A 72,089-nucleotide genomic window follows, 5' to 3' on the forward strand; every position below is an offset into this window, starting at 1 on the left:
AGTGCAACATTCTGCACATTTTTGTATTTTTTATATTTTTATAATTTGATATTTTTGCTTCAAATGAATATAATCTCTCATTGCATGCAGATTCTGATCAAATTCTCAGAAAGAAAAAAATTTAATTTTGTGAAAAAAAGTTCATTTTTGTTTTCGAATGATTAAATCAAAGTGCATCAACCTTCTAACCGAGAAATGACGATTAACAAAAATATGTATAAGAAAGACACAAACACACATGTGGAAGCAAAGTTGGTTTTGAGGAATACAGGACAACACACAACAATGACAAATTCTGATGGACAGACAACTGTGGAAGTAAAAGAGAGAAAGACTATGCCTGATTGGATGATAGGGTAAAATAGCCACTTATTCAGCCAATCAGAAATAATCTTTCAAAGTTAAATCAGAACTATGAACGAATAGAAGAACAGACTGAAATTTGAAATCAAAGATCATAATTTGCTAACATCAGTGGAGAAAAGAGACAACAAACGTCAAAATTCGAGAACATCAGTGGAGAAAAGAAATGAGTAACAGCAACAGGTAAGACGGAGCCTATAAATACAGTTTTCAATAGTTGAATAAATCAGACAATAATTATAAACACATGGAGTCAGAAGTCAGTGGACACAGCAGATAAAGTACCGGCACTGTAAAATATTTTTTTTAGGAATTTACTGTCACTGCAAAATTACTATAACCATCAAAAATTCTTGTGCTATTAGAATTTAGAATGTGAAATGAAATTATCCTTGTTTTTACACATGAGTATGTCACATCATACGGGATACATATCAAATACATTGCAGTGTGCTTAATTATATGCTTTAATTATTAAGGATGTTTGTAAGCGTGATTGCATTAGGAAGATTCCAGTTGAGTTAAAGCAAATTTATAAGGCAGAATTTGATATGTCAAAAAAAAAATCAGCAAACAAGCTGCTCTCTGATTGGTCTGACTGTTAGGTTTAAGGGTTGGGTAGCCAATCAGGTACAATGTTTTATGTAGTTTTTCACTGACTCGAAAGTTCTGGATTAGATTCCCAGAGCTAACTACAAGTCAGTATAAATCTGAGTATTGTCTGCCATAACATCCAAACACGCAGTATTCGGTTTGGAAGACTGGTTTGCATGTGCGCTTGCAATTAACATCTAAGACAAAAAATGTCAGGAGAGACAACAGTGACTGTCACCTGGTGTGAAAAATATTACCTGGCACCAAAATATTCAAAAAAAAATGTTTGTAGTGAAATGTTCATTGTTAATACTAACATTTTACTAGACTCATACAAAAGAGTATTTTTTTAAATATTTTTTCCCATGTTTTGCATGATGTGTCTCACACACAACAATAAGTGAGTTCACAGTGATAATAAATTCCATGTAACATAAATTACTCTACAGTAGCAAGTTCATCTGAATGGGAAAATGGAAACAATACCTGTTTTGTTGTCGTCAATTGCTACCAGTGCTTGCGTCAACTTGAACTGCAGCTTCTCGATTGTATTCTAAAAAACAAAACAAAACAATATTAAATTATGAAAACATGAAATCTAAAATTTAAGAATTTAACGCAATAATGCAAAAAATGCACTAAAATGCAAAATATTTCAATATTTTTCAAAAATTCCTTTATTAAGGTAGAATGCTACTTCTAAGTTTTGTGCATGGGCAAATATTTTACCGTCACTAGCAGCAGTAAGAATATTTTGTGTCAAAATCTGTCTACAATGAATCATCTTAGTATTAGCACAGATCTTAAAAAATAGGTTTATGGTATTAATCAACATTATGTGAACTTTTTTGGTTCATTGTCAATCTATTTTTAGAGAAAAACTGTCAAATAATATGCATAAAATTTAAATTTAAGCAGCAGTTTCCATAGACCACAATGAAAACACATTTCCTCTTTAAAAACCATTAGAAATATTGTCAATTTTGTAATACTTCTAGACATCAAAATGTATCTTGTAAGACACTGTATATTTTTTTTTCACCATGTGACCGAAAATAATTTAGAGATATTGAGAATAGTGAAATGCTACAAAACGGACAAAACATACTATTCTCACTGAATTTTATTTGTGTATTTTCTCTGAACAGAGTGTGGTGACCAAATATTTTTAACCTATTTTCTTAATCCCTGTAAGATGATCCATCAAATAAGTAAAAATAAGGAAAATGACAATATTTTTACTTTTGTGTAGCATTCTATCTTAATTTTTAAGTAAATGGCTACAAAAAATATATCCATATTTATAGAAAAATATTGAATATATTACATATATTTGAATAAATATGGATATATTTTTTTGTGGATGTGAGGAAAGTTGACTTAGACATTCAAAGAGCTAACAATGGGACAGACTTTGTTCCGATTTAGTGAAAATCCCCCGAAAAATAAAATTGTCATGCAAAGAAGATAAGAACATTATAGCATATATGGTGTTTACACGTGGGGGGGGGGGAGGCTAGCCTAAACTAGGTTAGTCAAAAATCCGTGGTTTAAAACTCTGGAGCGTTTACACGTATTGCTGGTTTAGTTTAGATCGGCATGACGTCATCATTTTTTGCGCCCTCTTCAGTAGAAAAGCAGAGAATACTATCCTCGGGGGGTTGTACCTGTGTTCATATCCTCAATTTCTAAGCTTTTAGTTTCAAGAACCCCAAAACCTTCTTAACCCAAGCAGTGTTACACTTCCCATTTCCAGATCTTCAGTTTCAAGGACCCCAAACCCTACTAAACCTAGCTGTGTTCATATCCCCAATTTCTAAGCTTTTAGTTTCAAGAACCCCAAAACCTCCTTAAGCCAATCAATGTTCATAATCCCATTTTCAAATCTTCAGTTTCAATGACCCCAAACCCTACTAACCCTAGCTGCTTCTGTTTGTGTTTTCTGTTTCTGGATCTCCAGATTCTTGATATCAATTTGTTTATACAGTTTTGTCATCTGGTCTTCTTTGTCTTCAATTTCTAAAAAAAAGGAAAAAACTTTAAACATGTTTGTTGTTGTTTAAAAAATATGCCCTGATTTTTTATTATTTATTTATTAAATTCTTGAATACTATAATTTTTCCCGCCAAAATTGTGATAATGTTTACAAATTATTCAATGATTTTAATAATAATTTAATACAAAAGTGACATAACTTTCTATTGCGTGAAAAATGACAGCTTTTTTTGTGAAAGTTCAGTTTTTGAAACATTTTCAGTTCCAAGTTGATGCAACTTCTATGATTTTTTTTGTTTTGTATACAAACAACAATTTCATGACATGTTGTACCAGTAAGAATTATTTTTGCCAAAATTTTGATGACCCCTGACTAAAAGTAACTAACACTGAGTTATTTTCCGGTCACTGCGAGATCTTGCATAATGCATGAAAGGCGCAGACCAAATGTTTGCCGATTGAATTTACATTTTTTTGTAGTTCAATGTCGAAACTTGCAGAGAGGAATATGATGTTAATGACCTCTTACTTCATCAAAATTGACCACTATCATCTCCTTGTATTGCCCTGCCTTGTAATGCTATGGGAAGTGCGCCCTCATTTCAGGGAAATAATTTCCTGTATCACACCTGGCCCAGTGCGTCCAGCTTTCATCAATCAAAACAAAACGTGTCATTCTAAATTATGTCTCGTATTTGAGGTAAAACAATCGTAATTACACATATAAGGCTAGGTGTACGATAAAACCTTTATGGACTGGATGCTGCCCTCAGTCGTACGGCATCCTCGCAAGCTTTGGTGCACAACATTGGGTCAAAAAAGTTGTATCCAATCCATAAAGAATATCATCAAATATGTATAGCACCTTATTAGGCACGGAAACACCTCAAAAAGTAATTTCTCATTTATCCAATCCCATGTGATGTTTTGACGTCACCATGAACTTTGTTTGTCCTGTTTTTACGTTCAATTTCAAGCATTCTACGTGATCTTGCAGTTTACCATCATAACTCGCCATACTAACCTGTTTGTGCACCAAGTAATTTCTCTGTTTAACTCTGAATGTCTTCCTTGGCCTGTGATACGGCCTTCTCTAATTTCTTCTTGTTCCTAGTATACAGACAATAGGCTGTTATAATAGTTTGTTCACAATGATGAACTTAAACATTAAGTAATGTAATAGAAACAAGGGGAAAAAAGTTAAAAAATCAATCTGTTATTCAGATATTCTCCAAAATTACTACGCTATGACAACTTATACATCATCTGAGAGTTTAGATATGGTAATGCAATTATACTTGTATAAGTCATATTAATGCTAGTCTGAGTGCCATTCAACAACCATGGACATATGACTCAGATCTTCTATGATCATAACCAGAGACATTTACTGTGACCTCTCAAACCAGAACAGGTCATCATGTAATTATACGGCAAATAACCATTAGTGTTTTAAAGAAAATCAGTTAGCACTAAAATACTAACTACATGGGAAAAATATACATGTATAACCATCATGGTGTAGCTAAACATAATATATTTTAACCATATAGTCTATAAAAGGTAGCCATGACCATGGAAAATCTGACACTACAGCTCAACCATCATGACCATGTTCTGCCAATGGTCGACCATGATCATGGAAGTTATGGTTGAGCATAGTCATCGATGTTCAACCATGATTGAGCATTATCATGTACCACTGCAATTAGTTATTGGCTATGATTGACCATCAAATACCATGGTATACCATGGTTGCCCATTTGCTTGGGTAATACCGGTAGAACAAATACAGTATCTTTTTTTCCACAGTGACACATGAATATCAAAACTGGAACCTCCCTGACTGATACATGTGAACTATTACAATGTAACTTACTTTGTTGCAGCTTTGCCACCAGTTAACGTATGCACATATGTCACCATTTCATGGTTCAGTTCTTGTAGTTTCTGTGAAGCACTCGCCGCTGTATTTAGCGCATCCTGTATACTGTCAGACACTTCCTCTAAATGGATATCGTTTCCTTTCGGCATCAACTCGTCTTCATCATATGTATTGATGAAGCTTACAAAAAACTATAGAAAAAACAACAACAAACTTTAAGATGGTATCAGGGGAGGGATTGGCACAAGAGGGTGCCATCTGATTTGAATGGAACATTTCGAAGTCAGTCAGTCGTAGCCCATCATTAACGCAACAACGTCCCTTCTATGAATTTCAGCAATTTTTTTACAGAATAATCCTAAACATAACTTAGAAACATCTTGTAGAAAAAAAAAGGCTCTAAAATGATATCTAGTACAATACAATTCAACCGACAGCCAGTTTGACGCCACAATTTCTTGCTGGAGCATGAGTTCTACGCGTGATTTTATTACGTTCAAAATTGTTCCATTCCAAACTGCGCATGTACACACACTGTGGTTTCTCAAAATGCATACTAATTAGGTAACTTGTCACTGACAAAAGTTACTAAAAACATTTTGAGCAATAGTACTAGAGTGAAATATAAACGTGCCTCCACATTATACATGAATTTTGTAACTTGCTATGATCAGGGTAAAGAAAACACATATAGTTACTTTCAACAGTTTGCTAGAGCCTGATCAAAAACATGTTTCAAAAAACACCTTTACATCAGTATTTCGATATATTTTTTTGGCTCGTAAATATAGAATCTGTCAATTTAGAACTATCATGTATTCTATCGAAAAGCATTTTGGCACAATGTTACTGAAAAGATGATTTTTTCATTGCTCATGAATATTAATTTATGCAAATTAAACAATTATTTCCACCAATCGTGTCATGCAACTCCCTCCTGGATGGTATGTTAGTATTCAAATTAAAGGGCACTGGTCACCATACCATGCCCTGTTCGCAGGCATTATTAAAGGTCAGTGGTTGCAACAGTAAATTGCATTTGTGATTTTAACCTTTTCACCGCCAGTTCTCTCTTTTCATCACAAATTCACAAAATACTCTTGTTTTATAGTCTGCACTTACCTTCAGAAGCCTGAGACAAAAATAGCCAAATTTTTTGAGTAAAAACTGAAAATTGACTCAAATTTTGTCTGTTGGCTCCAAAATTAGAGTTCATTCCCAAAAATATTCAAGAATATAAAAACAAGCAGCCTATCAGCTGAGATAGCTCCGCTGTTAGCAATGCACATTTCAATTAAAGAACTGAAGACATCATTAGAAAATGAACACTATGAATAGTATCAAAGCAATCGGACTTACAGTTTTTAACAAGAAGTCGAAAATATCACTTTTTACCAAAAATTACAAAAATATTCACCAAAATAAATTAATTAGAGAATTGAAGATATCATCACAAAACGAACAAATCTGAGAGAGGTCCACATGTAGTACCTATATATGTAATATCAAAGCAATCGGACTTACAGTTTTCAACAAGAAGTCTAAAATATCACTTTTTACCAAAAATGACAAAAATATTCACCAGAATTAGAGAACTGAAGATATCATCACAAAATAAACAAATCTGAGAAAGGTCTACATGTAGTATCTATATATGTAATATCAAAGCAATTGAACTATTGGTTTTTAACAAAAAGTCGAAAATATCACTTTTTACCATACCAAAAATTACAAAAATATTCACCAAAATTAGAGAATTGAAGATATCATCACAAAATGAACAAATCTGAGAGAGGTCCACATGTAGTACCTATATATGTAATATCAAAGCAATCGGACTTGTGGTTTTTAACAAGAAGTCGAAAATATCACTTTTTACCAAAAATGACAAAAATATTCACTAAAAATAGAGAATTGAAGATATCATTACAAAATGAACAGATCTGAGAGAGGTCCACATGTAGTACCTATATATGTAATATCAAAGCAATTGCACTTGCGGTTTTTAACAAGAAGTCGAAAATATCAGTTTTTACCAAAAATGACAAAAATATTCACCAAAATTAGAGAATTGAAGATATCATCACGAAATGAACAAATCTGAGAGAGGTCCACATGTAGTACCTATATATGTAGTATCAAAGCAATTGGACTTGCGGTTTTTAACAAGAAGTCGAAAATATCAGTTTTTACCAAAAATGACAAAAATATTCACCAAAATTAAAGAATTAAAGATATCATTACAAAATTAACAAATCTGAGAGAGGTCCACATGTAGTACCTATAAATGTAATATCAAAGCAATTGCACTTGCGGTTTTTAACAAGAAGTCGAAAATATCAGTTTTTACCAAAAATGACAAAAATATTCACCAAAATTAAAGAATTAAAGATATCATTACAAAATTAACAAATCTGAGAGAGGTCCACATGTAGTACCTATAAATGTAATATCAAAGCAATTGCACTTGCGGTTTTTAACAAGAAGTCGAAAATATCAGTTTTTACCAAAAATGACAAAAATATTCACCAAAATTAGAGAATTAAAGATATCAACATGAAATGAACAAACCTAAGAGAGGTCTACCCAAGGTACATATACACCAAGTATCAAAGCATTTAGGCTTGTAGTTTTCATGAAGAAGTCGAAAAAGTAAAACATTGACACGGACGACGACGACGACGGACAATCACTCATATGATAAGCTCCGCTCGACAAAGTCGACAGCGGAGCTAATAAAAGTGGGAGGCAGTGTTTGTAAAACATGAGGAAGGTGATTTTATTTACACAGACAGCAACAGATGGCCTAAGCAACTGGTTGAGTCACAAATTTAGACTTCCTTCCTACCACAAACCAACGACAAGCAGCTACAGAGAAATTACTAGATTTGAAGTTTATTAGTATGGGTCTATTCTCTGGGATGGAGCTACATCACAGAATGTTCTATGTTGCTAAGACGTGTACCACTGTACCATGTATTTCGATGGCCTCTGATCAAGCTGGTGTGGAACGCCAGTCAAATAGCCAGGGAAAACAGCTGAAGTCAAAGAAACAGCACAAATTATGAGATAATCTTGAGCAACAATGTTCAAGAGGTTCTCCACAACTATCCCAAAGTACAGTTTTCAATCGTTGTTTTCACCGGTTACCGATGGTTGCCAGGCAGTGAAAATGCTAGGATGTTCGCTTGCGAGCATATATGGCAATGTGACGGCTGATTCAAACTTAAAATTATTCTTAAATGTATAAAATAATAATCTGAATTTATTTTAAGAAAGTTAAAGAGGAGCAGAGGTGTGGCTTTTGACACTCTGTACATGAAATTTGAGATCTATGAATGAATTCTGTCGATAAAAACAACTTTTATGTGCTGCGAAATGCCCTAAATATCGGGTATAAAACGGGCTGTGAAGCAGACGACAAACGTCCATTTTTCCTGGCGTCATTTCGCCTCTAGAGGGCCAGTCAAATGACGTCATCAGTGAACGCTGATAATTGAACCCATTCCCATAGAGTCAATCCCATAGAAATGCTACTATGAAAGACCTTATTAACTGACTACTTAAAAGTTGAAACATGGCGAGGTGTTGTATTATGAATGCCATAACGATTCATGTTATGTTTCCCGAAATCCCAGATAAAAAATCACGTTGTTGGTTGCGAGAAAACGGCAGAAGAACTAACCTGAAAATGAAGACACGTACAGCGCTCTAGCTATAGTAAACAGTGAGTAAATAAATATTGTTTGAGTTAAAAACTAAATTAGAAATACGCTAATATCACTTGAACTACAGTAATCAACTTCCCACTTTTAATCGACCACTTATCACTTAATTTCTGACCGCACTGTATTTTCCGACCGAAAAAAGACCGCATTTTTATCGTAATTTTTCTCTCACCAACTCATTGAAAACACCGACCGGTCGCCCAAACACTGGTCACTGGCACAGGAGTGATCGAAATAGTGGTTTTGAGTGATACAGTTTAGGGATACAACGGGTACTAACTATTATTAAATTTCGAACTACTCTTCAAATCTATGCATTGTATCGTTCGCGGACAAAACTTCACCTGTGTCCAAAATTAAATAACTGACTTTGCGTAATTATTAAGAAAGCGATATATTACAATGTTGACATTTTTAGAGCCGGTACAACATTGAAAACAAATTTGCGTAATTAAAAAAGCAGCGCACTAAGTAAACGACCTCAAAATATACAAGTTTGCCTACAGCACCGTTAGAACTAATAACAATTTTACAAGATTGACGCGTGGAGCATGAAAGAAAAAGATTGCTAAAGTAAACGCGCCTGTTCAGTGCGTGACTTGGGGGTCAAACTTCGGTCAACACACACTTGATATCAGCATCGCCGCACAGTAAGTTACGCAATGAAGTTCTTAAAGTTAAATTGCGTCCCAAAATGATGTCGTTGATCACTCAGTCTTTTGCAAAATATTATAACTAGTTTCCAAGCTTTTGATGCAGCCAGATTTATTTAACTTTGTGGAAATATAATCTTTTTATTTTCCTACTGTGGAATACTTTATTTTCGCTGGAATTAATTTTTGCTGAAAAGGCCTTTTGGGAGTTTAGTATGGAATTTATTTTCACCGATTTTTGATGAGTTTAATGTGAAATATAGAAAAAAAAGTATATTCGCTGGATTTTATTTTCACGGAATCATCCCTTCAGCGAAAATAGGGAAAATAAATTCCAAACAAAAATAAAGTATTCTACAGTATTCCTTTCTGTTCATTCATTGTCTTGACAATAAGTGTGAATTGCTGTGCGAGCTTTTCGTACCCGACTGCGGTCAGACAGCGTCATGAAATTTATGCATAAAAGGCGGGCGACCTGCGGCTGTTTGATTTCCTACTCTCTCCTAAGCTAGCGATTAGTGAGAATGGTTATTAATATATTACCCGATGTTTTGACGGCTATTCAACGTTTGTGCAAACAAGAATAAAAAAAGGTAGTGTATACAATAGCGATATGACTGAGATGTCATGGAATTTGTTTACAATATTGTACCGGCTCTAGTATTGGACACAGATGAAGTTGTTCGCGAACGATACAGAGTGGTATAGATTTGAAGAGCCGTTCGGAATTTATAATAGTTAACACTTGTTGTATATCCCCAAACATTTTGACTACTCCTGTGCCGGTGACCAGTGTTTGGGCAAGCGGTCGGTGTTTTCAATAAGCGAGCGAGAGAAAAAAAAACGGTAAAAATGTGGTCGTTTTCCGGTCGGAAAATACAGTACGATCGAAAATTAAGCGATCGTTTAAAAAGTGGAAAATTAGACAAAATGAGTACTGTGGTTCAAATGATATTAGCATATTTCTAATTTAGTTTTTAAGGTAGCGAGACTATTATTTTGTTGAAAATTACGATTTTCACATTTATTTATTAATTGATGAAATGCACCATAAACTTTCATATGATAAAGTCAATATAACATAGAATGTCATGTAAGTTGGTTAAAATGTAGATTTTCTGAAGGGAAGCAAGGCAGCCTCAGTAGTGTTTTCCAAAATCAACAACACAGGTTTAATCTGTGTGCCTATAAGTTTCAAAGATAAACTCAAGACAAAGCAATGTTAGGACGTGTTATCAGTAGCTATCTGACACACAATGAGTGTTTCCAAACATTTGAGTGGTTTGTCTCCGCCCCTGTTTGTTTCACAGATTAGTCATTTGCATATGAATGTGTCAGACACAAGGTCACACAGCCACTGAAAAAAATCATTGATTTTGGTGTTTTCATATGCCGAATTTATCCAATTATAGCTATCCCATTCTTTTATTTTTTTGGTTTCCAATAGCCTTACACATTTGGATGTCCCTACACATGGTAAAACAGACCTTGATGGGAAAACAAATTGATTGTGCCGATAAACAAGCTTGAAAATCTTTGCTGTTACTTCATGGACGTTTTCTAGGAGTTTATGTTTTTCAAAATACAAGGTCTTTAACAAAAAATAACGTATACTTATTGTCGTCGGATTAACACCAAATTTTCACAGCTTTAAGGTGACAATGAGAGGAACTTGAATGTGTCCAGACAAACTATTTCATCGATTATTTACCAACGAGTTGTGGTTTGAGTTGGGGGCAATGCGACTAAAACAGTAATTGAAATTCAGGACACTATTTTTTAAAACGCGTTGCTTGAATAAAACTAGCCAGACACATTCAATTTACCAGACTATTGAACAACTAGGAAAAGTGAAAAAAATACTTCTTATCGCCAGCATAAATGCGTAATTTTTTTTTTTACAGAAAAAGTAATTTTTCACCTTTGATTGAGTAACGCGTCGTAGAATGCAGATACGGGCATGCAAAATACACTTGTGAAAAGCTTGAAGTCTGGCGATTCTAAAAATATATACTTTCCCGGGTCTATTTGTAGTCATTTAGTCACAATTAGAAGATGAAAACAAGTATGCAAATAATAGTCCCGCTACCTTAACTCAAGTAATATTTATTCACTCACTGTTTACTATAGCCAGAGCCCTGTACGTGTCTTCATTTTCAGGTTAGTTCTTCCGCCGATTTCTCACAACCAGCAACCTGATTTTTTATTTTGGATTTCGAGAAACATAACATGAATCGTTATGGCATTCATAACACAACACCTCACCATGTTTCAACTTTTAAGTAGTCAGTTAACAAGGTCTTTCATAGTAGCATTTCTATGGCATTGACGTACTAGAATGAATGAGTTCAATTATCAGTGTTCACTGATGACATCATTTGACTGCCCTTTAGAGGCAAAATGATGCCAGGCAAAGCGGGCGTTTGTTGTCTGTTTTATACCCGATATTTAGGGCATTTCGCAGCACATAGTAACAAGTTATTTTTATCGACAGAATTCATTCATAGATCTCAAATTTCATGTACAGAGTGTCAAAAGCCACACCTCTGCTCCCCTTTAAAGCAGAATTGAAGACTATAAATCATCTTTTACATATTTTAATTATTATGGGTTATTGTGCTATAGGATACTGTAAAATACTTTATTTTAGCTGGAATTAATTTTCGCTGAAAAGACTTTTTGTGTGTTTTGTATGGAATTTATTTTTACTGATTTTTGACAAATTGAATGTAAAATATAGGGAATCAAAGAAAGCTTAGAAAGAACTCCCATGTGCTGAGAGTATTGGAGACACATTAAAAATAATTCGAAATTACTTAGCTGAAAACTAATTATGCAAATCAGAAAATTAATATGACCAGATTTGAGTGTAAAACTAATGAGGTCTGCGCAATGTAACAGAACCAAAAAATTATGAATTATTATGCTTATTAGGGAATTAATATGAACAGATTTTTACCCCAAACTAATTAGGTTTGTACATTGTCCTAGAGCATCTTTGTACTAAGTTTCATTGAAATGGAATAATTAACACCGCGAAAACTCCAAAATTTCGACCCCTCTAAAAATTTGACCGCCTATTTATTTGCCGGGTTTCGGTGTTTTATTTACCTCCAAATTTTCGACTCCACTAAAAATTGCCGACTCATTCTTATTCGAAAATTGCGACCAGTTTTAGTTTTCCCCCAAACGAAAAAAAAACCGATGTGAGCGTTCAAACGGGACCTTCCTCAAAGGCATGAATCCGGGTTTCTGATTGACTGAGAGATTTTTATTTTATTGGTAACGAAAATATATTCTAAATAAACGAAGTTTCAAATAAAAACGAACACAAAAATCTCGGCATGCTGCGTTTCTGAATTGTTGATTATTACTGTACTCAGTAGTGATTATAATAATGTACACAAAATAAATTTGTTGAATGGTTATGAAATACAAATAAAAGTCAACTTAGTTTCATCGTAAGCGAATGATTCCGGTCTCGTATAAACGTTTGATGCTGTAGGATATCCGCCATGTTCTCTTAGGTCAAATAGGTCAAATCGCTAATTAACCAATCAAAAAGCTGGATGATGCGAAAACGGCATGATTTTTTTTAAATAAAAAAATTAGTTGTTTTTAAAAAATAAACTGGTCATCTGAAGAATAATTTAACATTGTTCACAGTGATAACAGCTCATTCTCGAAAGGAAGCTTACCCGCTCACGCTAGTCACGATAAAAATCATACACGTGTACTCTTGAATAGACAGACGTCAATGACTACGGTAAAACTTAGACTCTATTTTAGCCGGCAGGATTGATTGAAATGTCCGAAAAATGACGCCAAAATACACCTTAAAAGTCCCATTTTATTTTCTTAAATCCCATTATATTTTTTAATCCAAGGGCGAATTTACGGCAGAATTTGGTCCCTCAAATCACCGGTACGGTGCTCAAATAAGGGACACGTGAGCTTTGATTCTAACCGGATACATTGCACTGGGTCGGGGAGATAGTTTGCTAAACTTCCATGTATCTTTTGTCCAATGGGTACCTGTACTTCGAACATTCACAAGTTTTCCTAGGTAGTGCGAGACAGCTTTGTCTTTTGACCTATTAGTTTTGTGCTGACCTCTTCTCCGCGTCTTGATGTTTTGTTTTGCTTGTCATAATACTCACTGATTGATGACTTTGTTTAGATTTTGAGTTACAACTCGGCCACGACCTTTGCTTTTACCGTGAAACATGAGGAAGTTTACGTCAATTGACGGACATTGCATTTTTTAAAAACTAATGAAGCACACTGTCTATCATCCCCATTTTTTTTTGCTGATTTCTATTCTGAAAAATTCGACCGTCCGAAAATGCACCTTAATTTTGACTCTAAAAACACGTCACATTTCTAACACAAATTATTTAAAACCAGTCGAAATTTTGGAGTTTTTACGGTACTTTAGATATCAGTGTGAAAGATTAAAATTGGTTAATTATGCAAATTAGGTAATTAATATGTACAGATTTTAACCCACAATTATTCAGGTCTGTCTATTGTCCTACAGCATCCATGTACATTCATTGATATGTGATGTATAGTACCTGAGATATCAGTGTGAAAGTTGGTTAATTATGCAAATTAGGTGATTAATATGCACAAATATTTACCGGAAACTAATTGGGTCTGCATAATTCTAGATTCATTGAAATATGATGATTAGTACTTTAGATATCAGTAGAAAAGCTGAAAATTAATTATGCAAATTAGGTAATTAATATGCACAATTATTTACCCTAAAACTAATCAGGTCTCTGCATAGTCCTAAAGGATCTATGTACCAAGTTTCATTGAAATGCGATGATTAGTACTTGAGATACCCGTGGAAAAGCTGAAAATTAACTAATTATGCAAATTAGGTGATTAATATGCACAAATATTTATCGAAAACAATCAATCTCTGCATAGTCCTTGAGTATGTAAGTACCAAGTTTCATTGAAATGTAATGCTAACTACTTATATCAAATGCTGAAAATTAATTAATTATGCAAATTAGGTAATTAATATGTACTGATATTACCATAAAAACTATCAGGTCTGTGCAGTGTCGTATGACATCTATGTACCAAGTTTCATTGAAATGTGATGATTAGTACTTGAGATATCAGTGGAAAAACCGAAAATTGACTAATCATTATGCAAATTAGGTAATTAGTATCCACGGATTATTACCAAAAACTAATCAAAACCTAGCATTAGTTCAGAGCATCTATGTACCAAGTTTCATCAAAATCCAATGAGTGGTTGTTTAGATATCAGTGGAACAGTCATGGAACCACTAAAAAATAGCTAATTATCATGCAAATTAGGTAATTAATATGCACGGATTTTTACCAAAAATTAATCAAATCTGCGCATATGTTCAGAGCATCTATGTACCAAGTTTCATCAAAATCCAATGAGTGGTTCTTTAGATATCAGTGGAACAGTCATAGAACAGCTAAAAATTAGCTAATTATCATGCAAATTAGGTAATTAACGAGCATGGATTTTTACCAAAACCTAATCAAATCTGCGCATTGGCCCAGAGCATCTATGCACCAAGTTTCATCAAAAACCAATGTATGGTTCTTGAGATAGCAGTGGAACAGTCGGACACACATACACACATACACACATACACACATACACACATACACACATACAGACACACTAACTGCAAAGACTCCCATTTTGTGCTTCGCACATGGGAGTCAAAAAGGTATATTCGCTGGATTTTATTTTCACTGAATTTTTTCTTCAGTTGAATCTGTCCTTCAGCGAAAATTAATTCCAAGCGAAATTAAAGTATTTTACAGCACTACAATTGAAAAGAAAGGTGGGGTCACTGGAAAAATATTTAATAATAATAATAATAATAAAAATTTGCATTTTTACACTGATTTGTTGTGATGAAATTATAATTTTCAGATGTCAAAAGCTATATATTTTTCAGTACCAAAACAAAAATTGTTAAAACATTTTAATTTAATTTAGTGAGTTTTTCAACATGATAATAGTTTTCCATTATCATAAGTATTCTATTTTAAACGTTTGTTTCGGAACATTTCAATCTTTCCTGACGCCTGAATTATAGTTTACAATTTTCGTCGCTGGCACCTATTGAGGAACATAATGTTTTATTGTGACTAGCGTGAATGGGTAAACTCAGTTTTGTCAATGAGCGGTTATCGCTTTGAAAAATGTTAAAGCAGGAGAGTTGTCATCTGCACGGACGACCATAGCATGTCGTTGTTTACAATCGTCTACCCATAAGCCTTTGCATTTTTAGCATACATTGTCATCGTCGATTACATGTTTGTCCCAAGTATCCGTAGAATACCCCTCCACTTTAAATACTTCTTAAATGCTCAGTTTATCTTTAAAAATTTCATGTTTTATGAAAAAAAAGACATTTCCCACTCAATGCAAAAAGATCGTACAGCAATGTTAACAAAACATTTCAATTGAAAACTAAATAAATTTATTATTTAAAACATTTACCTTGTTCACCCTCAATTGTATTTTTTCAATTCTTCTTTGGTTTCATCTGAGACTCGTTTAGCTTTAGCCCGGGTTGTTTTGTCAATTACGGCCTGTGCGGGAGCATCTCCCCGGTCAAGTATAGATATCGACGAGCCAATCACAGGGCCCGCTGACATCCGGCGGGAAGTAGCACTCATTGTAAATTATCTACATAGAAAAAAAAATCAAACAAAAAAAGTAAATGTTAAGAAGTTTTCATAATATTGAATTTCAATATTTTTGGAAGTCATATATGATTACTTTAGGGTGGTCCGTAAATATTACGATCTTGTTTGATGTTTTTCAAAAAGGAATCAACTTGGTGATGTCACTGTGCAATTTGGTGATGTCAATAAAACTTAGTGATGTCACTGTGCAACTTGGTGATGTCAATGAAACTTAGCGATGTCACTGTGCAACTTGGTGATGTCACAGTGCAACTCGGTGATGCCACTGTGCAACTTGGTGATGTCACTGTGCAACTGGGTGATGCCACTTTGCAGCTTGGTGATGTCACTGTGCAACTTGGTGATGTCACTGTGCAACTGGGTGATGCCACTATGCAACTTGGTGATGTCACAGTGCAACTCCGTGACATCACCTGTGCAACTGGGTGATGCCACTGTGCAACTTGGTGATGTCACTGTGCAACTGGGTGATGCCACTTTGCAGCTTGGTGATGTCACTGTGCAACTTGGTGATGTCACTGTGCAACTGGGTGATGCCACTATGCAACTTGGTGATGTCACTATGCAACTTGGTGATGTCACTGTGCAACTGGATGATGTTACTGTGCAATTTAGTGATGTCACTGTGCAATTTAGTGATGTCACTGTGCAACTTGGTGATGTCACTGCAACTTAGTGATGCCACTGTGCAACTTAGTGATGTCACTGTGCAACTGGGTGATGTCACTGTGCAGCTTGGTGATGTTACTGTGCAACTTAGTGATGTCACTGTGCAATTATGTGATGCCACTGTGCAACTGGATGATGTCACTTTGCAACTGGGTGATGCCACTGTGCAACTGGGTGATGCCACTGTGCAACTTGGTGATGTCACTGTGCAACTGGGTGATGCCACTTTGCAGCTTGGTGATGTCACTGTGCAACTGGGTGATGTAACTGTGCAACTGGGTGATGTGATTGTGCAACTTAGTGATGTCACTGTGCAACTTGGTGATGTCACTGTGCAACTTGGTGATGTCACTGTGCAACTTAGTGATGCCACTGTGCAACTTAGTGATGTCACTTTGCTACTTAGTGATGCCACTATGCAACTTGGTGATGTCACTGTGCAACTGGATGATGTTACTGTGCAATTTAGTGATGTCACTGTGCAACTTGGTGATGTCACTGTGCAACTTGGTGATGTCACTGTGCAACTGGATGATGTTACTGTGCAATTTAGTGATGTCACTGTGCAACTTGGTGATGTCACTGTGCAACTTGGTGATGTCACTGTGCAACTTAGTGATGCCACTGTGCAACTTAGTGATGTCACTGTGCAACTGGGTGATGTCACTGTGCAACTGGGTGATGTAACTGTGCAACTTGGTGATGTCACTGTGCAGCTGGGTGATGCCACTGTGCAACTTGGTGATGCCACTGTGCAACTTGGTGCAACTGGGTAATGTAACTGTGCAACTGGATGATGTCACTGTGCAACTGGGTGATGCCACTGTGCAACTGTTGGATGTCACTGTGCAACTTAGTGATGCCACTGTGCAACTTAGTGATGTCACTGTGCAACTGGGTGATGTCACTGTGCAACTGGGTGATGTGATTGTGCAACTTAGTGATGTCACTGTGCAACTTGGTGATGTCACTGTGCAACTTGGTGATGTCACTGTGCAATTTAGTGATGCCACTGTGCAACTTAGTGATGTCACTTTGCTACTTAGTGATGCCACTATGCAACTTGGTGATGTCACTGTGCAACTGGATGATGTTACTGTGCAATTTAGTGATGTCACTGTGCAACTTGGTGATGTCACTGTGCAACTTGGTGATGTCACTGTGCAACTGGATGATGTTACTGTGCAATTTAGTGATGTCACTGTGCAACTTGGTGATGTCACTGTGCAACTTGGTGATGTCACTGTGCAACTTAGTGATGCCACTGTGCAACTTAGTGATGTCACTGTGCAACTGGGTGATGTCACTGTGCAACTGGGTGATGTAACTGTGCAACTTGGTGATGTCACTGTGCAGCTGGGTGATGCCACTGTGCAACTTGGTGATGCCACTGTGCAACTTGGTGCAACTGGGTAATGTAACTGTGCAACTGGATGATGTCACTGTGCAACTGGGTGATGCCACTGTGCAACTGTGGGATGTCACTGTGCAACTTAGTGATGCCACTGTGCAACATAGTGATGTCACTGTGCAACTGGGTGATGTCACTATGCAACTTGGTGATGTCACTGTGCAACTTAGTGATGCCACTGTGCAACTTAGTGATGTCACTGCGCAACTGGGTGATGTCACTATGCTACTTGGTGATGTCACTGTGCAACTGGATGATGTTACTGTGCAATTTAGTGATGTCACTGTGCAACTTGGTGATGTCACTGTGCAACTTGGTGATGTCACTGTGCAACTTAGTGATGCCACTGTGCAACTTGGTGATGTCACTGTGCAACTGGATGATGTTACTGTGCAATTTAGTGATGTCACTGTGCAACTTGGTGATGTCACTGTGCAACTGGGTTATGTAATTGTGCAAGTTAGTGATGCCACTGTGCAACTTGGTGATGCCACTGTGCTACTTAGTGATGCCACTATGCAACTTGGTGATGTCACTGTGCAACTTGGTGATGTCATTGTGCAACTGGGTGATGTAACTGTGCAACTTAGTGATATCACTGTGCAACTTGGTGATGTCACTGTGCAACTTGGTGATGTCACTGTGCAACTGGATGATGTTACTGTGCAATTTAGTGATGTTACTGGGCAACTTGGTGATGTCACTGTGCAACTTGGTGATGTCACTGTGCAACTTAGTGATGCCACTGTGCAACTTAGTGATGTCACTGTGCAACTGGGTGATGTCACTGTGCAGCTGGGTGATGTCACTGTGCAACTGGGTGATGTAACTGTGCAACTTGGTGATGTCACTGTGCAACTGGGTGATGCCACTTTGCAGCTTGGTGATGTCACTGTGCAACTGGGTGATGTAACTGTGCAACTGGGTGATGTGATTGTGCAACTTAGTGATGTCACTGTGCAACTTGGTGATGTCACTGTGCAACTTGGTGATGTCACTGTGCAACTTAGTGATGCCACTGTGCAACTTAGTGATGTCACTTTGCTACTTAGTGATGCCACTATGCAACTTGGTGATGTCACTGTGCAACTGGATGATGTTACTGTGCAATTTAGTGATGTCACTGTGCAACTTGGTGATGTCACTGTGCAACTTGGTGATGTCACTGTGCAACTTAGTGATGCCACTGTGCAACTTAGTGATGTCACTGTGCAACTGGGTGATGTCACTGTGCAACTGGGTGATGTAACTGTGCAACTTGGTGATGTCACTGTGCAGCTGGGTGATGCCACTGTGCAACTTGGTGATGCCACTGTGCAACTTGGTGCAACTGGGTAATGTAACTGTGCAACTGGATGATGTCACTGTGCAACTGGGTGATGCCACTGTGCAACTGTGGGATGTCACTGTGCAACTTAGTGATGCCACTGTGCAACATAGTGATGTCACTGTGCAACTGGGTGATGTCACTATGCAACTTGGTGATGTCACTGTGCAACTTAGTGATGCCACTGTGCAACTTAGTGATGTCACTGCGCAACTGGGTGATGTCACTATGCAACTTGGTGATGTCACTGTGCAACTGGATGATGTTACTGTGCAATTTAGTGATGTCACTGTGCAAGTTGGTGATGTCACTGTGCAACTTGGTGATGTCACTGTGCAACTTAGTGATGCCACTGTGCAACTTGGTGATGTCACTGTGCAACTGGATGATGTTACTGTGCAATTTAGTGATGTCACTGTGCAACTTGGTGATGTCACTGTGCAACTGGGTTATGTAATTGTGCAAGTTAGTGATGCCACTGTGCAACTTGGTGATGCCACTGTGCTACTTAGTGATGCCACTATGCAACTTGGTGATGTCACTGTGCAACTTGGTGATGTCATTGTGCAACTGGGTGATGTAACTGTGCAACTTAGTGATATCACTGTGCAACTTGGTGATGTCACTGTGCAACTTGGTGATGTCACTGTGCAACTGGATGATGTTACTGTGCAATTTAGTGATGTTACTGGGCAACTTGGTGATGTCACTGTGCAACTTGGTGATGTCACTGTGCAACTTAGTGATGCCACTGTGCAACTTAGTGATGTCACTGTGCAACTGGGTGATGTCACTGTGCAGCTGGGTGATGTCACTGTGCAACTGGGTGATGTAACTGTGCAACTTGGTGATGTCACTGTGCAACTGGGTGATGTCACTGTGCAGCTGGGTGATGCCACTGTGCAACTTGGTGCAACTGGGTAATGTAACTGTGCAACTGGATGTCACTGTGCAACTTGGTGATGTCACTGTGCAACTTGGTGATGTCACTGTGCAACTGGGTGATGCCACTGTGCAGCTGGGTGATGCCACTGTGCAACTTGGTGCAACTGGGTAATGTAACTGTGCAACTGGATGATGTCACTGTGCAACTGGGTGATGCCACTGTGCAACTGTGGGATGTCACTGTGCAACTTAGTGATGCCACTGTGCAACTTAGTGATGTCACTGTGCAACTGGGTGATGTCACTATGCAACTTGGTGATGTCACTGTGCAACTTAGTGATGCCACTGTGCAACTTAGTGATGTCACTGTGCAACTGGGTGATGTCACTATGCAACTTGGTGATGTCACTGTGCAACTGGATGATGTTACTGTGCAATTTAGTGATGTCACTGTGCAACTTGGTGATGTCACTGTGCAACTTGGTGATGTCACTGTGCAACTTAGTGATGCCACTGTGCAACTTAGTGATGTCACTGTGCAACTGGGTGATGTCACTGTGCAGCTGGGTGATGTCACTGTGCAACTGGGTGATGTAACTGTGCAACTTGGTGATGTCACTGTGTAACTGGGTGATGTCACTGTGCAGCTGGGTGATGCCACTGTGCAACTTGGTGCAACTGGGTAATGTAACTGTGCAACTGGATGATGTCACTGTGCAACTTGGTGATGTCACTGTGCAACTTGGTGATGTCACTGTGCAACTGGGTGATGTCACTGTGCAGCTGGGTGATGCCAATGTGCAACTTGGTGATGCCACTGTGCTACTTAGTGATGTCACTGTGCAACTTGGTGATGTCACTGTGCAACTTGGTGATGTCACTGTGCAACTGGGTGATGTCACTGTGCAGCTGGGTGATGCCACTGTGCAACTTGGTGCAACTGGGTAATGTAACTGTGCAACTGGATGATGTCACTGTGCAACTTGGTGATGTCACTGTGCAACTTGGTGATGTCACTGTGCAACTTAGTGATGCCACTGTGCAACTTAGTGATGTCACTGTGCAACTTGGTGATGTCACTGTGCAACTTGGTGATGTCACTATGCAACTGTGGGATGTCACTGTGCAACTTAGTTATGTCACTGTGCTACTTAGTGATGTCACTGTGCAACTTGGTGAAGCCACTGTGCAACTTGGTGATGCCACTGTGCAACTGGGTGATGTAACTGTGCAAGTTAGTGATGCCACTGTGCAACTTGGTGATGCCACTGTGCTACTTAGTGATGCCACTATGCAACTTGGTGATGTCACTGTGCAACTTGGTGATGTCACTGTGCAACTGGGGGATGTAACTGTGCAACTGGGGGATGTAACTGTGCAACTTGGTGATGTCACTGTGCAACTTGGTGATGTCACTGTGCAACTGGGTGATGTAACTGTGCAACTTAGTGATATCACTGTGCAACTTGGTGATGCCACTGTGCAACTTGGTTATGTCACTGTGCTACTTAGTGATGCCACTATGCAACTTGGTGATGTCACTGTGCAACTGGGTGATGTAACTGTGCAACTTAGTGATGCCACTGTGCAACTTGGTGATGCCACTGTGCAACTGGGTGATGTCACTGTGCAACTGGGTGATGTAACTGTGCAACTTAGTGATATCACTGTGCAACTTGGTGATGCCACTGTGCAACTTGGTTATGTCACTGTGCTACTTAGTGATGCCACTATGCAACTTGGTGATGTCACTGTGCAACTGGGTGATGTAACTGTGCAACTTAGTGATGCCACTGTGCAACTTGGTGATGCCACTGTGCAACTGGGTGATGTCACTGTGCAACTTAGTGATGTCACTGTGCAACTTAGTGATGTCACTGTGCAACTTAGTGTTGTCACTTTTACAACTATGGAAAGTGATGATGTCATTGAAAAGCTTGGTGAAGTCACTAAACATTTGTACATGCAAAATTCTGGCTCAATAAGCTAAGCCATGGTAACTTAATTTATGACATTGTGAAATGCCCACATATGATGGGATCTGTAAAAAAAAGGCCAGGGACATCTGCTTGTACTTTGCTTCCCTGACAATAAAATGACACTGGCAGGAAAGAAATACAAGCTAGTACCAGTATACTGTAAAGCCATTTATTTTCACTACTGGGTAGCATTTCATTTCACTATTTTAATGTTTTGAGCAATTTCACTGGGTTCACAGACTTGGCAGGAAAACAACGAATTCTATTGTTACTCACATGTCTATATGGATTTTATTTACCTATCAGCAAAAATACTAGTAGTTAAAATTAAAAACCAGTGAATAATTAATATGTTTACAGTAAGTTTGGTTAGTTACATGTGTAGTCTCACAACAATGGATACATTTACTACTGTAAATCACTATTGTACACAAAGCAACTAGTCTATTTTAATCTCAGTCACGGTTGAAAGATTATTTCAGTCAGATTGTCTATCAAAAAGTTGCAGAGCAGTGTTACTGACATACGTACCACAGAATTCAGATTTTTTAAACTGAAAACAAATATCAGTATTATGAAAAAAAATCTCACAATACTTTACAAGAAAAACAGCTATGGTACTACAAAATATTTTATTTTCGCTCAGGATTTATTTTCTTATTTTTCGCTGAATGCACGAGTTCGTGAAAATAAAATCCAGTAAATATACCTTTTTTTATATGTTATACATTCAACTCATCAAAAATTAGTGAAAATAAATTCTATTCAAAATACCAAAAAAGTATTTTCAGTGAAAATTAATTCCAGCTAAAATACCGGGGGGGGGGGTAAGGTATCACATAAAACTAGCAGGGTAAGTATAGGAGTCGGATGGTGTCACTGTATCACGAAAAATAATAGGTGACGAAATTACTACGTGGTGGATACAGTGGGACGGTTTAAATGAAATGTCATTATAAGGCTCCCTCAGCCCTCATTGTAATCCTAACTTTGTCCCCACCAGTGCCCCTCCTATATTTTAATTTGATATGCCCCTCTTTAAGAAATGTATAGTTACCAGGAGGGGCATGTAGAATTATATTGCTGGAGTGATATAGTTTAGGTTAGGGGTGGGGGGGCCTTAAAGAAGTCATTCTGTTTAAATCAGAGGTGAAACTAAGGTCTGTCCACCTGTTACAGACAGGCAGATTTTAGCTGGGACAGGTAAATTAAGGTCTGTCCACCTATTACAGACAAGCAGATTTTAGCTGGGACAGGTAAACGTAGAAATTGCCTGTCCCTGTGGAATTAAGGCCTGTCAACCTGTTCAAGATAGGCAGATTTTAGCTGGGACAGGTAAATGTAGAAATTGCCTGTACCGTGGAATTAAGGCCTGTCCACCTGTTCAAGATAGGCAGATTTTAGCTGGGACAGGTAAATGTGGAAATGGTCTGTCCCTGTAGAATTAAGGCCTGTCGACCTGTTCAAGATGGGCAGATTTTAGCTGGGACAGGTAAATGTGGAAATGGTCTGTCCCTGTGGAATTAAGGCCTGTCAACCTGTTCAAGATGGGCAGATTTTAGCCAGGACAGACAAAAGTAGAAACTGCCTGTGGACTGAAATATGACCTATTTTGATCTTTAAAAAACCTCTGTTATTTATGTAATCGCATTTATTATGGTTGGGAGAAGGGTAGGGGGATTATTCAAGGTGACGAAAGTTCACTGGAGGTTAAAGTTATTCATAGTATGGTTTCTATAACAACGCAGTCATGTACTACACAAGTACTGACCACTCTGTTGTTAAGATTCTCAGGCTGCCGTATCAAGATCAGAAAGATAAGGCCTGTGTCAATACTACCAATACTAGTACTCACCAGTTCGTAGAGGTGAACTCTCTTAGCGGTGTCATCACTAAGAACCAATCACCAAAGAAATTAAAAAAAACTGTTGTGTCCTGGAAGATTCACTTGATAAAAAAAATACTCAAAAATCTTTGACATCTAGCAAGAGGGGTTGGGTAACTGTGATGTTCAAAATTTTGAAATAAAAATATAGGGTCAACGAACTACGCTTTCCACAAAAGCAACCTAAAAAAATTTATCAAAAACGTGTGTTTTAAATAGTTTACAATTGGTTCCTATGACAGAAAAATTATATTAAATAACATTTTGTTCAGTGACCTATGCTAAAAAAATTCTATGTAGTATCAAGTGGGCTCCATATGACTGTCACAAAAAATGGAGAATTTTGAATAATTATGTTACTGTAAAATATTTTAGCTGGAATTAATTTCTGCTGACAACAATTTGTTGGGGTTTTGTATGGAATTTATTTTCACTGATTTCTGACAAGTTGAATGTAAAATACAGGAAAAAAGGTATATTCACTGGATTTTATTTTCACTGAATAATTTCTTCAACGAAAATAAAGTATTTTACAGTAAGTTATCCATAGAAAATGACTTGCATGTATGTGAATCAACACTCAACGATTCTTGAATTATTTACTGTGACCAATCTTTTCTGTGTTCTAATTTAATGGTACAGAACTACCTCAAAATCATATATCGTATATATAAATCATATAAATATAATCATATTTTCATATATGTCAAAATTGAATTAATTTTGTAAAAAAAAAAAAAACATTTTCATGATTTCTTGAAAATCAGGGACTTTTTCTCTGGAGGTCATGCAACAGCGAGTGTTAGCGACTTTTGTAGTTACATACTTTATTACGATACACAATTAAGATCGTATTATGAGCGAACTCTGTGAATCCAAAATGCCACAAAATAAACTGAGATGAAATAACCCCAGTTCTTACCTACTTAAAAATGATTAATTTTCACTGGGATTAAATTTCGCTTATTTAGCATTTCAGGCATATTTAGTGGGTTTTAAATTCTCGGTTTTATCATTTAGATAATGTGTTCTGTGCTAAATTTTACATATTCACTGGGTTTTAATTTAGCGCATTTTCCAGTCAACGAAATAAGCAAAATTATAACCCAGTGAATAAATAATCCTTTTACAGTAGACTTACACATACATTTGCATTATTATTTCTAGAAATGTCTGTTTTTCTGATTTCTCACAATTTATGAATTTCAACACGATTTCCTTCGGAGGGTGGGTATGCAATTAGAAATATACTTAGTTCCTTATTTGGAGGCATGGCAATGTAATTCCCAGTTCTCGAATCGATAGCGTTTGCGTATTCATCGTTTGTGCGCATATTGCGTGACCTGAGGTAAACCGGAATATTTTGTTTTATTTGCTGTAAATTACACAAACTTTTTTTAGCAATGAATTATTGAATAATGTCCTAAGCTAATTGTTTGACAACTAAATCCCTGCTTTTACCAATCATTTCAACGCCAAACAAAAAGTTTTCGCATATCAAAATCTTTCTATTAGTTAGTTTGACCATTATTTTGATGAGAATTGTCACCTGATTTTTGTTAACATTTTGAAAATGGCCACATTCAAGTTTCTGCATTTCTTCTCTTCGACCACAAACAAACTAATCACACCTTAATTCTATATTTTTTTAGATTTTTTTTTCGTGTTTTGAAATGACTTAAATCAAACTTCTACAACCATGTAACATATTTCAATCACACAATTATCATAATTTTATTAATTTTGCTACGAACAATTAAGCCACCTCCTAAAAAAAATAGTTTTTCATCAAACCACTTGGTCTGATGTTCCTAAGTTATGTTCAACATTTTTTGAGGGATTTTTACTTTGTGAAAATTTCCTAAAATTTATTTTTCTACCTACATAATTAAAAAAAAAAATGTTCATAGACTGAACAAGTTAAAGGGTATTTAAAAACGGTATTGTATAATATTTTGATAATTTGGGTTAAAAAAATAAAAATTGAAAATTTGGAAAATGCTTTATACACTCAAAAAAAATAATATCTTTGTACAAATTACGGACTAATAAAATAGCTGATTACATTTTACATCTCGCCCATGTCTACGAATTGACATTTTTTATTTATTTAAATTAGATCATAAAATCTGTATTAGAAGCCGCATCCCTAATATAAGTCGCACCCATTCTTTTTGAACAATTGAGAACCACAAATTCACTATTTCTCATATGTGCAGATGCTCTAATAGAAGCTGCATCCCCTCTGTTGCATTGTATCATTTTAATAGAAGCCTTGGCTTTTAATACAGAATTTACAGTATTAAGAAAATAAAAATAATTGATTACAGCTTACGAAAATACCCTTTGCCGACACTCAAGTTATATTGAAATTTTTTTGACAACACTAGTTTCAATCACTCTTTAAAGTGTAAGATATATTCTCAAAGACGGAGCTATGTCACGATCACCCAAACGTTGCCAGGACCAATCATAAACAATTGACATTAAATATTTTGATTAACACCTCGGTTTTCCCCACGCTAACCAACTTTCCCCCACGCTAAAGAAAAAAATCTCTTGTCTTCTACTGACTTCCTGCTCCAGTCCATCTTTCAGAATAAGCTTAGTGTTCTCAGCAGGAATTTAAATACATCGATGGAATTGTTCCATCAGTTTAGAAAGTATGAGAAAATTACTGTAAAAGGGTTAATTATTCACTGGGTTTTAATTTTGCTTATTTCGCTGACTGCAAAATGTTCTAAAATAAAACCCAGTGAATGTGTAAAATTTAGCACATTATCTAAATAATAAAACTGTGAATTTTAAACCCACTGAATATGCCTAAAATGGTAAATCAGTGAAATTTAAACGCAGTGAAAATTAGTCATTTTACAGTACCCATCTATGTGGAACTACATGTAAAAGCATGTATTTTGTTTCCCTCATAGTATTTTGCTTATTATGAAAACATATTTTAATTTTATTCTACACTTATAGTCACTTGTTTTTCTTAAAATTGTGTGAGACAATTTATCTCATGAGAGTAAAAACCGAGGGACAAAAAATTAAACCATTGTGTCTGGTGAAAAAACTTGAAGCTCAGAAAAATAAAAACAGGAATCACGTTCAATCATGCTGACCTTGAGGGAGAACTTTGTTTTGTAAATATTACGAGTGACCATGACTTCAATCAAACACCGATCACTCCGCGATAACACTAAATATAGCTTATGTTCTTCTGAAACTTAAACTGTTACGGTGTAAACATGACAATTTACGTTTCCTGCGAAACTCGATCGCCGAAAACAAGTGTTTTTTATCGAGAACGCTTAGCGCCATTGTCGGGTGATATAACTATAAAAACAAAACAGATAAACTCGACACTACAGGTACATGGTACGTACTTCAGATATGCTACAATCTCGGTACCCAGTATTTTAGTTCTAGCGGGGATCGTGGCCTGGAGGCGATTGTTCCAGTTCGCTGCATCGTAAACAGCACACACGATAACCAACGTCTCGTTGAAAGGGGTCCTACTATTTAAAGTGTAACTGAATTGGGACAATTGACTTTTTGTGTGTGCAAAATTTATTTATAAAAACATTATGAAAAAAAATCAAGTGAAAAATGTACATAAATTAAGTAAACGATCAATAATAATGTTCTGGATAAGGACACGCCCACGTTCAGTTTCTTGGTCGACTCAGAGCGAGGCTCCAACTAGAGTATCTAATTAGCATACAAGGGTACTTTGTGACGTCACGGGGGGAACTTGTCATCGTCTCACAATGGCCGCTATACGTATGCAGTGCTCGGAAAGCGACACGGAATCTATGTTATCGTCTGACGAGAGTTATGAAATCGAAGAGTAAGATGACAATGAGAGATGTCACGATTTTGTTTTAGAGTGCCAGGGACAAATTGGCCCATACAGGTTTGAACCTGCAAGAAAAGTACGCGATGTTGGTGATCGTGTACCTTCCCAAAATGACCATGACACAGAGTTTGAACATCGTGACCGGCTTGGTTTCCAGTTTCTGTCTTTTGTTCATCCAAATTCTAAACACATATCAGTGTGCAATTTTCAGTTTCTTGATCTTCTGAAGAAATCATGTAAAGACACAAAGTACGTGAACGGTGAATGCGTCCAGTGCTTACATTTTCCAATCGCCATTTTGTGTTTTGTTGTTGTTGTTCCACGATCGATCTAGTTATTTCGACTCTGGCATAATAACATGAATACATTCTAAACTTTTCAAGCAAATTAATATTCATATTCTACATGGAAAATATTATTCTTCTGGTTATTTACACAGTTATTCCCGAAACCCAAATAATTCATAACGAATCCAGATGGTGGATCAACAAATGATTCGGGCGTAAAATGGACACTGCAAATAACGGTATATGGAGAAGGTCCATCCCAATGTTTCCTGGTGTTCTTGACGGCTTTGGTCCACTGATGTCATAAATTCGAATCTTTTGGGAACCCATAAAGACTTACGCGATCGCCGTGTGTGTTACTACACCCGCCAACAACACAGCGTTTCCCCATGAAAACGATCGTGGTAACTCGTTGTATATAATGGTAACTCGTAAGAATTCTCGATCTTGGTAACTCGTTGTATATGTTTACGAAACGCGTGCGTATGGAAAATGATAAACAATCCTGTCTGCTAGCTAGCTCATGCTTTATGCTCCAGTTGGTGGCGCCATTTCGGTTACATTTGTAATGCCGAAAAAACTCGAAGGTGATGGGAGAGGGGGGCGTGGCGCGATTTCGGAATATCATTGACTGTTTACCCAATTTATATACCCTTTTCACTTGATTTTTTTTCATAATGTTGTTTATAAATAAATTTTGCACACAAAAAAAGTCAATTGTCCCAATTCAGTTACACTTTAACGCCCGGACACGCGAGGGAGTGTCCGGGCACGCGCGGAGGCGAACAGGGGGGAATACCTAACGCGCGGGGCAGCGGCAGCAATCTTTGTACTGTATAATATTCGTTTATGCTCATAATTTGAACTGGGGTGGCGAATTCGAGCAGCTATCCACACTTTTTATGATCGACGCCCGGGCATTCCGGCGAGTCGAGTCCGCCATGTTGTTTACTAATTTTGGTTAGCGTTTAACAATAGGACAATACCATTCGATCCATGGGGGTGACAGTCCTACGAATGTGCCGACATTGTCGAAGGACAAGGACAGGAAAAGTTTGTGCAAGTGTGGCGAGACTCCCGTAGTTACGCGGAAATTATTTACCTCATGTGAAAAAAAAAGCATTTTCGAGCATACGTATCGAGACCAAACATAATTTGTCGATAATCGAGTGTTGCAAGAAAAAGTGAGATTGTCGCAAAATGTAGCAAATCGTTTTCAAAACAGTGCCGTGCCGCTAAGAAAGTCTCGCTTTGTTTGCGCCCACTGTAAAACATGTATAGTAAACAAACCGCCCTGTATAGTAAATAGACAGACAGGTTTGGAAAAGATCGATCACGGGGCGTGTATACAGAAAACTACTGGTATGTAGCTCGCCAACTGGGCTTGGGATCTCTCCATCGCGTCAAGTGGTCATTCATTCGCAAACGTGAATTCGTACAGCGGGCGATGAACTAAACTTGACCTTTCGATGTGTCGCTTCCAAGGCGTTGTGATACTCTCTTTATTACTACCTATATCCATGCTATATTTAATAAAAGTGGGAACGTCATTCAGTTTCATTGTTAACGGCAGGTTACACTAGCGCACCGGAAGCATGTGTGCGAATAGAGGTCATAGCCGTCGCATCGCGATTTTATAGTAGCTCACATACCGGACTCACACACCGGACTCACACCCTGCTCGGGGATCATGTGGTCTGTGTTACGAGCCCGGCCGTTACAAATTGGTCTGGGATCAGCTTGTAAATAATCTACTGTAACTATACACTGCACAAACAAACTACAAGAGATTCCATAAAATAGAAATACAAGGTGGCGTTTATCACGCCATTAATTTATTCAAGACCTTTTGTTACCTGTTATAGCTCCAAACAGAAACAACACATGCTTTGTCTCTCGAAGCAACTCGCCCTGGTTATGTAAATGTTTTCCCTTACCATCAGGCTCCAAGCCGGAACAAATGACAACCTTTTTTTTTCTGAATTACACAAGTTCATCATATTTGGTATGTCATGTTTATTTGAAAAAAAACGTGCCTTGCTTGGGTTGAACCACAGTTACTAAAAAATAGTGACCGTGGTTGAACTGAATTAGGGACAGTGTATGTTCCCCTCTTTGTTGTAGTTGTACAATAGAGTGTCAATCACAGCTGAATACGTGTCGCGGCGTCAACCTTTGAAATATGTGGACGAAACGTAATATATTCCGTACGCTATACTGTGCACGAGATTGACCAAACTCTGTGTTTTCGACAAGAGGTATAAACCAGGTTTACCGTAAACTGCGTGTACAATAAGAAATTTACCGCATGCTGTAAGAGTGGGGACAGGGGGTGGGTGACTGGTACAGGAAATAAAATAGGCATCTTAAGTTTTTACAGGAAGTTACCATTTACAGTAAAAAAATCGATTTTTACACTTAAAGATATATTTGATATTTTGTGTTTAAGAATCTATATTGAAAGCTTAATGTGGAAAATGCTTTATACACTTACAAAATATACGATCTTTGTACAAATCATGGATGAATAAAACGGTTGATTACAATTTAAATCTTGTCCATGGCTACGAATATACGTTTTTTATTTGTTTGAATTACATTACAAAGTATAAAAACATTGGACGAAAATATCCCCTCTGTACCGTACACGAGATTTACCGAACTCTGTACCGTTCACGATATTTAACCGTATGCGATATTCTTAGGATACCGACTTTATTGCAAGTGTGCGTAGCATTGTCACCTGCATACAATGCTGTGTTTACGGGGACACATAACAATGAGAAAACAACCTGAGGTGAATAATTTCTGCGTAACAGACGTCTTACATGGTCATTTTTAAATGAATCTTACTAAACAATACTACGGGAGTCTCGCCACACTTGCACAAACTTGTCCTGTCCTTGTCCTTCGACAATGTCGGCACATTCGTAGGACTGTCACCCCCATGGATCGAATGGTATTGTCCTATTGTTAAACGCAAACCAAAATTAGTAAACAACATGGCGGACTCGACTCGCCGGAATGCCCGGGCGTCGATCATAAAAAGTGTGGATAGCTGCTCGAATTCGCCACTCCGGTTCAAATTTTGAGCATAAACAAATATTATACAGTACAAAGATTGCTGCCGCTGCCCCGCGCGTTAGGTATTTCCCCCTGTTCGCCTCCGCGCGTGCCCGGACACTCCCTCGCGTGTCCGGGCGTTAAATAGTAGGACCGTGTCCGTGTTGGTTTTAACACACAACACTATGCAAAAATTAACACACAAGAAAACTTGAAAGAAGACACCGCTGTTCAAAATCAACGTACACGTGTAACATCGGCCTAAAGTGTTGTGTGTAGGATTTGTCGAGTTGAACAATAACCGGCAGCGATGCGTCAAGCTCTTGTTTGTTTAATCTGCACTTGCACTCGAGCGTAGTAACCTTCATTGATGTTTTCAGCTTCATGACTCGTTCATAAAATTAAATTCATAAGCCATAATCAGTCAGCGATACAAGGAATACTTATTTTTCACTATTACCTTACTTTCCCGAGTATAAGCCCAGGGACCTGAACATGTAAAATCATAAAAAAATAAAGGGTGGGCTTATACTCGAGGAAAACCTCAGAAAAAATAATTTGTTGGTTAAAACTGTAACCATCTTCCCAGCCTCGAAACATAATCCAAATTACATTTTTCGTTCACAGCACCGGTCTCTGGGGGAATATTACGTCTTTTTGAGAAAATGAAAATGAAAAACGAGCAGTCGTTGATTTCAACGGCGCTTTTTACAATGAAGAAACAAATATGAACAAAAAACAAAAAAAATATTACAGTACGATTCACATACCGTCTGAATTTATGGTGCAAAAATGGGTAGGGTCTGTGGGAAAACAGTCGAAGGCAAGATCGTCTGTTAACTCTCGATACAAAGCTATTTCCGCCATGGTTTCATCATAATTTGACCTGAACAACTTCCTTTGACCTAACAGGTCACATCTTTCATAACCAATGAAAATGTTCTGTCATACAGTCGAATTCACACATTTGATACATTTCGTAAGTCTTATTGCCCCAGCATTTCTGAGTGAGAAATATTCATATAATGATAATTTAGTACAACATTTAGATGATTGGTTATCAGTTACACACTGAAACAAAAATTTTGTTTGTAAATCACTCTGGTGATGTACAATTAGCAATAATATCTAAGGGCGAGGAACTGCTTTTCAAAAAGATATACATGTATATACTATATATAACTATTCATTTCAAGCATCATTTTGTTGGACCATTACATTTTCACAGTGATATCTCTTGATATATGGTATTCGTAGTTCAATAAGACCCACTTGTTGCATAAAAACAATATATGAGATTGCCTTTGTGCTTATCATGAGAATGACAAATACACACCTAACAACATTAGAATGTTTGGCACCAAACCATGTTTATAATTGGCATAAACTTTACCCTTCCCTCTCTTGCCCTGCTGTATCTCATTCTCTGTCCTGCTTTTTTCCATTGCTTTAAAACATGAAATATCAAACAAAAGAAGCAGAGTCAGAAAGTAAAAGGTTGCACATATTTACATTTTGTTTTCTTTGAGTCTAACTAATTGGTTCATAATTAGTTTTTTTTACTCCTCCAAAGTGTATTTAGTTATCGGTAATTGCTAGACTAACATTGATTAGTCAAAACAGGGCCATGTGATCATTTTCAAATATAAAACTCGACTACGGGCAGTTTAATTAAAACTCACTCAATGTTGTCATTATGTCAACTGACATCACCACTGTGTTTCTAATGTATACAAATCTGGCTATAAGATCCCTTCAAACTGCCCATTAATACTATGTACATGGATAAGAGTAAATTTACTTTTACTTTTTAGCATCTGACTTGAAAAGTCCAATTACTTACATTTATTAATAATTGGTACAGAGGCAAAACAATATTTTACAAAAATGTAAGTTAATTCTGACTATCAGCAATTGTGCACATATCTCAAATTCACACAGTCCAATGAGATCAGCACTGTCTATAGACCGAGCCAATGGAAACAGACAAGTCAGCAGATTTTCTTCATGACCGTTTAGCAACAATCTGGTTTTGTGTTCAGTATCCGGTAGACTGCTGCATTCACTAGTGGGTGTAATTTTTCCATGACGATGTACATATTACGGAGTGTGCGATGTTTCAAATCATGGCATATGGAGCTATATCTCTGTGTTTGGCGTGAATGACCGAACAGACTAAGTTTTAATTAAACTGCCCATAGTCGAGTTTTATATTTGAAAATGATCACATGGCCCTGTTTTGACTAATCAATGTTAGTCTAGCAATTACCGATAACTAAATACACTTTGGAGGAGTGAAAATATAAAGCAGATGAAATAAATGTATGTGAATGCTTATCTTTCCCTCTGTCCCGCTAATCCAGCAAAACAACAACTGCTATCAACATCACTTCAAAAGGATTACAATTTACTTGTTGAAATACAACATAACAATTTAATTTCAAACCAAGTACTTAGTGGACAGAGGCGGAGTTAATTACCCATGAGCACTTGGTGCAATCCTTGGGATTTAGCGGCCCTCCTTTAGGGATTAGTTATCACATTGGGCCATTCCAGTTTATATCTGCACCCCCCTGTTGATGAGATCGGATTTCTAGCACTGTATGATGGAGAAAATACCCCGGAATTCCAACTGTATATGGAGAAACAGAATCTGGAAATCCAGACGAGTATGGAAAAAAAATTCCTGGAAATCCAGGCAGTTATGGCTACTAAATAAAATATGGCCTAGTTTATCTCGCCACAAACCGGTTGATGAGATTGGATTTCCAACAGTATGACTAAAAAAACTTGGAATTCTGACTGTATATGGTAATTAATTTTTGTTTACACCTAAAAAGCCGATAAAAATGTTAAGATACCCAAACTAGTTACTAGAAAAAAGTGATTTTCCTATATCATTAAACCCAACTCAGGTATATATATATATATATATATATAATAAAAATAGATATAAAAGGATAAATCAAATTTTATACATCAATGAAAACAAAGTAATTTATTTATGTATTTTATTGCCTCATGTTGAGTGACATAGACAAAATTCACCTCACCTTTTCCACATGCAACTACACTTTAGAGATACCCTTACATACATGCATATTTGTTTTGTTTATAAAATCTAATCTTGAATGAATATATTTGCATTTCAAAACATTTTTCATTGCCGTTTCATTATTTTATCTTCGAAAATCATTATTACATGTAATACCAGAAAGTATGTACTCAGACAGTACAGGATTGCATTGATCCCTATTACAAGTCAGTTAATACATTCACCGTACTGCCTTCATAAACTAACATAACAGCATCCACCTCTGAATTTTTTTCAAAACATCATGTTTTTGAAACTCAGAATTTTGTCTTCATTTTCATTTATCCCTTTATACATAGTAATGTTTACCTTAAATCTTTGTCTGTATAATGATTAATATAGACTTTTTTTTTTCTTTTCAGATTCACACTGGGTTGATTTCTGATGTCAAAGTTCACAATGGATTCATATATATTGCCTCACATGATGGAACAGTGAAAATATGGAATGGTGAAGATTCTTGAAAACTACAAGTCTGAATGCTTTGATACTTTGTGTATATTTACCTTGGGTAGACCTCTCTTAGATTCGTTCATTTCATGTTGTACATTTCAATTTTGGTGAATATTTTTGTTAACAAGCAGCCTGTCGGCTGAGATAGCTCTGCTGTTAGCAATGTACATTTTTTAATCGTGTGTATTTAATATTTAGGCCAAGAACATTGGTCCAGTGGGATGTCATTATGACTAGCCAGCTCCCGTACTTTATTGGATTATAGCTTTATACCCAAACCAGGTGAAGGGAGAAATTAGAAAGGTGTGTATTTCAATGTAAATTCCTGCAGTTCATTACACTTCGTTGTTGATATTACAGTATTTTGTATATTCTATCATTTACCACAACTACAATTTTTACCATGAAGTTTCCCGGGGTGTCAACCTACTATATTGTTAGTGGCTCAGAAATCATAATATATACTGCATTTATTTCATCTGCTTTATATTTTCACTAATATTGGTTTGTTATTTTCAGAGTGCATTCAAACTATCGATGTAGGATTTCTGTCAGGCAATATGTGTATCAATAGCAGGATAGCAGTACAACCAATACATTTTTAATTTTGGAATGTTCTTTATTTTTTGTTGGAAATTGATAATAATAATAATGAAAAAACAATGTTATTTGTTGTGTTGGATTTTTATTCACATATTTTTTCTCAGCTATGTATGTATTCTGTGCCAATTACAATTCATACATTATTATGTTCATTTCCCTGACCCCAATTCACAACCACAATATATAAATAATAGCCAGTCCCCTAGTTGACTCACACTGAAGTCACACACAAACAAAAACAATGTTGACTGATTCAAATTTGTATTTACACTAATTTTGTTGAAAGTATGACATTAAAAAGGAAAACAAATAACAGACTGTCAAATATGTGTGTCATAGTTAGGCATAATTACAGCAATACCATAAAAAGTTTGTAGGTTGTTTATTACTTTTTTAGTGAGTCTTCCTTGGCCAGTCAACACTCTACCGTCACCTAATTTCTGTCCTGTAAAAGGATAAAAAAATCATATAATTATTCTAGGGCATGCAATTATAGAAGTAGCACCTTTCTAAAACACAACTCTGTACAGAACACATCAATTAAAACACATGCAATCAATGTTACCTTGTGCTGGGTAACATGCTCAAATACTTTATTATAAATAAGATTGGCTGATATCATGATATAAAAACAAATCCCAAACATATATATATCTTACCTTTTTCCTTTACAACTAAACTTCTCAACTGTGTACCCATCCATTTCTGTATATGTCCCACACAGTCTTCTTTTTGTACTATGTAATCATCACCATAGATATACTTAACAGAATTGTACGCAGAGCTGTCCCTGTCACCAATGAATGATGTACAGCTAACAATTAAAAAATTACAATTTCGAAATCCTGTTATATCAAATCTGATTAAAATAAGATCCTGGTTGGCTTAATTTTTTGTTATATATAATTACTATAATTATTATTTATTTTATTTTTTTTTAACGTTACAATTGGTTTTGTTCGTGAAAGCCACCGGAATTGTGTTATATCTAACCATGGAAGATACAACACTCATGAAACTGTAACAAATTAAATAACTTCCCGGAAATTGTGTGTTTTCAGGGATCGGCTAAATAATGAAACAGTCCCTTCTACTTCCATACTCTTCGAGGAGCCTTCGTGGTTGACTGTGCAATCAGAGATATGATTTTCAAATCATTCATAGTATTCTTCATCTTTTTCTTTGTCTTCCCATTTGTTACATTCTTTGCAGTAAATGCATAAATGTGCACTGTCCAGTATTTTTCCTGCAATGAATTATTATATACACATTATGAAAGAACAAACAATAAGCGAACGTTTGACACCTGGTATACACAAATCACCCAACATTCACAGGATGGCTCAAATGTAAAATTTCGATGTCGTTCACACATGAGACCATGAATAATACCTCAGACAACTGTCTGAGATAATACAACATTCTGTGATTATAACAAAAGATAGTACAAGACAGAAAACAAAAACGAAACAAAATCTACACAGCGACTCAAATCAAAGACAATAGACAGTTTTCAGGGGAATGAATGACGAAAAATGACCATTTATCATTTACAGTGATTACAATTTCACATAATCATTAGAAACTCGAATTTGAATGTGTATTCTATTCTATCCATGTAAATAACAATAACCTCAGGCCGGACTTGCAGCAACAATAACTATAAAATGCGTCACTGTGAATCCGTACGAAAATGGATATAATTAATGCTACTGCTTACCAGTATCAACAGAAACCACCGTAACGACGCCATTTTTTACAGAGAAACCACCGTAACGACGCCATTTTTTACAGAGAAACAACCGTAACGACGCCATTTTTTTACAGAGAAACCACCGTAACGACGCCATTTTTTGCAGAGAAACCACGGTTACTCCAGCTTCCGTCCACAGAAACTGCCACGTTAACGGTTTCATCTTCATCCTCAATTTCACCCATTTCCAATTTCATTTGTCGGAGCTCTGACGCCGCTTTTACGAACTCCATCTCAGGCTCATTCTCGGCTCCATTTGCCACTTCCACGACCTGTTTTTTATATGGTCCCCGGTGGATCGGTATCGGTAAACCCATGTACGCGGCAAATTTAGCCATCCCACGTCGGCCTTTACCGATTGCTCTTCCTGCAATTATCATTTTCTTGTTAACTTGAAACTGTTTTCCTTGTTTTTCGGAAGACGGGAAAATGCTCTCTTCAGAAGAAAAATAACACTCTGAATTTGAGCATTTTAACTGTAAGTGAGATCCCCAGCCGTGCCGCGAGTCTTCTTCCAATGTCAAATGTCCATCGCTACAACTTGAGCACCGCGCTCACCGAAAAAGTTCGCTATTTATAATGTTGACCTCGAACAGTTTCAGCGACCCATCTGTGTCAGCCATTTCATCATCGTCACTGTGTGACGATAGTTTTCTTTCAGATGCACTTCTTGGCACTTCTTCTGGTTCTTCACTGTCAGAGCATTTTTTGTACCTCCATGGTCAGAGCTACATGTTGATAAACTTTGTATCGTCACATCGTTGCAGTCTGAACTATCGGATTCATACCACGATTGGTGTGTTTTTTAGACGAAGTTTTGCCTCTTCGGACATTGGAGTCGCATTCTTCCTTTTTGGTCCCTTCCTTCTCTTCATATCTAATAATAATTTAGGAGCGCCAATTGTTGGATGTGTCGCAAACGTTCGCTAATACAGAATGATCACAGAGGCAGGGCGTGCGCGGGCTGTTTCCGTTGCTAGGTAGAACTACTTGTGCAAATTAGGTCAATATTTATTGTTTGCGCTCAAAGACGATTATCCAGAAAGCAAAGTGAGCGGTCTGCTGTTATATACACATACTCTTACTTTTTTAAAAAAGGCTTCTTTTTAGTGTATTGGTTACGATTTTTAGTGTATTGGTTACGATTTTTAGTGGGAAACACACCCATTGTCTGCAGGTAGTCAAATGCCACCAAACTATACAATAAAACAAAAAATGTATAAAAAAGTGACTTTTAAGTCTACTACATCCTTAAAGAACTGAAGATATCATTAGAAAATAAACAATATGTTTAGTGTCAAAGCAATCAGCTGTTTTCAACAAGAATTCGAAAATATCACTTTTCACCAAAATGCCAAAAATATTAATCAAAATTAGATAATTGAAGATATCATCACGAAATAAACAAATATGAGGGGAGTCCACATATAGTACCTATATTGTAATATCAATGCAATCAGACTTGGGATTTGTAACAAGAAGTCGAAAATGTCGCCAAAATTAGAGAATTAAAGATATCACTACAAAATGAACAAATTTGAGAGAGGTCTACATGTAGTACCTATATATGTAATATCAAAGCAATTGGACCACAGATCCAATTGCTTTGATATTGCATATATAGGTACTACATTTAGACTTCTGTCATATCTGTTAATTTTGTAATGATATTATTAATTCTCTAATTTTGATGAATATTTTTGTCTTTTTTTTAGTGAAAAGTGATATTTTCGATTAAGTTTGGTTGCTTTTATGTTATACATATAGGTACTACAGGTAAAACTCACTCAGATTTGTTCATGATGATATTTTCAACTCTCTATTTGTAATGATTATTTTTGTCATTTTTGGTAAAAAGTGATATTTTCAAATCCTTGTTTAAAACGCAAGTCTGATTGCTTTGATACAACATATATTGTTCATTTCTAATGATATCTACTGTTCTTTAGTTGAAATGTGCATTGCTAACAGCGGAGCGATCTCAGCCGACAGGCTGTTTGTTTACACTGCATAGTGTCCCCTCCTATAATATCTAATGATCACCCTTGGTGTACAACTATTCGTTTTACACTGTACCAACACAGTGTCCCTCCTAGAGTTTATAATAGTCACCCCATGGTGTACAACTATCTGGTTTTTACGCTGTACCAACACAGTGTCCCCTCCTAGAGTTTATAGTAGTCATCCCTTGGTGTACAACTACCTAGTGTTTACACTGTACCAACACAGTGTCCCCTCCTAGAGTTTATAATAGTCACCCCTTGGTGTACAACTATCTGGTTTTTACGCTGTACCAACACAGTGTCCCCTCCTAGAGTTTATAGTAGTCATCCCTTGGTGTACAACTATCTAGTGTTTACACTGTACCAACACAGTGTCCCCTCCTAGAGTTTATAATGGTCACCCCTTGGTGTACAACTATTCGTTTTTACACTGTACCAACACAGTGTCCCCTCCTAGAGTTTATAATGGTCATCCCGTGGTGTACAACTATCTAGTTTTTACACTGTACCAACACAGTGTCCCTCCTAGAGTTTATAATGGTCATCCCATGGTGTACAACTATCTAGTTTTTACACTGTACCAACACAGTGTCCCCTCCTAGAGTTTATAATGGTCATCCCATGGTGTACAACTATCTAGTTTTTACACTGTACCAATACAGTGTCCCCTCCTAGAGTTTATAATAGTCACCCCATGGTGTACAACTATCTGGTTTTTACGCTGTACCAACACAGTGTTCCCTCCTAGAGTTTATAATAGTCATCCCTTGGTGTACAACTATCTAGTGTTTACACTGTACCAACACAGTGTCCCCTCCTAGAGTTTATAATGGTCACCCCTTGGTATACAACTATCTAGTTTTTACACTGTACCAACACAGTGTCCCTCTCCTGGAGTTTATAATGGTCACCCCTTGGTGTACAACTATCTAGTTTTTACACTGTACCAACACAGTGTCCCTCTCCTGGAGTTTATAATGGTCATCCCATGGTGTACAACTATCTAGTGTTTACACTGTACCAACACAGTGTCCCTCTCCTGGAGTTTATAATGGTCATCCCATGGTGTACAACTATCTAGTTTTTACACTGTACCAACACAGTGTCCCTCTCCTGGAGTTTATAATGGTCACCCCTTGGTGTACAACTATCTAGTTTTTACACTGTACCAACACAGTGTCCCTCTCCTGGAGTTTATAATGGTCATCCCATGGTGTACAACTATCTAGTTTTTACACTGTACCAACACAGTGTTCCCTCCTAGAGTTTATAATGGTCATCCCATGGTGTACAACTATCTAGTTTTTACACTGTACCAACACAGTGTCCCTCTCCTGGAGTTTATAATGGTCACCCCTTGGTGTACAACTGTTTACAAGGTTTCAACGCAGACAATGTCCCTTCCAATGTTTATATTGATCACCCCTTGATTTACTTCAATTCATGGAGTGCATTGCACTACACTAACACAAACAATGCACCCCCAGGATATATAATGGTCACTCCTAGGTTTACTTCTATCTAGTTTTTATCCTGTAAGGTTATACCTTATAACACAGTCCCTCTATAGAAGGACTGGCCTTATAAAAAGCAAGGGCCCCCTCCCAAAGATTCCAATGGGCGTGCCCTTTGTGTAGAACATTCTAGAAGGCTTTACACTACACCATCACAAATAGAAAGCAACTTTATGAAGCGTAATAGGTATGTGTCAAAGTTTACGGGTCATGTGATGCCAGACACAAAGCCAACTTCTCACCACCACGGTTACTAAAAAAGAACCGTGTCACCACATTAGACTATCTGTCGTAACTGATACACCTATAAGCTGTTGAATCTAAAACACAGGTAGGTACGGGAAATAGATTGTAAAGTCAGTAGTTATAATCGTACAGTATAATGTGTGGACAATTTCTATTTAACTACATGTTTATATGCAATGAGTATTCAACTAATGCTAGTGTACACAATGGTTAGGGTGTGGACAATACATAAGTCATACTGTCTCTGCAGACTGAATTGTACCATGGACTTTAAAATGTATTTTAATGTCTAAGATTGTACAAGACATGCATGGCGCTTAAAACTATTGTGTATATACACTGAATTGTACAAGACTTATAGGACAGGGCATTCTTATATTGTATCTGTATATCGTATGACACAAACAAGTATGTATAAATATCAAGAACACAAAACGCAAGTTCTAAGAACTGTTTTTCATACCAGGAAACTGTTTGTGTAGCATCAGCAGCCATTTTGAAAGTTCAGTTGAAACTGAATACAATGCAGCCAAGCCCCTACCCTGATTACAGCCCCTTGAAATAGCAAAAGAATCGTCACAATTGACACAGGGAGTCAGTAACTCAAAATAAACCACACTCCTTCTGGAAGAGATAGAAGGACTGTAAATAAACTTGACGTCTACGCTGTATGGGGGGGGGGGTAATCTATTGCTTTCCGTGTATAACAAAACACAAGGGGTAAAGGCTCAAGCCATTTCATATGTCTTTTAAACTAGAATACACAGACCATAGAAAAGTTAAATTGAAAAATAATTGGTGAATATTAGATGTTCTTTTAAATTTATTTGTGTTCGTACCAAAATTTACTATACCGATATTAACAGAATACATTAAGAAAACATATTGACCCGATTTACGAATTCATAATCGGGAAAAATGCTGGAAAAAATACCGAATTAATAAAAATATCTGGCAAAATATATAACCTTAGTATTATTTTTGTTAATGGCGGGATGTGCTACATAAACCCAAACGACACCAGAACGCTGTATTTGCCGGTCAAGCAGGAGAGAAGTACAGGAGATCGAGTCTCAGTGCAGTGAGAGCGGAAATCAACCGACACGTCAACTAACCAACGTATAATTGCAACCCGAATATTATGGAAGACCACGAGTTCAATACTGCCAACAACACCTTCAAAGGATTAATTAATCAACTTAAAATTGAGGGACTTGATAAAGTTATAAACATAAATTGTAACCTGCATGGAAGAATTGAAGAAGTAGACCGACACCAACGTGCTATCACAGTCCCAGTGATGCCTGTGGTGCTATCGTTGAGTGACCCAGTTAGCACCGTTTAATTCCCATTGTAGCGTGTTAGTACAGTCAACATTGTTGTGTGAATGCAATACGCCGCAGTGAACAAAGGCGCTGCCACCGTCTATTGAGGCAAGCTTGACCTGTGTCACCTGATCGAAACTGGTTGCTAAGGACGTGAAGCTTGGCTACGGGAGATCTCGCAGTGAGCGGAACATGGAATATTAGAAAAGTTTGGGTTGATTTAACGTTTTATTTTGAGAGCCGTGGTTAGGAAGAAATGCGAATCAATAGAAAAAAATCGTTTAGTGAACAGCAAAAAATCGTTCCGACGATGACTATAAGGCACAGGCAAAAATGGATGCCACCAATAACAACTGGTGTTCTTCAGCGGCGTTCGAATTGTACCGACAAAATTGTACCTGGATAAGGGAAGATGATAAAGGGAATTTTGAAAGCTGTAGATATGTATTGAGTGTACACCAACCACAGTATTAGAACGACGGTCTTAGTTCTTGATTTGACCGGAGTTGAGACAAGGTATACATGTATCTTGTACATTTACATTAAATGTACGTGTCATGTCACGAGGCGAGTACAATGAAATACTAGTGTACAATTTTATTAACTCATAACAACCTACTGAAGGAGGTTAAAGGTTACAACAACAACACAAATTGCAGATAAAAATAATCAACTTACAATGGCTAATAGTCTAAAAGACAACCAAAAGAGACTAAATTGAAGTTAGTGACGGAAATATATAATAAAATAAAATGAAACACCAACAAAAAACTATAAACTGAATATAAAAAAAAAACTGGTTAATTCTGTGTTAGAAGTTTTGTTAATTAACCCATTAACGTTCCAACTATCTAATTTAAATTTAGATGTTAATGGGTGCATAATAAAATTATAAAAGAAAATGAAAACACAAGAATAGTCTTATTTTGAACTGAAGGTAACTTGGGAAAGGTACTAGATATTATTATCAATATTCATAATTCAGGGTAGTTACGGCAAGTGATCAAAAATTAATTCAATTTCAGGACAGCTTAGAAAAAGTTCATAAAGTCAATGAATTTCTCGAATTTCGAGAACATGTCTGAAGAGTTCATTGTATTAGATTGCGAGCGGTGTCTTGAGTATGTCTGTCTGGCGTTGGTGGCGCTCTTGATAGTTGTTCCGGTTGCGATAGTTATCACGGCCTTCATTGCTGTATTGGCGTCGAAAAGTGGGCGGCTTTCTGGAAGAACGATTGTTGTAATAAACTGGTCTGCTACTGTTTGTAAATGATGTACTTTCTTGCACTTTATTTTTCATGGTTTTCTTGATGTTACGTACAAGACTAGCGGTCTCTTCCTATCTTGTTGATGTGAATGCCATCTTTGGAATACATGTTGCGCGATCTTGATAAATCGTCATGATTAATCAAAATAATAACATTATCATCGCGTTTATCAACATATTCTCTCATCAGCTCATTGAACCTATTTATGTTTGTATTCATTTCCTGGTCATTGTTGTGACGTGATAATACTTCAGAGAAAATCACTAGTGCATTCGGCATGTTCTTACTAATAGTGTCTATTATTTCAATTGCTAATAGTTGACACTCGTTAGGTGACAGTCCTTCACATAAATCAACGTAAAAAACGGTGCTATAAATACCACATACATTGAAATAAGTTTACATAGTGACCACAGCCAGCTGACTAAGCCACATATCAACGCTTTACCGCTTCCTCGTCAATGTTGTGTCATCGTAGATCCGTATAACACCTGTCATCTTCACGTTTGCCGGCCACTGAATCCAAACACACCAAACACACACGGTGAGTTTTTAGCTCCGCTGTCGACTTTGTCGAGCGGAGCTTATCATATGAGTGATTGTCCGTCGTCGTCTGTCGTCGTCGTCGTCCGTCGTACGTCGTCCGTGTCAATGTTTTACTTTTCCAAATTCTTCTTGAAAACTACAAGCCTAAATGCTTTGATACTTGGTGTATATGTACCTTGGGTAGACCTCTCTCAGATTTGTTCATTTCATGATGATATCTTCAATTCTCTAATTTTGGTGAATATTTTTGTCATTTTTGGTAAAAAGTTATATTTTCGACTTCTTGTTAAAAACCGTAAGTCCAATTGCTTTTATATTACATATGTAGGTACTACATGTGGACTTCTTTCAGATTTGTCCCGTTGCTTTATTACCAAACGCTTCAGCGTGGTATTAAGAGTTTGTTTTCAGGGGTGGGTGATACCAAGGTGGGAAATGGATGCACATATGGGGTTAATTCCTTGAATTGCAATATAGAGGGTTCAGGCTGAAATACAATATATAGTGTTTTCATGTTTCGTCTGATATTTCTGTGGTATTCTGCTGCTGTAAGTAATGCACGATTTGTTCCGAAATTCAGTATATTGTGTGTATTCCAGGGTTATTCGTTTTTTGCTGAAAACACCCCTATTTTTTAGTGGCAGAGTTTGAATAGTCTCACTCCCACTGGGAAATCTGCATTGTTGCTTGAATGTGAGTTAATTAAACACATTTTCCAGACCGGCGAAAGAGTATGCAACAGCCAATTTTAACAGCCTGTCACGTGATTTTAGTCTGAATGTCAACATGAACAGGCTAGTCCATTTTACGCAGGAGTAATTGGGAGTAGAATATGTGAGGGATAGTATCAACAGAGATGTGTATAGTGAAAAGTAATATCTATCCTTCATTTACATCTCTGAGCATTTCTGTTTTAGTATATTGGTTTGAAAATGTTGGACTTGCATGATTTGCAATGTGTTTTTTTAATGGGACTCCCCTATTGATCGAATCCCGGGTTTGAACGAGAACGGCACACCACGTGATTCGTTTGAATACAATGCTGATGGCAAACATGCCGTGTTACTGCGGTACTCCACTGACGGGATGACTTACTGCATGCTACAACTTCGCTTGTGATGTTGCTTGTTAGCCATGGATTACATGAATCTTGATTACCAGTCAAATGTTGCTTATTTGACGTTGGTAATCTTTATTTGGAACTGAGTAACTTCCTGGTACTTCGTACTATGATAAAAATCAGTCAACATACATCAAGTTCTCACAATCGTAGTATTCCATGTGATGTACACCTAATATGCCAAAAATGTTGCTGAACGATTTGAACTGAATAAAAATAGCAGACGAAAATTTGTTTACAAAATAAAAATACTTCGGTTGCCAATGAAAACCGGTAAAAAACAAGCAATATGTTTTCGGCTGTTATCATGGAAGGGACATGAACGTGAAGCTAACGTCTGTTTATAACTAAAACCGGGCACCTGATACGAGGTTTGCAAAATAACATGGCAGTCATTAGAAGTCACTTTATTTTATTGTTAGGACGTATTCAACCGTTAAATGTATAATTTCCAATCGTTTTGCGATAGTATTTTCTAGATTGGAAGCAGCATTTACATTTTATTCAAAATTCAAAGCTGCGTTGGGATTCCGTTGACAGTGGTAACAATGTCGGCGCCGGTGATCTCTTACCAGTGCGCAACGTAGCCAAAATAAAAGGCATGATCATTTGGGCACTGCTATTACAAGACTTTGGCTGTTGCCATGGTAGCGGTGGGTCAGGATTGTTTTTCCAATTAGTGATGGTACGACCTGCCTGTCAAGTATGAACCGTGACAAAATCAGCCAAGCCAAAAAAAAATCACAGAAGAGTTAAAAAGCCATTCCTGCTGAACAGTTACTTTAACTTCGGGGTCAACTTTCTCATTAATGAAAAAAGATATCAAAAATTCAAATAGTAACTTTTTGCCCACACTCCAGCCGAGGACAATGAGCTATGTCTGAGGTGTTGTATCACAGGGAGTTGGACAAACTTGTGTATTTTAATAAATTATTGAATAATAAAATGTTATATAACTTTTCTTTTACCCCCCTCCCCTTCCTGGTATCTATTTCAAGTATTTTTGTCAGGTTCAAATCGTTCACCAGCATTTTTGGCATGTTAGATGTACATCACATAGAATACTAGGATTGGGAGAACTTAATGTTTGTTGACCACCTGGAATCTGAGTTTTATAAATCTTGAAGGGCTCTCGGAAGATCCACCCGCTGCCTGGACCCGCAGTAAAATCTCCGATTAATATGGAGCCGCAACCATCAACATCGATATACCATGAGGTTTCTGCTGGCGACGTTGCGGCGTTACTCAGTTCCAAATAAAGATTACCAACGCCAAATTAGCAAAATTTAACCGGTAACCAAGACTCAGTCTATCCACGACAAGCAAGCAACATCACAAACGAGGTTGTAGTGTCCAGCTCACGAGTCAGCGACGACCGATTTCAACGAAAGTCATTCCGTCAGTGGAGTACCGCAGTTGCACGGCATGTTTGCCAATGTACAGATCTGTGGAGGAACTTTTAACTTCAACATCAACCGTGTATCGTAGTCGCCCAGTTTAAGTTCTGGTTCTGTCGTGGTCCCAACTAAAGGGCGACAGTCGTCGTGTCGCGTCCTGTTCGATATGGGACTCACAGCGACGTATACAACGCGTGTAAAATACATTGTTTATTTACATGAAATTCGAACACACGCTGTGCTACGACCACCGCGCTTAAACATCCACGAGTTATTTATTCGGACAATGACTTAAATTAGACGTCTGATTATTTTATTTTCACACGTACAGCGACACGCGTTCTACACTGACAAGCGTTGCTAGGTCGCAGCACTGTCTTGGAGCATATTAATGGGCAATTGGGTTCCCCGATCTAAATTTCTATCCCGGTTTGTTGCACGTTCTTTTTTTAATATGAAATAATCAAATATGGGACATGTGTATAATAACAGAATCCCACACCCTCCCCGTGGCTTCGCTCGTGAAAGTACGGCAGCAGGATACACCGCATCACTCGTGAAAATAACTTCCATACGCAATGAAAGCCACGGGGAGGGTATCTGTCATAATACTTCATTATCACTGAAAACATTTTTCCCCTGAAATAAATTCCAGTGAATATGCCATTTCCCTCATACTATATTGAGACACAGCGCAGTGAAAATTAGATTCACATGTAATGCTTGAAAACATGTCAGCAAAAATAAATTAAGTGAAATTCTACGTGACTTCATAATAGTTGGAAATGAACACATTACACCCGACCCTACCACTCCATATACAATGTAAACTACACCCCAAAACATCCTTTCACCCACAGTTACTACCGTGTTTCACCAGTGTATTCTATTTGACGTCAGAAGAAATTGAAATAAACAAATTAATTATAATTTCAGCCTCTAGTTGACCACTGATTAAATAAACTATCTCGTCTTTATGTCAACTTGCAGTTATTCGTTGCCTACATCAGTGACTTCAAAATATATGTTTCAATCCCAGGAATTTCACTCGCTGTTAATTGCATGGGAGTGGCAGTCTTTAATGAATTTCTATTGTCATGTCAATTTCTTGCGATTACTCGAACATTAAGCTGTAACCACATACCGCCTAGGTGCTGTAATTAAATCTTGGTGTAAGCACCATATGAACTATGAACAATGCATGTGAAGCCAGCTGTGGGGTATATTCAATCCTATAGATTTCTCATTGTTTGGTAACTATTTGCTGCAAATGCAACAAAAATCAATATAAAAAATATTACCCACACAGTATTCTACAGGTTACTTGTATATATATATATATTGTTCATTTTCTAATGAAATCTTCAGTTCTTTAATTGTAATGTGCATTTTTAGTTTAATTAACTAATTAGGGGTAGATATCAGCCATGTAACACAAGAGTTCAAACACGGCGAGTCTTAGATTATAACTATAAGTTGCACGATTGCATTGCGTTTGAACTCAAGAAATTGTTCGAGGTAGGTCTAGAAATGAGGTCAGTTCCGTTCATGTTCAAGAGGTGATACCACCGCCCGTACTAACTCGTGCACAAACACACTATATGGGGTATGTAGTATGTGGAACTTAACTCCCTCGGGTGATATCGCAGTAGATTGTCGCAGAATATAAATAAGCAAATCATTTCTGGTTGGTGTCATCCGCTTTCTGGGTGGTGAGATCCGTCTGTTCGCGTTGTGTCTTATCGCATTCACGTTGTGTGTTTAATCCAACATCTGTAGTTAGCGATGTGTCGGCGGATAATCTGACATCTGTACAGGAATTAATTCCGACATCTGATTGTAAACAATTTATGTACAGTTTATGTATAGGGCGTTTGGTAGATCCGTCGCGTTATATTTGAATCGACGCTTGATCATGTACGATTACTACGTCACCAACCTTAATGGCGTTGTGTTTATTTCCATCAGCTGTGAAAGCTTGTCTTTCCTTGCAATGCCAAGAGATATTCCGTCGACCAGTGCTTCAATCTCGTTTAGGATTGTACGGAGATGATCGAAGGTGGCTTGGGTTTTACCAAGAGTTTTCTTGAATGCAGTTTTTCACATGCCGGTCAGTCGTTCCCAAAACCCTTTTCGCCAGGGAGCTCGTTTGAGGTGAATGTCCACGTTACCTTATTTTACTTCAGACGCCGCCAAATAAGCCGTTGCGTTATCGGATAGAAATGTTAATGGTAGCGATCGCCTCGCTGCAACTCGTAAAAAAACTAACTTGAAGGAATGCGTCGACAGAAATAAATAAATAGTAGTACTGTGAAAATAATATTATATAAATATTGGAGCTGGTAAATTGCTTTTCATGAAGTTCTCTCTTTTAGTGAAACAGTCGCTGATAAACTTGGCAATTGCTTGGACAGTTTCAGAATTTGTGTTATTGAGAAGTGCTTTCAGATTACCGGATAAGTTTAAGTTTTCAAACAGAGCATCTCTTTCAAATTTGTACAGGTTACAATTGAAGAGGAAGTGTTCTTCATCTTCAATTTCATTGGAGTCACAGACAGGGCATGCTCTATTTAAGATATCTATGTTGTGATATCGCCCAACTTCAATCTGAAGTATGTGGGCACTTATCCTCAGTTTAGTCATAGATGATCTGTGGATGGGGTTTGTAATAATTTCAAGGTATTTTTCAAGTGGAAAATCAGTTTTCAGCTGTCTGTAGGTACGCAGTTTATTTTTGTGATTAGTGCCTTTATTGTCATTATGCATTGTTTCTGTGCAGTGTTTTTCAAACATATTTTTTAGTTTTTTTGTAGCTAATGGGATAATACTGTTTTTTTTCGCAAACACCACTAATTTCTAAAAGGTTCAGTAATTGTTGTATGCCTGTGGTCCAATTACTGATGTTTTCTTTGTCCAAATTGGTGCCAAATTTATAGGCCTCAGAGATCAGAGTGTTTTCATCCATATGTTTTATTTTCAGCCAGTAGTTAATCATACGTTTGATGCTTGAGATGATAAGTGGATATTTTCCCAGTTCAAGTAAACATGCCAAGTTTGTGGCTTTACAGTTTACTTGTAGTAGGTACTTACACATTTTGTGATGTAATTTTTCCATAGGCAAGGATTGTTTAAACAAGTCTGTTGAGTGCATATTAATAATATCGCTTGCCCAGATTTCACTACAGTAGAGTAAAATTGGTTTAACCATAGCATCAAACAATTTCAGATGTGTTTTGATTGGGATATTTCGGTCTGCATAGAGTAATTGTTTTAGTTTAAAAAGTGCCTTCATTGCTCTGTGACTAAGGTCTTCTTGAGCTCTGTTCAGTTTACCAGTAGCATTAATTTTAACACCAAGGTAGGTGTATGATGAGACGTTTTCCAATTTTTGGCTATTAATTTGAAATCTGAACTTACTTAGTATTTTACCTTGCTTGTTAAAAATGATAATTTTTGATTTTGACACATTGATATCTAGTTTCCATTGTTTGCAGTATGTTTCCACTCTGCGTATTGCATTTTTGTCGCATACAACTTGTTTACCACTTCCGTGTGACTGAGAACGTTCTAGAACCGTACTGTGTCTGGGTGGAATTTTTAGAAACTGGTTGAATAGGTAATGGAACATTCTAGAAATGTGTAGTAAGTTCCAGACTCATTATGTATGCTGATGTAATGGTCTATTTATAGACAGTGTGGGTATATATAGGGGAGTTGTTCAGCGCTGAGTTCAGATCGGAGATCTCGTTGAGTTGTATTGGGGTTCAAGTATCTAGTTATTGGAGTAGTGGAGTTTTACCGAGTTATTGTACTTGATGTTTGCAGAGTATAATAATACCAGTACCAGTTGAAACCTCATCTGTTGGCTCCGTGTTCGTATTTTATCATCGCCGCCAGGGAAGTCTTTTTGTTACTGTTGCCATTTTGGTATTTGAACCATCACACCTGTACTATACCAATTACGGTAATATTACGTTGCGTGTGACATCTGGGGGCTCGTCCGGGAACAGTGAAGACATAGAAGACAACATGGCCAGCGGGATAATAGATATGTCGAAACAAGAGTTGATGGAGTGGGCGAATGAACTGGGAATGACTGGAGAAGACAAAAGGAAATTTATTTTGGAGCAACTGAGTTTTCAGCGAGCTGAGAGACAAGCGGCGAGGGAGGAAAGAAGGGAAAAATTACGTCTAGAAGCGGAAGCTGGTGAAAGAGAGAAATTGCGAATGGAAGCGGAACAGCGAGAAAAGGAAATGGAGATTGAGGAAAGAAGGGAAAAGTTACGATTGGAAGCAGAAGAAAAGGAAAGAGAATTTGAGTTAAGGAAATTAGAGCTGCAAGCAGTAATGCCGGGGTTCCAACAGGCTGATTTTGGCGGTCAACGAAATGTGGTCAGTGATGCACAGTCACCAAAGTTGCCTGCATTTGTTGATGGTAAGGACGAACTTGATAGTTATTTATTGCGGTTTGAGAGGTTTGCAACGAATGCGAGTTGGCATAGAGATGGATGGGCCATAAAATTGAGTGCGCTGTTGACTGGTAGAGCACTGGAAGTATATTCTAGAATGTCCGACACTGATGCAGTTGACTATGATCGTGTGAAGGTGGCGCTGTTGACAAGATACGATTTCACAGAGGATGGGTACAGGAAGCGTTTCCGTGAAATTAAACCTGAAAGTTCTGAGAGTCCTGACCAGTTAATTGTGCGGCTTAAGAATTATTTTGCTAAATGGGTTGAGTTGTCAGGCACTGCAGCAACATATGATGGTGTTACCGACTTGATGGTGAAGGAGCAGTTTATTGGTGCCTGTACAAAAGATCTTGCAGTTCATCTTAAAGAAAGAGCACCCAAAGATTTAGATGAGTTGGCGGTAATAGCAAAGCAGTACCTAGTGGCACATGATCGACAGTTATCCACGAAGTACAAGGTGAGGCGTAACGATAATGACACTGCCATTGATAATACTGATGTGGGACAGGGCAGTAGTATCCGGTGTTTTGTATGTCAGGGTGTTGGTCATCGAGCAGCACAATGTCCATCCCGCGTTACTGATGTCGACCATGGATAAAGCCAAGTTTGCAAATGACCGAGTGATGAGATGGGCGATGACTCTGCAAGGATATAATCATCGTGTTGAGGATATTCCTGGACTGAAGAACTTTTGAACAGTATAGTAGAATGTTATTCGTTTGTGACTGTATTTCATATTTTATTATATTCTACTGTATGTGATTTTCGAATTTATCTACTCAGTTCGATTTGATATATTGTATTGTTGTTTTATTTGAAATTGTTATCGTATTCGTATTATTGACGTCGTTGCTAGTCATGTAATATTATATGTTATAATATTCTTGAGAGGGGAGGCATGTCGCATACGACTTGTTTACCACTTCCGTGTGACTGAGAACGTTCTAGAACCGTACTGTGTCTGGGTGGAATTTTTAGAAACTGGTTGAATAGGTAATGGAACATTCTAGAAATTTGTAGTAAGTTCCAGACTCATTATGTATGCTGATGTAATGGTCTATTTATAGACAGTGTGGGTATATATAGGGGAGTTGTTCAGCGCTGAGTTCAGATCGGAGATCTCGTTGAGTTGTATTGGGGTTCAAGTATCTAGTTATTAGAGTAGTGGAGTTTTACCGAGTTATTGTACTTGATGTTTGCAGAGTATAATAATACCAGTACCAGTTGAAACCTCATCTGTTGGCTCCGTGTTCGTATTTTATCATCGCCGCCAGGGAAGTCTTTTTGTTACTGTTGCCATTTTGGTATTTGAACCATCACACCTGTACTATACTAATTACGGTAATATTACGTTGCGTGTGACAATTTTGCAGACCATTTTTAGATTGTGATAGGAGGAGGAGGTCATCCGCATACATCAAACATGACAAATGATTGTTTAAAAGTAAAGGAGGTTCATTATTGGATGATTCTATCTGGCATTTGATATCATTAATGAAAAGATTGAAAAGGAGTTAGCTTAAACCATCTCCCTGTCTGATACCCCTTTGAACTGGAAAGCTAGCAGTTAGACCACCTTTTAGTTTAACACAGCCAGTGACATTCTGATAACTAGATTTAATTATGTTGTGAAATTTTCCTGAGATTTTGTTTTTGTGAAGTTTATATAAAAGACCAAGGTGCCAAATGGAATCAAACGCCTTCTTAAAGTCGATGAAACATGCAAATAAATAGTTTCCTTTATTAAAATATTTTGTTATTAGCTGTTTGAGAACAAAGATATGGTCTGCTGTGCTGAATTTTGGAAGAAAACCAATTTTCTCTTTAATTATGATATTATTGCTTTTTACACGTTTGGTCAACCTTTGTTTCAATATGGCTGTGAAGAGCTTGCTAAGACTGTTTAAGAGAGTTATCCCTCTGTAGTTGCCTGGATCAGATTTTTCTCCTTTTTTAAATATTGGAGTGATTATGCCCAAATTCCATGAGCTAGGGAAATGGCCACTCGTTAGGATGAGATTAAACAATTTTTGTAGCGGTTTGATGAGCACATTTCTCCCTGTAAGTGTAAACCGCGGGTTAGAGCACACGTGAACAAATGTATACTTGCTTTGGCTAATCGGCTGTACGTACGTACAATGCACCGGTAAAATCAACCACGGTGACTGTAAACGGGGCTTTGGCAGTCACACGGTACTTCGGAAGCGGTGCAGTAAGTGGCCCATTGTAGGATTTACCGTCGACTCGCCTACAGTTAACAACGCGCCGAATAATGTAATTAACAGTCTGTCTGATGTTTGTAATCCAATAGTGTTGACCAAAAGCATTCAGCCTGTGTCTCACGGCGGTGTAGGCGTTCATCTTCTCGACGGACACGTAGCGTAGTGGAATAGTGTTTGCTTGGTAACAATGCAGGAGATTCATTAATAATTTAGTAGTAAAGTTTTTATCTGCGCTGTGTAGTCTGCCGCCACACCGCAAAATTCCACTATCGTCCATGAATAAACGCACTTGTCTAACGAGCACACCAAAACTGTGTTGTTATGGCGGATGGCGGTGAATGAATCGGCGAAGTGTCGGTGATGAAGGTCAGCTTCAGCTTTGGTGATTTCTTCAACGGAAATCGGCGTATTAGCGGTAGAAATACGTCGGCCATGTTTATCGACAAAACGACGAACAAACAAGGCAAATCGTAGTGATCGTTGTAGTGTGCTGAAGCGAGTTCAGTCGACTATATTCTCAAGATTGATGTATGTTTCATTTGGTTCGTCAACTGCATTATTTATCAATAAACAGGTGTGCGGTCACGTGTCACAAGTCGCATTGATTGACCACGGAGGAATCAGTTCATCTAGTCATTGATTGGCTGAATGTAGTATGTTGAAACTGACGTCATCATTCATTGATTAGAAATAAATGGTTGTAATTTCTTGTCAAACTTTAAAAGGCGGTGGTCGTCGCGCCGCGTCGTGTTCGATATGGGACTCGTAGCAACGTATACAACGCTTGTAAAATACATTGTTTGTTTACATGAAATTTGAGCACGCGCTGCGCGACGACCACGGCCATTTAACCAATACAGCACAATCTGAGAATCAGATCAAAATGACATACTTACCACGGAATGTGGCTTCCACAAATTTAACTTAGTCGAGTGGCATTAATTAATTAAAACCATCACTAACCTTGGTTTTAGTAATAGTAGTTTGGTTTGTGGGCGCAATTATGTTTTTCGCCATGACGAGAGAAGTGACATTGTCTATTTTGATATAGACAGTTGGCACCGTACGGACGTAAGTTTGCGTCTGCGAAAATATGTAATTCACAATATTTATTCAAGTAAATCTTCCCAGTTGTGGCTTGTAGATCATCACGGGTTTCGTACCACCTATTTGTCATTTCGGTGGACATAATGTCATTCAAGTTTTTGTTTCCACAGTTCTTGCACAAACAATTTCGCTTTAACAGTTATGGGCGAGGGAACCCTACTATATCATACAACTGAGTGTCGTGGACTACTCGTCGCTTAGTAACGGGACCACGTGATATGCTATTTATAGTAGCATTTTTTTTGCGAATCTTCCTGATCAAAAATAGACCTGTATGTTAACGTGTCAGTTTCAGTGTCCCATAACATACCAAGTAAACCAGTTGTTTTTGTAGCGTGTATGTTGTTGTCGTTCTGCACAACATCATCCAATTTGTCGACCAAGAAAGTAGGTTGAAGTTACCAGTAGACACAAGTTTATTAGCGTTAATGTAGATCTTTTTTTACTGGAAGGCGCGACCTTATTAGGGCCTGATTTTAGAGGGGCGACCACCCTCTCTGTGCCGAGTGTCAATACCAGGTCGCAGATACAGACACCGTCTTAAGTTCTAATTGGAAGGGAACGCAGGCCGTACATCGTGGAAAGAGGATAGTATTACTCGCAATCATCTCATCATTTGATGTCGAAAAAACCGACAAGTTTCAGACTCTCATTATTTATAAAGTAGAGATAACCTAAAAATACGACGTACTCAATGTTTTAGATACACACATTATAGTCAGTGTGGTAGACGATGACATAGGATACCAGGTACTCAATGTTTTAGATTCACACATTATAGTCTGTGTGGTAGACGATGACATAGAATACAAGGTACTCAATGTTTTAGATACACACATTATAGTCAGTGTGGTAGACGATGACATAGAATACCAGCTACTCAATGTTTTATATACACACATTATAGTCAGTGTGGTAGACGATGACATAGAATACCAGGTACTCAATGTTTTAGATTCACACATTATAGTCAGTGTGGTAGACGATGACATAGAATACCAGGTACTCAATGTTTTAGATACACACATTATAGTCAGTGTGGTAGATGATGACATAGAAAACCAGGTACTCAATGTTTTGGATTCACACATTATAGTCAGTGTGGTAGACGATGACATAGAATACCAGGTACTCAATGTTTTAGATACATACATTATAGTCAGTGTGGTAGACGATGACATAGAATACCAGGTACTCAATGTTTTAGATACACACATTATAGTCAGTGTGGTAGACGATGACATAGGATACCAGGTACTGTAAAATGAATAATTTTCACTGGGTTTAAAGTTCGCTTATTTACAATTTCAGGCATATTCTATGGGTTTTAAATTCACGGTTTTATCATTTAGATAATGTGTTCTATGCTAAATTTTACATATTCACTGGGTTTTAATTTAGCGCATTTTCCAGACAGCGAAATAAGCAAAATTAAAACCCAGTGAATAATTAATCCTTTTACAGTACTCAATGTTTTAGATACACACATTATAGTCAGTGTGGTAGACGATGACATAGAATACCAGGTACTCAATGTTTTAGATACATACATTATAGTCAGTGTGGTAGACGATGACATAGAATACCAGGTACTCAATGTTTTGGATTCACACATTATAGTCAGTGTGGTTGACGATGACATAGAATACCAGGTACTCAATGTTTTAGATACACACATTATAGTCAGTGTGGTAGACGATGACATAGAATACCAGGTACTCAATGTTTTAGATACATACATTATAGTCTGTGTGGTAGACGATGACATAGAATACCAGGTACTCAATGTTTTAGATACACACATTATAGTCAGTGTGGTAGACGATGACATAGGATACCAGGTACTGTAAAATGAATAATTTTCACTGGGTTTAAAGTTCGCTTATTTACAATTTCAGGCATATTCTATGGGTTTTAAATTCACGGTTTTATCATTTAGATAATGTGTTCTATGCTAAATTTTACATATTCACTGGGTTTTAGTTTAGCGCATTTGCCAGACAGCGAAATAAGCAAAATTAAAACCCAGTGAATAATTAATCCTTTTACAGTACTCAATGTTTTAGATACACACATTATAGTCAGTGTGGTAGACGATGACATAGAATAACAGGAACTCAATGTTTTAGATACACACATTATAGTCAGTGTGGTAGACGATGACATAGAATACCAGCTACTCAATGTTTTAGATACACACATTATAGTCAGTGTGGTAGACAATGACTTATAATACCAGGTACTCAATGTTTTAGATACACACATTATAGTCAGTGTGATAGACGATGACATAGAATACCAGGTTCTCAATGTTTTTGATACACACATTATAGTCAGTGTGGTAGACGGTGACATAGAATACCAGGTACTCAATGTTTTAGATACACACATTATAGTCAGTGTGATAGACGATGACATAGATTACCAGGTACTCAATATTTTAGATACACACATTATAGTCAGTATGGTAGACGATGACATAGAAAACCAGGTACTCAATGTTTTAGATACACACATTATAGTCAGTGTGGTAGACGATGACATAGAATACCAGGTACTCAATGTTTTGGATTCACACATTATAGTCAGTGTGGTTGACGATGACATAGAATACCAGGTACTCAATGTTTTAGATACACACATTATAGTCTGTGTGGTAGACGATGACATAGAATACCAGGTACTCAATGTTTTAGATACACACATTATAGTCAGTGTGGTAGACGATGACATAGGATACCAGGTACTGTAAAATGAATAATTTTCACTGGGTTTAAAGTTCGCTTATTCACAAATTCAGGCATATTCTATGGGTTTTAAATTCACGGTTTTATCATTTAGATAATGTGTTCTATGCTAAATTTTACATATTCACTGGGTTTTAATTTAGCGCATTTTCCAGACAGCGAAATAAACAAAATTAAAACCCAGTGAATAATTAATCCTTTTACAGTACTCAGTGTTTTAGATACACACATTATAGTCAGTGTGGTAGACCATGACATAGAATAACAGGTACTCAATGTTTTAGATACACACATTATAGTCAGTGTGGTAGACGATGACATAGAATACCAGGTACTCAATGTTTTAGATACACACATTATAGTCAGTGTGGTAGACGATGACATAGAATAACAGGTACTCAATGTTTTTGATACACACATTATAGTCAGTGTGGTAAACGATGATATAGAATACCAGCTACTCAATGTTTTAGATACACACATTATAGTCAGTGTGGTAGACGATGATATAGAATACCAGGTACTCAATGTTTTAGATTCACACATTATAGTCAGTGTGGTAGACGATGACATAGAATACAAGGTACTCAATGTTTTAGATACACACATTATAGTCAGTGTGGTAGACGATGACATAGAATACCAGCTACTCAATGTTTTATATACACACATTATAGTCAGTGTGGTAGACGATGACATAGAATACCAGGTACTCAATGTTTTAGATTCACACATTATAGTCAGTGTGGTAGACGATGACATAGAATACCAGGTACTCAATGTTTTAGATACACACATTATAGTCAGTGTGGTAGACGATGACATAGAATACCAGGTACTCAATGTTTTAGATACACACATTATAGTCAGTGTGGTAGACGATGACATAGAATACCAGGTACTCAATGTTTTAGGTACACACATTATAGTCAGTGTGGTAGACGATGACATAGAATACCACGTACTCAATGTTTTAGATACATACATTATAGTCAGTGTGGTAGACGATGACATAGAATACCAGGTACTCAATGTTTTGGATTCACACATTATAGTCAGTGTGGTTAACGATGACATAGAATACCAGGTACTCAATGTTTTAGATACACACATTATAGTCAGTGTGGTAGACGATGACATAGAATACCAGGTACTCAATGTTTTAGATACATACATTATAGTCTGTGTGGTAGACGATGACATAGAATACCAGGTACTCAATGTTTTAGATACACACATTATAGTCAGTGTGGTAGACGATGACATAGGATACCAGGTACTGTAAAATGAATAATTTTCACTGGGTTTAAAGTTCGCTTATTTACAATTTCAGGCATATTCTATGGGTTTTAAATTCACGGTTTTATCATTTAGATAATGTGTTCTATGATAAATTTTACATATTCACTGGGTTTTAATTTAGCGCATTTGCCAGACAGCGAAATAAGCAAAATTAAAACCCAGTGAATAATTAATCCTTTACAGTACTCAATGTTTTAGATACACACATTATAGTCAGTGTGGTAGACGATGACATAGAATAACAGGAACTCAATGTTTTAGATACACACATTATAGTCAGTGTGGTAGACGATGACATAGAATACCAGCTACTCAATGTTTTAGATACACACATTATAGTCAGTGTGGTAGACGATGACTTATAATACCAGGTACTCAATGTTTTAGATACACACATTATAGTCAGTGTGATAGACGATGACATAGAATACCAGGTTCTCAATGTTTTTGATACACACATTATAGTCAGTGTGGTAGACGGTGACATAGAATACCAGGTACTCAATGTTTTAGATACACACATTATAGTCAGTGTGATAGACGATGACATAGATTACCAGGTACTCAATATTTTAGATACACACATTATAGTCAGTGTGGTAGACGATGACATAGAAAACCAGGTACTCAATGTTTTAGATACACACATTATAGTCAGTGTGGTAGACGATGACATAGAATACCAGGTACTCAATGTTTTGGATTCACACATTATAGTCAGTGTGGTTGACGATGACATAGAATACCAGGTACTCAATGTTTTAGATACACACATTATAGTCTGTGTGGTAGACGATGACATAGAATACCAGGTACTCAATGTTTTAGATACACACATTATAGTCAGTGTGGTAGACGATGACATAGGATACCAGGTACTGTAAAATGAATAATTTTCACTGGGTTTAAAGTTCGCTTATTCACAAATTCAGGCATATTCTATGGGTTTTAAATTCACGGTTTTATCATTTAGATAATGTGTTCTATGCTAAATTTTACATATTCACTGGGTTTTAATTTAGCGCATTTTCCAGACAGCGAAATAAACAAAATTAAAACCCAGTGAATAATTAATCCTTTTACAGTACTCAGTGTTTTAGATACACACATTATAGTCAGTGTGGTAGACCATGACATAGAATAACAGGTACTCAATGTTTTAGATACACACATTATAGTCAGTGTGGTAGACGATGACATAGAATACCAGGTACTCAATGTTTTAGATACACACATTATAGTCAGTGTGGTAGACGATGACATAGAATAACAGGTACTCAATGTTTTTGATACACACATTATAGTCAGTGTGGTAAACGATGATATAGAATACCAGCTACTCAATGTTTTAGATACACACATTATAGTCAGTGTGGTAGACGATGATATAGAATACCAGGTACTCAATGTTTTAGATTCACACATTATAGTCAGTGTGGTAGACGATGACATAGAATACAAGGTACTCAATGTTTTAGATACACACATTATAGTCAGTGTGGTAGACGATGACATAGAATACCAGCTACTCAATGTTTTATATACACACATTATAGTCAGTGTGGTAGACGATGACATAGAATACCAGGTACTCAATGTTTTAGATTCACACATTATAGTCAGTGTGGTAGACGATGACATAGAATACCAGGTACTCAATGTTTTAGATACACACATTATAGTCAGTGTGGTAGACGATGACATAGAATACCAGGTACTCAATGTTTTAGATACACACATTATAGTCAGTGTGGTAGACGATGACATAGAATACCAGGTACTCAATGTTTTAGGTACACACATTATAGTCAGTGTGGTAGACGATGACATAGAATACCACGTACTCAATGTTTTAGATACATACATTATAGTCAGTGTGGTAGACGATGACATAGAATACCAGGTACTCAATGTTTTGGATTCACACATTATAGTCAGTGTGGTTAACGATGACATAGAATACCAGGTACTCAATGTTTTAGATACACACATTATAGTCAGTGTGGTAGACGATGACATAGAATACCAGGTACTCAATGTTTTAGATACATACATTATAGTCTGTGTGGTAGACGATGACATAGAATACCAGGTACTCAATGTTTTAGATACACACATTATAGTCAGTGTGGTAGACGATGACATAGGATACCAGGTACTGTAAAATGAATAATTTTCACTGGGTTTAAAGTTCGCTTATTTACAATTTCAGGCATATTCTATGGGTTTTAAATTCACGGTTTTATCATTTAGATAATGTGTTCTATGCTAAATTTTACATATTCACTGGGTTTTAGTTTAGCGCATTTGCCAGACAGCGAAATAAGCAAAATTAAAACCCAGTGAATAATTAATCCTTTTACAGTACTCAATGTTTTAGATACACACATTATAGTCAGTGTGGTAGACGATGACATAGAATAACAGGAACTCAATGTTTTAGATACACACATTATAGTCAGTGTGGTAGACGATGACATAGAATACCAGCTACTCAATGTTTTAGATACACACATTATAGTCAGTGTGGTAGACAATGACTTATAATACCAGGTACTCAATGTTTTAGATACACACATTATAGTCAGTGTGATAGACGATGACATAGAATACCAGGTTCTCAATGTTTTTGATACACACATTATAGTCAGTGTGGTAGACGGTGACATAGAATACCAGGTACTCAATGTTTTAGATACACACATTATAGTCAGTGTGATAGACGATGACATAGATTACCAGGTACTCAATATTTTAGATACACACATTATAGTCAGTGTGGTAGACGATGACATAGAAAACCAGGTACTCAATGTTTTAGATACACACATTATAGTCAGTGTGGTAGACGATGACATAGAATACCAGGTACTCAATGTTTTGGATTCACACATTATAGTCAGTGTGGTTGACGATGACATAGAATACCAGGTACTCAATGTTTTAGATACACACATTATAGTCTGTGTGGTAGACGATGACATAGAATACCAGGTACTCAATGTTTTAGATACACACATTATAGTCAGTGTGGTAGACGATGACATAGGATACCAGGTACTGTAAAATGAATAATTTTCACTGGGTTTAAAGTTCGCTTATTCACAAATTCAGGCATATTCTATGGGTTTTAAATTCACGGTTTTATCATTTAGATAATGTGTTCTATGCTAAATTTTACATATTCACTGGGTTTTAATTTAGCGCATTTTCCAGACAGCGAAATAAACAAAATTAAAACCCAGTGAATAATTAATCCTTTTACAGTACTCAGTGTTTTAGATACACACATTATAGTCAGTGTGGTAGACCATGACATAGAATAACAGGTACTCAATGTTTTAGATACACACATTATAGTCAGTGTGGTAGACGATGACATAGAATACCAGGTACTCAATGTTTTAGATACACACATTATAGTCAGTGTGGTAGACGATGACATAGAATAACAGGTACTCAATGTTTTTGATACACACATTATAGTCAGTGTGGTAAACGATGATATAGAATACCAGCTACTCAATGTTTTAGATACACACATTATAGTCAGTGTGGTAGACGATGATATAGAATACCAGGTACTCAATGTTTTAGATTCACACATTATAGTCAGTGTGGTAGACGATGACATAGAATACAAGGTACTCAATGTTTTAGATACACACATTATAGTCAGTGTGGTAGACGATGACATAGAATACCAGCTACTCAATGTTTTATATACACACATTATAGTCAGTGTGGTAGACGATGACATAGAATACCAGGTACTCAATGTTTTAGATTCACACATTATAGTCAGTGTGGTAGACGATGACATAGAATACCAGGTACTCAATGTTTTAGATACACACATTATAGTCAGTGTGGTAGACGATGACATAGAATACCAGGTACTCAATGTTTTAGATACACACATTATAGTCAGTGTGGTAGACGATGACATAGAATACCAGGTACTCAATGTTTTAGGTACACACATTATAGTCAGTGTGGTAGACGATGACATAGAATACCACGTACTCAATGTTTTGGATTCACACATTATAGTCAGTGTGGTTAACGATGACATAGAATACCAGGTACTCAATGTTTTAGATACACACATTATAGTCAGTGTGGTAGACGATGACATAGAATACCAGGTACTCAATGTTTTAGATACATACATTATAGTCTGTGTGGTAGACGATGACATAGAATACCAGGTACTCAATATTTTAGATACACACATTATAGTCAGTGTGGTAGACGATGACATAGGATACCAGGTACTGTAAAATGAATAATTTTCACTGGGTTTAAAGTTCGCTTATTTACAATTTCAGGCATATTCTATGGGTTTTAAATTCACGGTTTTATCATTTAGATAATGTGTTCTATGATAAATTTTACATATTCACTGGGTTTTAATTTAGCGCATTTGCCAGACAGCGAAATAAGCAAAATTAAAACCCAGTGAATAATTAATCCTTTACAGTACTCAATGTTTTAGATACACACATTATAGTCAGTGTGGTAGACGATGACATAGAATAACAGGAACTCAATGTTTTAGATACACACATTATAGTCAGTGTGGTAGACGATGACATAGAATACCAGCTACTCAATGTTTTAGATACACACATTATAGTCAGTGTGGTAGACGATGACTTATAATACCAGGTACTCAATGTTTTAGATACACACATTATAGTCAGTGTGATAGACGATGACATAGAATACCAGGTTCTCAATGTTTTTGATACACACATTATAGTCAGTGTGGTAGACGGTGACATAGAATACCAGGTACTCAATGTTTTAGATACACACATTATAGTCAGTGTGATAGACGATGACATAGATTACCAGGTACTCAATATTTTAGATACACACATTATAGTCAGTGTGGTAGACGATGACATAGAAAACCAGGTACTCAATGTTTTAGATACACACATTATAGTCAGTGTGGTAGACGATGACATAGAATACCAGGTACTCAATGTTTTGGATTCACACATTATAGTCAGTGTGGTTGACGATGACATAGAATACCAGGTACTCAATGTTTTAGATACACACATTATAGTCTGTGTGGTAGACGATGACATAGAATACCAGGTACTCAATGTTTTAGATACACACATTATAGTCAGTGTGGTAGACGATGACATAGGATACCAGGTACTGTAAAATGAATAATTTTCACTGGGTTTAAAGTTCGCTTATTCACAAATTCAGGCATATTCTATGGGTTTTAAATTCACGGTTTTATCATTTAGATAATGTGTTCTATGCTAAATTTTACATATTCACTGGGTTTTAATTTAGCGCATTTTCCAGACAGCGAAATAAACAAAATTAAAACCCAGTGAATAATTAATCCTTTTACAGTACTCAGTGTTTTAGATACACACATTATAGTCAGTGTGGTAGACCATGACATAGAATAACAGGTACTCAATGTTTTAGATACACACATTATAGTCAGTGTGGTAGACGATGACATAGAATACCAGGTACTCAATGTTTTAGATACACACATTATAGTCAGTGTGGTAGACGATGACATAGAATAACAGGTACTCAATGTTTTTGATACACACATTATAGTCAGTGTGGTAAACGATGATATAGAATACCAGCTACTCAATGTTTTAGATACACACATTATAGTCAGTGTGGTAGACGATGATATAGAATACCAGGTACTCAATGTTTTAGATTCACACATTATAGTCAGTGTGGTAGACGATGACATAGAATACAAGGTACTCAATGTTTTAGATACACACATTATAGTCAGTGTGGTAGACGATGACATAGAATACCAGCTACTCAATGTTTTATATACACACATTATAGTCAGTGTGGTAGACGATGACATAGAATACCAGGTACTCAATGTTTTAGATTCACACATTATAGTCAGTGTGGTAGACGATGACATAGAATACCAGGTACTCAATGTTTTAGATACACACATTATAGTCAGTGTGGTAGACGATGACATAGAATACCAGGTACTCAATGTTTTAGATACACACATTATAGTCAGTGTGGTAGACGATGACATAGAATACCAGGTACTCAATGTTTTAGGTACACACATTATAGTCAGTGTGGTAGACGATGACATAGAATACCACGTACTCAATGTTTTAGATACATACATTATAGTCAGTGTGGTAGACGATGACATAGAATACCAGGTACTCAATGTTTTGGATTCACACATTATAGTCAGTGTGGTTAACGATGACATAGAATACCAGGTACTCAATGTTTTAGATACACACATTATAGTCAGTGTGGTAGACGATGACATAGAATACCAGGTACTCAATGTTTTAGATACATACATTATAGTCTGTGTGGTAGACGATGACATAGAATACCAGGTACTCAATGTTTTAGATACACACATTATAGTCAGTGTGGTAGACGATGACATAGGATACCAGGTACTGTAAAATGAATAATTTTCACTGGGTTTAAAGTTCGCTTATTTACAATTTCAGGCATATTCTATGGGTTTTAAATTCACGGTTTTATCATTTAGATAATGTGTTCTATGATAAATTTTACATATTCACTGGGTTTTAATTTAGCGCATTTGCCAGACAGCGAAATAAGCAAAATTAAAACCCAGTGAATAATTAATCCTTTACAGTACTCAATGTTTTAGATACACACATTATAGTCAGTGTGGTAGACGATGACATAGAATAACAGGAACTCAATGTTTTAGATACACACATTATAGTCAGTGTGGTAGACGATGACATAGAATACCAGCTACTCAATGTTTTAGATACACACATTATAGTCAGTGTGGTAGACGATGACATAGAATAACAGGTACTCAATGTTTTTGATACACACATTACAGTCAGTGTGGTAGACGATGATATAGAATACCAGCTACTCAATGTTTTAGATACACACATTATAGTCAGTGTGGTAGACGATGATATAGAATACCAGGTACTCAATGTTTTAGATTCACACATTATAGTCAGTGTGGTAGACGATGACATAGAATACAAGGTACTCAATGTTTTAGATACACACATTATAGTCAGTGTGGTAGACGATGACATAGAATACCAGCTACTCAATGTTTTATATACACACATTATAGTCAGTGTGGTAGACGATGACATAGAATACCAGGTACTCAATGTTTTAGATTCACACATTATAGTCAGTGTGGTAGACGATGACATAGAATACCAGGTACTCAATGTTTTAGATACACACATTATAGTCAGTGTGGTAGACGATGACATAGAATACCAGGTACTCAATGTTTTAGATACACACATTATAGTCAGTGTGGTAGACGATGACATTGAATACCAGGTACTCAATGTTTTAGGTACACACATTATAGTCAGTGTGGTAGACGATGACATAGAATACCACGTACTCAATGTTTTAGATACATACATTATAGTCAGTGTGGTAGACGATGACATAGAATACCAGGTACTCAATGTTTTGGATTCACACATTATAGTCAGTGTGGTTAACGATGACATAGAATACCAGGTACTCAATGTTTTAGATACACACATTATAGTCAGTGTGGTAGACGATGACATAGAATACCAGGTACTCAATGTTTTAGATACATACATTATAGTCTGTGTGGTAGACGATGACATAGAATACCAGGTACTCAATGTTTTAGATACACACATTATAGTCAGTGTGGTAGACGATGACATAGGATACCAGGTACTGTAAAATGAATAATTTTCACTGGGTTTAAAGTTCGCTTATTTACAATTTCAGGCATATTCTATGGGTTTTAAATTCACGGTTTTATCATTTAGATAATGTGTTCTATGATAAATTTTACATATTCACTGGGTTTTAATTTAGCGCATTTGCCAGACAGCGAAATAAGCAAAATTAAAACCCAGTGAATAATTAATCCTTTACAGTACTCAATGTTTTAGATACACACATTATAGTCAGTGTGGTAGACGATGACATAGAATAACAGGAACTCAATGTTTTAGATACACACATTATAGTCAGTGTGGTAGACGATGACATAGAATACCAGCTACTCAATGTTTTAGATACACACATTATAGTCAGTGTGGTAGACGATGACTTATAATACCAGGTACTCAATGTTTTAGATACACACATTATAGTCAGTGTGATAGACGATGACATAGAATACCAGGTACTCAATGTTTTTGATACACACATTATAGTCAGTGTGGTAGACGGTGACGTAGAATACCAGGTACTCAATATTTTAGATACACACATTATAGTCAGTGTGGTAGACGATGACATAGAATACCAGGTACTCAATGTTTTGGATTCACACATTATAGTCAGTGTGGTTGACGATGACATAGAATACCAGGTACTCAATGTTTTAGATACACACATTATAGTCAGTGTGGTAGACGATGACATAGAATACCAGGTACTCAATGTTTTAGATACATACATTACAGTCTGTGTGGTAGACGATGACATAGAATACCAGGTACTCAATGTTTTAGATACACACATTATAGTCAGTGTGGTAGATGATGACATAGGATACCAGGTACTGTAAAATGAATAATTTTCCCTGGGTTTAAAGTTCGCTTATTTACAATTTCAGGCATATTCTATGGGTTTTAAATTCATGGTTTTATCATTTAGATAATGTGTTCTATGCTAAATTTTACATATTCACTGGGTTTTAATTTAGCGCATTTTCCAGACAGCGAAATAAGCAAAATTAAAACCCAGTGAATAATTAATCCTTTTACAGTACTCAGTGTTTTAGATACACACATTATAGTCAGTGTGGTAGACCATGACATACAATAACAGGTACTCAATGTTTTAGATACACACATTATAGTCAGTGTGGTAGACGATGACATAGAATACCAGGTACTCAATGTTTTAGATACACATATTATAGTCAGTGTGGTAGACGATGACATAGAATAACAGGTACTCAATGTTTTTGATACACACATTATAGTCAGTGTGGTAGACGATGATATAGAATACCAGCTACTCAATGTTTTAGATACACACATTATAGTCAGTGTGGTAGACGATGATATAGAATACCAGGTACTCAATGTTTTAGATTCACACATTATAGTCAGTGTGGTAGACGATGACATAGAATACAAGGTACTCAATGTTTTAGATACACACATTATAGTCAGTGTGGTAGACGATGACATAGAATACCAGCTACTCAATGTTTTATATACACACATTATAGTCAGTGTGGTAGACGATGACATAGAATACCAGGTACTCAATGTTTTAGATTCACACATTATAGTCAGTGTGGTAGACGATGACATAGAATACCAGGTACTCAATGTTTTAGATACACACATTATAGTCAGTGTGGTAGACGATGACATAGAATACCAGGTACTCAATGTTTTAGATACACACATTATAGTCAGTGTGGTAGACGATGACATAGAATACCAGGTACTCAATGTTTTAGATACACACATAATAGTCAGTGTGGTAGACGATGACATAGGATACCAGGTACTGTAAAATGAATAATTTTCACTGGGTTTAAAGTTCGCTTATTTACAATTTCAGGCATATTCTATGGGTTTTAAATTCACGGTTTTATCATTTAGATAATGTGTTCTATGCTAAATTTTACATATTCACTGGGTTTTAATTTAGCGCATTTTCCAGACAGCGAAATAAGCAAAATTAAAACCCAGTGAATAATTAATCCTTTTACAGTACTCAATGTTTTAGATACACACATTATAGTCAGTGTGGTAGACCATGACATAGAATAACAGGTACTCAATGTTTTAGATACACACATTATAGTCAGTGTGGTAGACGATGACATAGAATACCACGTACTCAATGTTTTAGATACATACATTATAGTCAGTGTGGTAGACGATGACATAGAATACCAGGTACTCAATGTTTTGGATTCACACATTATAGTCAGTGTGGTTAACGATGACATAGAATACCAGGTACTCAATGTTTTAGATACACACATTATAGTCAGTGTGGTAGACGATGACATAGAATACCAGGTACTCAATGTTTTAGATACATACATTATAGTCTGTGTGGTAGACGATGACATAGAATACCAGGTACTCAATGTTTTAGATACACACATTATAGTCAGTGTGGTAGACGATGACATAGGATACCAGGTACTGTAAAATGAATAATTTTCACTGGGTTTAAAGTTCGCTTATTTACAATTTCAGGCATATTCTATGGGTTTTAAATTCACGGTTTTATCATTTAGATAATGTGTTCTATGCTAAATTTTACATATTCACTGGGTTTTAATTTAGCGCATTTGCCAGACAGCGAAATAAGCAAAATTAAAACCCAGTGAATAATTAATCCTTTTACAGTACTCAGTGTTTTAGATACACACAATATAGTCAGTGTGGTAGACCATGACATAGAATAACAGGTACTCAATGTTTTAGATACACACATTATAGTCAGTGTGGTAGACGATGACATAGAATACCAGGTACTCAATGTTTTAGATACACACATTATAGTCAGTGTGGTAGACGATGACATAGAATAACAGGTACTCAATGTTTTTGATACACACATTATAGTCAGTGTGGTAGACGATGATATAGAATACCAGCTACTCAATGTTTTAGATACACACATTATAGTCAGTGTGGTAGACGATGATATAGAATACCAGGTACTCAATGTTTTATATTCACACATTATAGTCAGTGTGGTAGACGATGACATAGAATACAAGGTACTCAATGTTTTAGATACACACATTATAGTCAGTGTGGTAGACGATGACATAGAATACCAGGTACTCAATGTTTTAGATACACACATTATAGTCAGTGTGGTAGACGATGACATAGAATACCAGGTACTCAATGTTTTAGATACACACATTATAGTCAGTGTGGTAGACGATGACATAGAATACCAGGTACTCAATGTTTTAGATACACACATTATAGTCAGTGTGGTAGACGATGACATAGGATACCAGGTACTGTAAAATGAATAATTTTCACTGGGTTTAAAGTTCGCTTATTTACAATTTCAGGCATATTCTATGGGTTTTAAATTCACGGTTTTATCATTTAGATAATGTGTTCTATGCTAAATTTTACATATTCACTGGGTTTTAATTTAGCGCATTTTCCAGACAGCGAAATAAGCAAAATTAAAACCCAGTGAATAATTAATCCTTTTACAGTACTCAATGTTTTAGATACACACATTATAGTCAGTGTGGTAGACGATGTCATAGAATACCAGGTACTATATGTTTTAGATACACACATTATAGTCATTGTGGTAGACGATGACATAGAATAACAGGTACTCAATGTTTTAGATACACACATTATAGTCAGTGTGGTAGACGATGACATATATACCAGCTACTCGATGTTTTAGATACACTCATTATAGTCAGTGTGGTAGACGATGACATAGAATACCAGGTACTCAATGTTTTAGATACACACATTATAGTCAGTGTGGTAGACGATGACATAGAATACCAGGTACTCAGTGTTTTAGATTCACACATTATAGTCAGTGTGATAGACGATGACATAGAATACCAGGTACTCAATGTTTTAGATACACACATTATAGTCAGTGTGGTAGACGATGACATAGAATACCGGGTACTCAATGTTTTAGATGCACACATTATAGTCAGTGTCATAGACGATGACATAGAATACCAGGTACTCAATGTTTTAGATACACACATTATAGTCAATGTGGTAGACGATGACATAGAATACCAGGTACTCAATGTTTTTGATTCACATATTATAATCAGTGTGGTAGACGATGACATAGAATACCAGGTACTAAATGTTTTAGATATACACATTATAGTCAGTGTGATAGACGATGACATAGAATACCAGGTACTCAATTTTTTAGATACACACATTATAGTCAGTGTGGTAGACGATGACATAGAATACAAAGTACTCAATGTTTTAGATTCACACATTATAGTCAGTGTGGTAGACGATGACATAGAATACCAGGTTCTCAATGTTTTAGATACACACATTATAGTCAGTGTGGTAGACGATGACATAGAATAACAGGTACTCAATGTTTTTGATACACACATTATAGTCAGTGTGGTAGACGATGATATAGAATACCAGCTACTCAATGTTTTAGATACACACATTATAGTCAGTGTGGTAGACGATGATATAGAATACCAGGTACTCAATGTTTTAGATTCACACATTATAGTCAGTGTGGTAGACGATGACATAGAATACCAGCTACTCAATGTTTTAGATTCACACATTATAGTCAGTGTGGTAGACTTAGACATAGAATACCAGGTACTCAATGTTTTAGATACACACATTATAGTCAGTGTGGTAGACGATGATATAGAATACCAGCTACTCAATGTTTTAGATACACACATTATAGTCAGTGTGGTAGACGATGATATAGAATACCAGGTACTCAATGTTTTTGATACACACATTATAGTCAGTGTGGTAGACGATGATATAGAATACCAGCTACTCAATGTTTTAGATACACACATTATAGTCAGTGTGGTAGACGATGATATAGAATACCAGGTACTCAATGTTTTAGATTCACACATTATAGTCAGTGTGGTAGACGATGACATAGAATACAAGGTACTCAATGTTTTAGATACACACATTATAGTCAGTGTGGTAGACGATGACATAGAATACCAGCTACTCAATGTTTTATATGCACACATTATAGTCAGTGTGGTAGACGATGACATAGAATACCAGGTACTCAATGTTTTAGATTCACACATTATAGTCAGTGTGGTAGACGATGACATAGAATACCAGGTACTCAATGTTTTAGATACACACATTATAGTCAGTGTGGTAGACGATGACATAGAATACCAGGTACTCAATGTTTTAGATACACACATTATAGTCAGTGTGGTAGACGATGACATAGAATACCAGGTACTCAATGTTTTAGATACACACATTATAGTCAGTGTGGTAGACGATGACATAGAATACCAGGTACTCAATATTTTAGATACACACATTATAGTCAGTGTGGTAGACGATGACATAGGATACCAGGTACTGTAAAATGAATAATTTTCACTGGGTTTAAAGTTCGCTTATTTACAATTTCAGGCATATTCTATGGGTTTTAAATTCACGGTTTTATCATTTAGATAATGTGTTCTATGCTAAATTTTACATATTCACTGGGTTTTAATTTAGCGCATTTTCCAGACAGCGAAATAAGCAAAATTAAAACCCAGTGAATAATTAATCCTTTTACAGTACTCAATGTTTTAGATACACACATTATAGTCAGTGTGGTAGACCATGACATAGAATAACAGGTACTCAATGTTTTAGATACACACATTATAGTCAGTGTGGTAGACGATGACATAGAATACCAGGTACTATATGTTTTAGATACACACATTATAGTCATTGTGGTAGACGATGGCATAGAATAACAGGTACTCAATGTTTTAGATACACACGTTATAGTCAGTGTGGTAGACGATGACATAGATACCAGCTACTCGATGTTTTAGATACACTCA

General features: G+C 36.7%; 3 long non-coding RNA genes across 5 annotated transcripts; 1 reads left to right on the plus strand and 2 right to left on the minus strand.

Annotated features, from left to right (window-relative positions):
• The first annotated feature begins 438 nt into the window (after nucleotides 1-438).
• Nucleotides 439-35,519, plus strand: LOC144356112 (uncharacterized). Of its 3 annotated transcripts, XR_014927976.1 has the most exons (4): nucleotides 439-546; nucleotides 34,766-34,853; nucleotides 35,055-35,159; nucleotides 35,376-35,519. It is a non-coding gene; the product is annotated as an uncharacterized LOC144356112 (long non-coding RNA). The 3 variants fall into 3 exon arrangements; XR_013421381.2 differs by lacking the exon at nucleotides 439-546 and having other exon boundaries at nucleotides 34,840-34,914; XR_014927975.1 differs by lacking the exons at nucleotides 439-546; nucleotides 34,766-34,853 and having other exon boundaries at nucleotides 34,992-35,159.
• On the minus strand, nucleotides 4,832-5,326 carry LOC146729915 (uncharacterized). Its single transcript, XR_014927950.1, has 2 exons — nucleotides 5,261-5,326; nucleotides 4,832-5,028 (listed from the first exon to the last, which is right to left on the minus strand). It is a non-coding gene; the product is annotated as an uncharacterized LOC146729915 (long non-coding RNA).
• Nucleotides 35,520-36,558: 1,039 nt separating the features above from the next.
• Nucleotides 36,559-37,476, minus strand: LOC146729916 (uncharacterized). The gene is made up of 2 exons (XR_014927810.1): nucleotides 37,180-37,476; nucleotides 36,559-36,705 (listed from the first exon to the last, which is right to left on the minus strand). It is a non-coding gene; the product is annotated as an uncharacterized LOC146729916 (long non-coding RNA).
• Nucleotides 37,477-72,089: the final 34,613 nt, after the last annotated feature.

This window comes from Saccoglossus kowalevskii, chromosome 20, assembly GCF_978046115.1.
Source record: "Saccoglossus kowalevskii chromosome 20, keSacKowa6.1, whole genome shotgun sequence".
Classification (NCBI taxonomy): Eukaryota; Metazoa; Hemichordata; class Enteropneusta; family Harrimaniidae; genus Saccoglossus; species Saccoglossus kowalevskii.